Source organism: Spodoptera frugiperda, chromosome 22 (genome assembly GCF_023101765.2).
Source record: "Spodoptera frugiperda isolate SF20-4 chromosome 22, AGI-APGP_CSIRO_Sfru_2.0, whole genome shotgun sequence".
NCBI classification, from domain to species: Eukaryota; Metazoa; Arthropoda; class Insecta; order Lepidoptera; family Noctuidae; genus Spodoptera; species Spodoptera frugiperda.
Genome location: NC_064233.1, coordinates 5,774,140 through 5,838,024, shown reverse-complemented (window position 1 = coordinate 5,838,024; position 63,885 = coordinate 5,774,140). Strand labels below are relative to the sequence as shown.

Genomic DNA, 63,885 nt, shown 5'->3' with positions numbered 1-63,885 from the left:
GCCGGGCAAGGGGTCTCGGGTTCGATTCCCGGGTCGGGCGAAGTATTACTGGGCTTTTTTCGGTTTTTCGAAAATTTCTCAGTGGTAGGACGGAGTCTGGAAATGTGCCCGGTATATGGCAATAGGCTCACCACCTATTACATGGGACTGACAACATAAATTGTGAAAAGTGGGAGTACACAGTGGCATTACGTGCCATAATGTGCACCTCTGCCTACCCCTTCGGGGATTAAAGGCGTGACGATATGAATGAATGAATATAAATAGGATGGTGGAAACTTTAGGTGACCAGGCTGGCTACTACCTTGGTCGAAGGTTAAGCATTGCCATTCAACGGGGCAATGCTGCCAATCTTTGTACACCCCACATCACGACTCTGATAAGGATTATTTGCAAGTTGTAAGTATTTTAGTCAAACTTATTATTATTATTTAGTTTTTTTTTTATGAAACACTACCGGTAAACAAGCAGACGTATCGTAACGTTAGTATAATTAATTTATCTTTATTCTTTTTACATTTGCGCATGTTACTCGTACATAGTTTATCAGTGGAAACGATCATAAGCATAAAAAATGACAATACACTATTACATTTGGTATTCCTATCATGATAGTTGTATTTTGTGGTAATAAATAAATAAATGATAAAAATCTTTTATAGTTTGGCCCTGGTACGAATTTAAAGACTAAAATTAAATTACTTGTTTCTATGCAATATTACTTGGTTATTTATTTTTTTAAATTATATTGTATCTAGTAACGCCCCGAATTAAAGATATAACTCTTACATTTAATTAATTAAGATAAAATAATTCAATAATTATTCACTTTCTGTGTATCTATTTCTTAAACCAGGTCTTAGATTCGGAGGTTCTTTGAAGGTTAATTGATTTCTAAAATGTTTAAATATAGTTGTACTAGGTTCTGCAACCGGTTTCACCCGCGTTCCCGTAAGATAAAAAGCATCCTATCACTCAAGTCAGCTCATACCCTGTCTGTACCTATGCCAAATTTCATCAAAATCCGTTCAGTAGTTTCGTAGGATAAAAACGTGTTATAACAACCCTTAATCGACCAATGGTTTAATTTTTAGGTATATCAAAAAAATGTCTACAATCTACCTTTAGGAAAAAAGGTGATATATTATGCTAAGTTATAATAGGGTAGATGACTAATTTTCATTTTAATGTCCGTCTTGTAGATTGTTTTAAAACATTAGGCACGTATTTTTTATTTTCTTACGAAAACAAATACTTTCGAAGATATATCGATTATCGATTTGAAATATCACGTGACGTCACCTCTAGGTACGTTTTATACGTAGAAATGACGTACTTATATGCTAAACTTTAGTTCGTTTTATCTAAATATCATTATCTTATAAGACAAAATGAAAAAAATAGGTGTCTAATATTTTTTCATTACCTAACTGACGGACTAAATAGATTTTTAATTTTCATACCCCGTCATCATACCTACTTTTTTTTTAAAAACCTAACTAGGTCGGTACCACCGCAATGTTTGAAACACCAACACTAAGAATTCAACCCTCCCTTGTGTATGTGTGTGTGTATGCGTGTGTGTAAAAGTGCGTGACTTCTTGTGTATGTGTGAATGGAGGGGAATGTAGGAGACTCGTTAGAATGCCTAGTTGAAATCGTTTCCATTGTTGAAACACATTCGAGATTGTTTTTTTTAAATTAAAATCTAGCTACTTCCGCGCGGTTTCACCCGCTCTGCTTGGCTCCTATTGGTCATAGCGTGATGTTTTATAGCCTATAGCCTTCCTTGATAAATGTACTATCCAACACAAAAAGAATTATTCAAATCGGACCAGTATGCCCGGAGATTAGCGCGTTCAAACAAACAAACAAACAATCAAACAAACTCTTCAGCTTTATAATATTAGTATTAGTATTAGTATAGATAAGGTTTTGAAAAGGACAGTTCGCTTACCGTTTGTCAGTGGTATCTAATAATCCTAGAAAGGAAAAAGTCATATTGGTGGGTTTTTTTAAAGTCACATTTTTTTTAAAGGGACAAGCCCGTCACAACGTCCCTTACCGCTGCAACTCCTGTAAGCCAGAATCTACACTCCTACAGTAGATACAAACATGAAAACACCGGAACACTGAAGTCCGGCGCGTCACAGGGACATGAATGACTGTCTTGGATCCCGCAACGAAATAAATCAGAAGATGTTATTAGAGGAGAAGAAAAAGTACACACACACTAGATCGCAATTATGAAGTTTACATGCGAATAAACATGGATAGAAAATCTCAACGAACAACAGTTGGGCAGAAAGCCCGCCAGGCACGATCACACAATTGTGTCAGAATGGTCGATCACTGAGCAGTACAAGAGGGACGGAGCTATGAAGGTTGTATAGCTCCATCCCTCTTGCACTGCTCAGTAATCGACCATTCTGACACAATTGTAATAGCAGACTAAGGCCCCTGGTCGGAGGATCCTCCTTTTCTTAGGGAACTTTACGCGCTGTTCTCTAAAAATGGGTCCGTCATTTCAAAAAACAATGGATACACACAGCAGTCTTCAAAAGTGCGTGTTGCAGACGTCTATACTTAGAACCTAGACTCTGTCTATGTACTAAGCGTTATATACCTAGATCTTATGTGATTTAGAAGTCTAGGACATCTGTGTTAAATACTAGTTTTTGAACATGGCGTTGTGTGATAAAAATATCTGCATTTTTCGCTTGTTCTATGAATTTCTAAAAACACTTTTCAAGAATTAACATTTTAATAAGGTTGAGCCTACTATCATACGCTTTTTCCACTGAGCTATAGCTTAGCAGCATAGCATAGCTTCTTATGACTTAATATAAACCACATAGTTGTTATCATCTTGGCTGACAATATACGGAAAATAAGCGAAATAGGCCCAGTAGGTAAGCCAAAAGTGCATTATTCTCTTTTGAGTTAATTTGAACACTCTACAAATACGGCATTATAACAGCCGCGCCATGTCCGTAACATTCCTAGACAACCTACAACATTACAACTCTTCTGGGATAAAGGTATATGGAGCTGTTTACACAGAATATAATAATTGATTAAATTATTTTTGATCTTTGTTAAAAATTTCAATGTTTTAATTTTCCGTTTTCGTTGAAATATTTAGTTGTAGATTAGTAATACTTTACGATTCTAAATGTCACACCTAAGCGTAGGTTTTCGTATTTGAACGATTTCAAAAACAGAGATTGAGTCGTCTTCAAAAAAAGGAGGTTCTCAGTTTGACTTGTATGTATATTTGTGCGCGATATTCTCGCATTTGGCTCAACCGATTTCGAGGCAGTTTTCAGCATAGTATTTTTCAGACTAAGTAGAAGGCTTTAGGTAGGTATATTACCCGACTTGAAAAGTAGAGGTTCACACTTTAACACACGTTTTAAGTCTAAAGTTTTTGAAGTCAGTTTTTTTTTTTACTTTTAGTTAGTTTTCTGTTTAAACCATAGTTTATTGAACATTATTAGTACGTTAATTTTTTTTACCACGTCTTCTAACAATATCTACATTCTACGCGGCCGAAGCCACGGGACACTGTATAGTAGTAACTTACTTTCCTTTCATTACATTTAGTTGGGAAAAATATTCCTAAGCATGTCGCGCAAAGGTTCTGAAATATACATTCATGAAAATATAATATTTTCAGTACTGAAGTGTGAGGCACAATGTAGCTGTTAGAAGATTAGATTTAAGTAAAAACTTTTGTATGTTCAGTTCTATTTATAGTGTATAAATATTAATAATAAGTCCGCAAGGCAGCTGACAGATGGGGCTCAGTAGGGCTGTTGGCTGATCCGGAGCTGCGGACTACCTAGCGGGTTTACCGGGTTTACCGAAAAGCAGGGGAAGAACGGGGTAGTTTTTAGTCAGTAAGTAAGAGTCTAACACGCCCTCTTGCCTCGCCCACTGCGGAAGAAGTCATTGGATGATTTTCCAACCTTAAAAAAAAGGCAGTGAGTGGCGAGTTGTTGGGCAGTGGCGACCTCACGGACCTGACTCCCGGGAAAACCCCTATTCTTCAACTCCGGTTAGTACCTGTGACTAACCGGAGAGGCTTCGCCTGCCTCATTTTTACCTTCGATACCACGGCCTCACAGAAAACCGATATGAAACAACAAAAAGTAACCACATAGGCCCCGGCGAGATTCGAACTCGCGATCTCCTGTTTACTAGACAGGCGCTTTAACCAACTAAGCCACGGCGCCTCTGGTATCAGTTACCAAATTAGTCATATAGTACCAATATTTTACAAATTATTTTTAACTATCTTATACCTGCGTCTACGTCATAAAAAATAAGTATATAAAAATCAAATACTAAGTCTTTCCTTTGAGAAAAGTAAACATCTATAATATAAAAATAAGTCGCGGTTTCCTTCCTGACGCTATAACTCCAGGACGCACGAACCGATTTCCACGGTTTTGCATTCGTTGGAAAGGTCTCGGGCTCCGTGAGGTGTATAGCAAATAAAATTCAGAAAAGAAAAGCAGGAAAACAGGGAAAATCATTGGTGGCGAAACAAAGTTCGATAGGTTTGCTACCTAAAAAAACTCTATGAAATCCAATGTGATATTTTTTTAGTACAATATAGTACAGTTTTATTTGGTACAACTACACTAAAATTAACAAAAAATAATGATGTAGGTACAAGTTACAGATTAAATTATTATGATACTTATCATAATATAATCGTAAAACATACTAAATTAATTATTATGTTATCGGCTCATTCACGTAACTGTTTGATGAGGAACTTGACTAGATTGAAGCAATCGCCGCGTCTTGTGTCGCGGAATGCTACTTATGAATACGAGCCTCTAGCACGGCTTGAAAAAAGTCGAGTTCCTCGTCATACACTTACGTGAGTAAGCCGATAACATAATAGTCCAGTCAATTTAGGAATTCACCTCGGAATTCGAGATACCCAGCTGTAATTTTGTATATACTTGTATATTGACCCCCTAAAACTTGTCTCAAAACCTACATATGATACATTTTTAATAAAAACACACTTAATTTTCCACTTTCTCAATTCTTTTAATCAATTCTTAAAAACTAATTATGATATCTCGATCAAACCAATTTTCATTGAAAGTTTCCATTAAAATCTAGAGCATATATTTTTTTTAGTTTTCTTACTCACTTATTTTAAAAGTTAGAGGGCAGGACACATTCTATAGACCTAATTTTTCCACTTTGGAAGCGTCTATCTTTCAAACGATTGATTTTGACGAAAAATGATTTTAGGAACCATGACGTATTTTTTAATGTCTTATCCATAGACAACCATCACGGATAGGTTAGACGAAAAAAAATTTTTTTGAAGAGATGCAGTGACCGCGCGCTCTCCGCCCTCTATCTCGAAAACGGTTCACCGTATAAAAAAAAAGTTTAGACAAAAGTTGTAGAGAATTTTGTATGCTACAATATTGCTATTGAATACAATTACCAAAAACCCATAGGAAATAAGATATTTCGAAAAAACCGCAAAAAAACGATTTTTGGGCCCTTTGACCCTGAATTTTAAGGGTTGCTTACACCCTACCATATGTAGGTTTTGAGACAAGTTTTAGGGGGTCAATATACAAGTATATACAAAATTACAGCTGGGTATCTCGCATTCCGAGATTCTTCCCTAATTTAACCTTATTTGACTGGACTATAATAATTAAATTAGTATGTCTCACGAAAGTTATAATAAAATTAAAGTCACAGATTTCTACATTCAGTAATTTCAGTAGTCAGTCACTTAATCACCAGTAATAGTAGAATGTATCCTATTAAAAAAAAACCATTAATTATAAAAAAAAAGAAAACTAACATGGTGTCATGTAAATTATTAAAAATCACGAACGTGCGTTCCCGAACGCACACATGCGCACTCTATGTATGTATATAGACACGCACACATGGCCAATCTATAGAGAGGTTCGCGTGAAAATTCACGCCAGCGTGTTACGCGCTTTTTTTTTAATTACAGTCCTACGGAGCTATTGTTGAACAACCCTAGCGAGGGGGAATAGATCTAGGGTTGGCACGTATAGTTTAGGCAAGAATTTTTGTTTTTATTTTCGTCATTTGTAATACTAGTTTCTGTCAACGGCTATTCGCAGATAAAAAGTATCATAATTATTAGAACCTAAAACGGGATTTTTACCATGTTTATTTGTTTTTGCGAGTTTCCGATATTTTGGCAGTGAAAAAAAAAGGAAATCCTATCGCCCAAGTCAGCTCATGCCCAGGGGCCTTAGTCTGCTATTACAATTGTGTCAGAATGGTCCATCACTAAGCAGTGCAAGAGTGACGGAGCTATGTAGGTTGTATAGCTCTGTCCCTCTTGCACTGCTCAGTTATCGACCATTGTGACACAATTGTAATAGCAGACTAAGGCCCCTGTTTGTATACCAAAGGAGCCTGGCAGAATTTGTACAGCGTACTTTTTTTGTTGTTCCCTGGTGCAATTTGTACCACAAGTTTTAACGTGATTGATGGACAAACATCCAAATAAACAATATTTGTCTGATTTTATTTAGTAGTCGGTACCTAATTGTTCTGTAGTCCAAACGACGGCCTTTCAATGAACATTTTGTTAAACATTAAATAGTTAAAAATGATCAAGATCAAGGTTCAAAAATAAAGACGATATCTCATAGAAATACTATTTCTTTCTTTACTAAAAATGTACTGTAATAAATCCGGATCCGGAGCTGCTGACTACCTAGCGGGTTTACCGGGGCTCCGGCTCGAAAAGCAGGAGTAGGAACGTGGTGGTTTTTAGTCAGTAAGTGTCTGACACTCCCTCTCGCCTCACACAAGGCGAAAGAAGTCATTGGATGACTATCCCCCATTAAAAAAAACGATGGCCTTAAAAAAAGTCAGTCAATGAAAATTTTGCTAAATATTCAAGAGACAAAAACGCGAAAAATCAAGATTTACAAATAAAAACGATACAAATGTACTGTACTAAATCAGTATCTGGAGCTGCGGATATCTTAACCGGCTTACCGGGGCTGGATAGTTTTTAGTCAGTAATTTACCCCCTTAAAAAATAAATAAATCAGGGCCCGTCTAATTAACACGCGAGTGACAGCCCTGTGTTACATTTTATCGAACTGTGGGTTCGTCAAAGAGCAAGCTGCTGTACCACGGTAATATAGAAATACACGTAGCACGACGTATTCATAGTCTGGTCGATATATCGGAAGATTTTTCAGTCAAAGTCAAAGTCAAAGCATTTATTTCAATTAATCCTAAATTAGGCACTTTTGAAACGTCAAATTGAATTGTCCGTCAGTCTGTCTGTCAGTGAAGCTAGGTGCTCGTTCCAAAGTGTTGCTTCGAATGGAGAAGAACGAGCAAGAAAGTCCATCGTTACTCTTTTATCGTGTCATGGATGCTCCTATACAAGGATTTTCTCCTGTTTAGTGGAGGTGTTTCTAAAGATAATTTCACATACACCTGACACCCAGACCCATAACTACAATTTGTGGATTACTCAAAGAGTTGCTCCGTTCGTGAATTAATCCTGCTTCTCTTTGCACAGTAGCCGGTTGCCCAACCACCTTGCAGACATTATAATAATATAATTAAAATTATATTGTTGAAAGCTACGCAATGCTTTTACGTAGGAGATTCATGCTTCGGCACGAATGGACCAGAGTGAAATTGCGACCGCACAGATAACCGGCGTGAAACAACGCTTACGTTATGTTTCGCTATGAAAGTGAGTTCCAAACCTCCCCTTCACCGAAATCCTGCAAATCTTAAAAGGCCAACAACGCATTTGAAAATAGCTTACCATCAGCTGATCCACTTGGTTGGCACTAGAAAAAAAAAATTGTCCTTTCAAATTCTGCTGCCTAACTACCACCACTATAGATAAGGCTCGGTACGTCACCCATCCTACACGCACTATATAAGAGTGGTAACAATCACAAGCACTGCCGGCTCATTGCATTAACTACATCATTAGTTTACCATCGCGACTAGTCAACTAACGGGTAGGCAGGATTGTAGGTGTTTGGTATGGAATGTACGGACCAAAGCCCTATATAGAGCCTCAGTGTGGGCGCTAAAGAGGCGGCGATCAGCTATTTTTTGTATGAAACAGACTTATCACCTGATGGTAAGCAATCGCCGCCGCCTATGGACACTTGAAACACCAAAGGCGTTACAAAAGCGTGGCCGGCTTTTTGGGGGTTCGGATTTTAAGGGTTGTTGTTCGGGAATCGGGGATTGGGAAGATTGGGAAGGGGGGAATTCGGCCTCCGGTAACCTCACTCACACAACGAAACACAACGCAAGCGTTGTTTCACGTCGGTTTTCTGTGAGGCCGTGGTGTCACTCCTGGCAAGCCGGCCCATTCGTGGCGAAGCATGGCTCTCACACTTAAAATGATGATTTCCTCTCTCCAAAAAGGGCATCTTAAAGAGGCCTATGCTGATGATAATGGTGATTCAGGTTCCTGAAAAATACTACTTATTAATAGTTCTATTCACATAATGTACTGTAACTACAATTTCTGCTCACCTATACAGAGAATAAGAGCGATGTATTATTAAAATTGTATATTTCTTGTCCTTTTCTATAAGACGATAGATAGAAATAACCTATTTTTCCAAGTAACATTTTATTTACTTACTTAAGTCTGAAGGAAAATGGTTCAGGAAAATAAATGTTTTTGTGGAATGAGGCCTTGCCCTTATTAAGTTAATATTTTATAATAACACAGTGAACAGTGGTGCGAAATCAATTTAAATTGAAGAAAGAGTGGAGATACCTCACCTCCTTGGAGATTGTGTGATATCCACTTATGGCTATGGTACTTTGAGACGCAAGGTGACGTAAGTACCTACCGCGTAAGTGTGGGAGAGCCATGCTTCGGCACGAATGGACCGGACCGGAGTGATACCACGGCCTCACAGAAAACCGACGTAAAACAACGTTTGCGTTGTGTTTTGTTGTGTGAATGAGGTTACCGGAGGCCTAATTACCCTTCCTAAACCCGGTTCCCCAACAACCCTTAAATTCTTAACCCCGAAAAGGAAAGCAATGCACTTGTAACGCCTCTGGTGTTTCAGGTGTCCATAAGCAGCGGCGATTGCTTACCACCAGGTGATCCGGCTGCTCATTTAATAGCTTATAACTTAAAAAAATCAAACGACTTCTCTCGCTATGGGTAAGGCGAGAGGGAGTATCAGACTTACTGACTAAAAACCACCCCGTTCCTACTCCCGCTTCAAGTTGAAACCCTGATAACTCGCAAGGTCGTCGTCAACATGAAAAAAGTCCTTTAACACCATTGAGCTCGATCATCTGAATACATAGTACTTATTCACTATTCCGCTACTTATGTGCCGTTCGCGAATTATTCGACACGTGTACCTAAATAGGTCAAACGAAGAACGTGTGTCGAGGATTCTAGACTAATAAATAAAATTGGGAGTGTCTGTTTGTATTTTGAAATAATTACGTTTTATTACATGCAAATGCATAAATACAATATACATACTTATACCCCAAAACTAAAGTATTGCTGGGTTTCTTTAGGTTTTTCGAAACTTTCTCAGTGGTAGCACGGAGTCTGGAAATGTGCCCGGCATATTCACCACCTATTACATGGGACTTGTAACATAAAATGCGAAATGTGGGTGTACATTGTACAATGGCATTACATGCCATAACGTCTCTGCCTAGCCCTTCGAAAAATATATTTTAGAAAAAAGTTATAACCTCAAATTTCTGTCAAGAAAATCTGAAAGTCATTATTCTATGCAAACGAAGTCACGGGCAACAGCTAGTATGAAATATATGAACCAAATATAAAAAGGCAATGTAGTAAAATACTTCTGTACACCATTTCCACGAATAATAATGTAATATCTTGATTTAAAAGAAAAAAATAAGGACTCTCATTCTAGTTCAATGAACTTCAAGCAAATCACTCAAAAATAGGTTGCCTACCTACCCTGTTTTTCAATAAAACACCCTATTACAAACATATTAAGAGCTATTTTCGCACTCCAGAAGACTCTCGATAATATAAAATAAAAAAAATGTATTTTCGTCGATTTTTTTTTTCGTAATACAAAATGACCAGTCCGTTTTTCGAGTGTGGGTAGCGTGAAGTATTAATTTAACTTGGCAACATTTTTGTAAGTGGGCAACACTTCAGCTGTATTGCCTCATTGAGAGATCCATGATGGCGGACTCTGGGTGACTTTATTTTCGAGGAATATGCAATAATACCTACATTATTTACGGTGCTTCAAAGTTTTCGAGAAACGATGTTTGAAGATAGATTTGTTTGGATGCGGTATTATTTTAGGTTATGCGATATAGTCCTTTTTACAAGTATTATAACTTTCGTGAGACATCACTAAATTAATTATCTGGGGGCACGGTAGTGCCCCCGCCAAGACGAGCCAAGCGAAGCGCAAGCGCAAGGGCACTACCTACCTTTTCTCGAAGCGCTTCGTCGTATTTTTGAACCTTCATAACTTGAGTTTGGGTTATACCAGATAAACAAAATTTTCAGGATATAATGTCAGTGGTAGACTTAATAAACCTCTAAAGTTTCAATTGCATAGCTCTTATACTTTAGATTTTATTGATATCTAAAATACCCCGATTTCGTCACTCACTCACTCACTGATGATCAACAAAATTCTTAAGGTACTTCCTGAAGTCCTAGAAAACTGAAATTTGGTATGTAAGCTAGTATTAGTACCCAAACAACAAAAAAATCCTAAAACTTGGAACTTTTACCCCCAACCCCTTAAACTAGGGGTGAAAGTTTGTTCGAGACTTCCGCAACTTTTGACGCTAGAGGTCTGAATGCGGCCGCGGAGGGTAAAAATCTGAAATAGGGAAACTTAATTCCCTATTTCCTGCTTGAGATCTGAAAATTATACACAAGTACATAGAACACAAACTTTTCATCAAATCAAAACATTATCCTACCCATAAGTACTTAGATATGAATAATATTACTACACTTCACTTCGGTAAGTGTTTATTAATCAACCTATACTTTTGAACATAAGCATCGTAAGTATAGTATGCGCCAACGCCCGCCGCCTGCCCCCTCGTCCCCGCGCAGTAGCTAAAAATAATCGGCCCGTCAGCGAGCGCGGCACCCGAACGCGGGCAGACGCGCGAGGGCAGACGTCGTTGACGGTTGTCTCGTTGAATTAAAAATTTTCGGAATATTTCGGTGATTTAAAAGTTTGCTATCGCGGAGAAAAAAACCATTTGCCTAATATTTAATTGTTAGTAGTTTAGTAGGTAAAGGTTTAGATACTAGTGTTTTAATTTTCATTGATAAAAAGTATTAGGATTACGTTTGCAATTTTCTTATAAATTTAGTAGTTTAGTAGGTGAAGGTTTAGTTAGGTACTAGTGTTTTAATTTTCATTGATAAAAAGTATTAGCATTACGTTTGCAATTTTCTCACAAATTTAATTAAGAAATTCAAAGATTGAATAAGTAGGTATTTGCAATTAAGTAGTATAGGTTAGTAGGTATAATATGTTTATAGTTGTTTATGTAGGTACGACTTAGTGAGAATAATTTGATACGTAGGTCATTGTTTAATTTTCATTGTTAATAGGTTTAACTTAAGTAGTTTAGGATTACGTACGGTTTGAATATTGTATAGTAGGTAGAAAATTACGATATTGATAGTTGTTAATCTAGTGTTAAAAATAATTTTGTGTAGGTATTTTAGAACTAGGTTTAATAGGCTTATCTACAGGTACCTATACCGCTCATTTCATTGACACTTGTCCAGTAGGTAGGTAAACCTACAAAAAGAAATGAAATTCCACAAAAACATTTCATGTTAAATGTTGCCAAGACGAGACCATATAGCTCGCACTGTCAAAAAGTAATCAGATCCCGTGTAGAGTCAAGTTTCTAACCCTACATGCCCAGACCTAAATCGATAAGCCCTAATTTCACACTCAAGTTACGGGGAAATTCTACAGCCATAGCTCGTACTGCGTAGTTCGTAGCGCGTAGCAGAGTTTTTACGCTATAATCTCGTAGGCGTGCAAACCTTGGACGTAACTGGCGAGTTGGCCGCACGGAAAGAGTTTAGAAGATTGAATAGATTTTTAAGCTCAAGCCCATATGACGAATAGCAAAAAGTTCGTGCGGCCGACTCGCCAGTTACGTCCAAGGTTTGCACGCCTACGAGATTATAGCGTAAAAACTCTGCTACGCGCTACGAACTACGCAGTACGAGCTATGGCTGTAGAATTTCCCCGTAACTTGAGTGTGAAATTAGGGCTTATCGATTTAGGTCTGGGCATGTAGGGTTAGAAACTTGACTCTACACGGGATCTGATTACTTTTTGACAGTGCGAGCTATATGGTCTCGTCTTGGCAACATTTAACATGAAATGTTTTTGTGGAATTATGTTGTTGGCTTACTCACGTAAATGTTTGATGAGGAACTCGACTAGTTTCAAGCCATGCTAAATGCTCATTTTCAATCGCCGTGTTAGATAGTTACGTGAGTAAGCCGATAGCGTAATAAGCATTTTTATAGTATGTTTGTTTTGCAAATAAACATGAATTACCGTGGTTGTCTTGTAGAAAAGAGGTTTAGAAGATTTTTTGGGGTAGAGGTGAATTGAGGTGAAATCACCAGGTAATCCTGATGAATCACCTGGTGATAAGTACCTAGTCAATCAGCGCTGCCCATGGATGCCCACAATAGCACCAAAGTTTAAAATATAATGTCGGTTTTGGCAGGTCGGATCTTGGTCCTGCAAGAGTAATTTTATTTTGCGTGGACGAAAAAAAACAAAAATCATCGAATGGCTCTTCCCGCCTTGGGTGAGGCGAAAAGAAGTGTCAGGCTCTTACTGACTAAAAACCATTCCGTTCCTACTCCTGCTTCAAGCCCTATAGAAAACAAAAAATCCTAAAATTACTTCATTTAACGACACTTTCCTATCAAACCCAAGATACGAGAGCCCTAACTAAGCAGTCCACTCAACCAACGAAGTATTCCAACATACCGCATCCAATCCCAAAAATATATTAATTCTACACTCCGATGCAAAAAGGAAAATCTTCAACTTTTTTTCCTTGAGAACTCTTTATATTTTTTTTAATGTCCACGAAGAGACTCATGAAACGCGAAGATAGGATCTTCGCGACGCATTTCGAGGGCATTAGAAAAAAATATCATGTTTAATGAAAACCTCGTTCGGTTTCTCAACGCAATTCGTTCATTTTGACGTTGACGTTAAAAATGGCGGTAAATAAATTTTGACAGTTAGATAATTGAGATTGAGTTTCTTATTAATTATTTTTTTATGTATTTTACAATTGTGATTTTCTTTACTTATTAGGGTTTACGACTGCTGAGCAAGTAGTGTCATGTTCGATTACCATGTCGGACACAAAATTTTTCAGATTTTTCGATATTTCTCAAATGTGTTACGAAGGAACGGTGTGGTTTTTAGTCAGTAAGAGTCTGACATTCCCTCTCGCCTCGCCCAAGGCGGGAGAAGTCACTGAATGATTTACCCCCTTAAAAAAAGCTCTTAAAAGAAAATACAAAGCAAATAACACAAACCCCGCATGATAAAATAATAAGCGTGACATTTACTTAACACGAATTTTTATTAAACACGCCATTTTAAACTAAAACCATAGACTCTATTATACAGCCCCTATTTATAGAGGCGTTGAACCATAGACTAAGTCTATTGTCTATGACGTACTATTAATAACTCCTTTGTCCCGTTTATGATATTGTGAGGCTCGTATAATAGTCTAAAGTTATTCGAAATCAGTCGACTAAATATTCTTTTTTGATGTCGCTGTGTAAAAGGTGTGAATATTATAAACTCAAAACACAATCGAAATTAAAAAAAATCCGATTGTGTTTTAAGTTTAATGTGAAGTCATTATTGTATTGTTTGTAAGTTGTGAAAAAGATGCGTGGTATATGTATATCGATACATCGCATACTCGAGCTACATCTTCCTTGCACAGCTACATAGCTTAATATCAGTGGAAACGTTTACATAGTTTAGCTACTACATTTTTTTTTTTTTTTATTGGGACAAGCCCGCCACAACCTCCCATACCGCTGCAACTCCTGTAAGCCAGGATCTACAGTAGATACAAACATGAAAACACCGGAACACTGAAGTCCGGCGCGTCCCAGGGAAATGAATGACTGTCTTGGATCCCGCAACGAAACAAATCAGAAGATGTTATTAGAGGAGAAGAAAAGAAAATTACATCTGCGTATCATAGCAACATAGCACATCGCTCACTAGGGCTGATGCCTGATCCGGAGCTGCGGACTATCTAGCCGGTTTACCGGGACTCCGGCTCGAAAAGCAGGAGTAAGAACAGGGTGGTTTTTAGTCAGTAAGAGTCTGACACTCCCTCTCGCCTCGCCCAAGGCGCGAGAAGTCATTAGATGATTTTCCCCCCTTAAAAAAAGACCCAAACCAGACAGTCTAAAAAAGGAACCTGTACCTACCTAAAAAGTCCATCGAATAAAACCTCCTTTTTTACCAGATTTAACTCCGAACATTTAATTAATGGAGTTCCATTTTCAAAGTTGGCACTATGCGGTATTTCGTTGCCTCGATGGCATATTGAAAAAAAAAGCGCGAATTTTTTTTACGCGCCATTTAGGTCGACCATATCGACGGTTAATATATCGACACTTAATTCGCGATTTTTGTAAAGTACAAGTTATAGGAGGTAGCGATTTGAAGTATTTTCTTGTGTCCCCGAATAAAATATTGAGCGTTGCACTAAAAACATTTGATGACTGCCTCGTTGGTCGAGTGGTCGCAAGTGCGAGTGCCGGACAAGGTGTTTCGGGTTCCAATTGAGCATTAAAAAAGGTATTGACTCGTTAGTCGAGTGGTCGCAAGTGTGACTACTGGGCCAGGGGTTTTTGGTTAGATTCCCAGGTCGGGCAAATTTCGGTGTTTCGATAATTTCTCAGTAGTATAGGCTCACCCCCTATTACATGGGACTTTGTTATAGGGAAACAGAGACGACAGCCAGTGACAAACTCTTACTGACTAAAAACCACCCTGTTCCTACTCCTGCTTTTCGAGCCGGAGCCCCGGTAAACCAGCTAGGCAGTCTGCAGCTCCCGACCAGGTATCATTCCTACTGGGCCCCATTTGTGGTAGTCTGATGGCGCTTTGAGGCGGTTCGCTTCTCCGGACTACGTCTATGCTTCACGTACTCTATGACTACGATACACAAATCGCTTTCAGCCTATATCTTGGACCAAACTTTTCATCGCTTCCACTTTGGTAGGTTCCCACAAATTAATTACTGCTCTGTACAAGTGACGTTTACAAAATGGCTGACCTCCCCGTGAAAATACATTGTATTACAATTCTATGTTTTACTTTTGAACCTTTAGTCTAGCTACAGGTCTTGTAAGATGTAAGGTTGGTAGGTTTGAAATTAAAATAAACTTTGTTGCTACTTTAAGTCGTGAAAACATTGAAGAAAATGTATATATCGGACCAATTCTACGAAAAAAAACATTTACTGTATGCTATTGACACCGATATTGGACAAATTATTAATCGAATTATACTTTCGTATTTGTGAACAAAAAAAAAATTCAACTTAAATATTATACAAAGGATTGTTTTTTTTTAAGGGGGGAAATCATCCGATGACTTCTCCCGCCTTGGACGAGGTGAGAAGAGGGAGTGTCAGACACTTACTGACTAAAAACCACCCCATTCTCATAGAAAACAGACGTTAAATAAAAAAGCTTGTATTGTGTGTGTTTCATTATGTGAGTGAGGTTACCAGAGGCCCAATTTTCCCAATCCCCGATTCCCCAACAACCCTTAAATTCCTAACCCCCAAAAAGCCGACAACGCACATGTAATACCTCTAGTGTTTCATGTGTTCACGAGCGGCAACGTGCGTGCAACGCCTCTGGTGTTTCAAGTATCCATGGGCGGCGGCGATTGCTTATCATCAGGTGATCCGTCAGGTCGTTTGCCGACTTATACCACAAAAAAAGCTACCAAACATAGGCCAATGACATCCAGATCGGTTGGTTTAACACACTGAACGCCGTGGTGGTCACCGGTGACCGTTAGCGGAGGATTTGCCTTCAACAGTTTTCTATTGCCAGTCAAAGACTTAATAATATTTATTTTACCAAAACCCTTTAAGCACTACGTTTGATGTTAGCAAGAATAGGTGGAGTATGTCCATTGTATTACTTATTTATTAGGTAGCTTATAGGTCCTATACGGGTACTAGCCATAGATTAGAAATCATACTTAGAAAATAATGACCATAGAGTTTAAGAAGCACTTGGTATTCAAAATAGGAAGGGTCATGATAATGTTGCCAGGCTAACGGTCATGGAATTAGTATAATTTTAGTATTTTTTTAAATTCTATGATTTTTAAAATGATTTTTTAATGAAATTGACAAGGGTTGATTGTTTTTTTATACATTTTATTCTTTGAAGGTATACCTAGACTCATACCTTTTAACTTAAAATGTAATCTCTATTTTTACCAATAACTTTATAAATCTCACTTCAAAATAATGTGATCACTAGCTTCTGCCAATAGTTTCGCCTACGTTCCCGTGGGATAAATTCATACCTTGTCAGTATACCAAATTTCATCAAAATCCGTTCAGTAGTTTCAGCGTGATTGAAAGACAAAGATTGAAAAAACAAACTTACACATTTATAATATTAGTGTGATATTATCAGTGAAATTTCTAAAAAAACCGCTAAACGTTTTATACAAAAAAATCATATGTCCCTACAAAAAAACGTACAATTTTTAGTACAATGTACCATTTATTCCTCTATCAACCCTCATATTTCTGACCCCTGGTCTAGCCCCGCAGCTGGACCACTACAGCACACAACCCTCCCTCGGAGGTTCAATTAATAATAAGTCTATATTGCCCGATTGTTTGGAGTCCGGCCTCAAGTGGTAGAGAGTAAAAATGTGTAGATACGACATTGTGGTAGGTATAGTTATCGTGTTCTCGTACTTTTGTGCCTACATTATTGTTAAACACGAGATGGTGGTGTAGATAAAATTTATGTTTTAACGTTCCTTTTTTTATATAGGGCAACCCTGTTCTAAGATTTTCTCCAGTGTCATTGGTGCGTTTACAAATAAACAATTTCAAATCTGTATGTAAAATTGTACATACAGACCCGAGTATGTACACGACTCTGTATGTTCAATAGCAATTTGTGGATCACAAAAAGAGTTGCTCCGTCTGGCAGCCGGTAGCTCATTTTCTCAGCTTGAATTTGTGCCTGACATAATAAAAATTTTCAAGAATTAATGTGTTGCGAAAAATGTATCCCTAATTGTGTACCCTGCGATGTCTTTTTAGTCTTTTATTTATATTCATTATTGTCTTAAAACAAAACAAGGCAATTAAAAAAAAGTTACCGTAAAAATTTCACTTACATTTTTCAGTATCCTTACTACGGACTCAGAGCGCATTCGGCGCTCTGATTGGTTGGCTTTTCGAGCCTGCCAATCAGTGCGCCTAAACGCGCTCTCGTTTTGATTACTTTAAATGTAAATCAAACTCATACTAAGGGTATTGGTCTAATAAAAAAAATAAATGTAAACTACAGAACTTTTAATTCTTAAATTCTCAAAAGCCATAATTATGTTTTGTTTGCTATTAAAATTCAATTCTAATTAAAAATTTTGAAACGAATTTCCTTATTTAGTCTATGCCCTGCTATTAAATGTGACCCAACTAGTGGCCAGTGCGTTCTATAGAAAAAAATAAATTGTCCATTGTCTATGGACTAAAAATTAAATGGGGGTTGTGTTCGGTCGCGTTCAATATAAAAAAAAAAACTATTTTTGCATTTGATGGTGAATTTCAATATTGGATTATGTTTTTTAATGTTATGATATTGTTTGTATTTGTTTTGTTTGAATCTTGACCGATGGAAAGCATTTTTTAACATAGGGGGCTAAATAATACCTAGTTGGCCAATATGGTTTACATAATGACTTCGAAACATAATGACTTTTAAGAGTAATTTTAATGGTTTAGAGCATGATGATTTTCAATCGATTACAGATAAATGTGTGTAAAACGCATGCACGAATTTCACCGGCTCGACCGGAGTATTAACGTCCTCACAGTAAACTAGGGTGAAAAACATAACTTGCCTTCTATCGGGTAAAAAATGCGTGCGTTGTGTGATTGAGGGTATCGAAGACTTAATTTCGTATTCTGTTTGTTATACTCACCTAATGTTTTGGCATTGGAGCCTTTTTCTTCGTTAATAGCCAGTAAACGAGCAGACGGATCACCTGATGGTAAGAAATCGCCGCCGCCTATGGCCACCCGAAACACCAGAAGCGTTTACAAATGCGTTGCCGGCCTTTTGGGGGTTAGGAATTTAAATTAAATATACCAAAAATATCAATTTTTTCAACATAACCCAACTTTCACAAACCAAACGCACGCACGACGCACAACCAACTCACCGCGTAAAAACTCGAAAGAAAAACATACCGTATGTATATCAAAAAAAAAAATGAATGAAAAAAAGTAAATATATTCACACAAAACGCTTGCTTTTACACATTCAACGAGTCTTGTAACGCTTTTACGCAATTCAGTTGCGTATAAGAGCATTTTTTTTTATCTTTAGTTTGCCTTCACTGTCTCTATAAAGGGAGGTCATGTGGTAGCTAAGAGGGAGAGTGGGCTGAGTTTCATAGTTCTGTTTATTTTTCTAAAGGGTTGAGATTCTTGTGGGTCGAACGTCTTGTTAAAATTATGCGATGATTTAAACTAAATTCAGGAAAGGAAGAATAGGTTTAGGTACGCATAGATTATACGTTTAATTTTCATTCTTCATTCAGTAGATAATATTTGTGGCTATTCAGCAAATATGAAACATTCAAGTAAGTGTGGGAGTGTGGTACGAATAGGCCGAAACATGGCTCTTATACCACGGCCTCTCAGAAAACCGTCGTGAAACTACGCTTGAGTTGTGTTTCGTCGTGTGGACCAGAGGTCCAATTACCCCCTTCCCAATCTTCACAATCCCCGATTCCCCAACAACCCTTAAATTCCTAACCCCCAAAAGGCCGGCAACGCACTTGTAACGCCTCTGGTGTTTCAAGTGTCCATGGGCAGCGGCGATTGCTTACCATCATGTGATACGTCTGCTCGTTTACTAGCTTATACCATAAAAAAGTAATTAATACTTCAAAAAGTGTTCAAATTGCACTATAAGCTACAGTGTAACGTCCACAGGTGTACGGGGAACACTACGCTCCTTTCTTCCATATTATTTTTACATGGTTTATGATGAGAGGCTGAACGTAGTTGCCTTTGCCGACCGCACAATAAGAAAATGTTGCAACTTTTTTTTTCTTGTCTATTCCACGTTTGTGTGGAGTAGGCTTTACTTCTTTTTATTTTGTTTTTTTTTTTATAAATAAAACGTTTCCTCATTTTAAAATTTTCTCCTGTGTCGTGGGTGCGTTTACAAACATACAAGTTCACATGCACATGACACTTAGACCCGAAACAACAATTTGTGGATCATACAAAGAGTTGTTTCGTGCGGGAATCGAACCGTTACCGCTACACATTGCACGGCAGCCAGTAGCCCAGCCACCAAGCCAATAGTGCAGTCAGTTTTGAATTTCGATTTATCAATTATTTTAAAAACTTCTATTTTTCAATATTATTTTTGAAAAGATTGATGACTGTTGATGAAGCAAAAGAGGTGTGTAAGATTCGTAGCAAATGGTGTTCCATTGTCTCTGCCTACCCCCATGGGAAACATGCGTGCGGTTATGTATGTATGTATAAGTATTCAGTTTACTCCATGCAAGTATCGAATCCCCACCTAAACACTTGCTTTTCATTAACCAGAACTTGACATAAAAGTTCAACCAAGCGCCTTACCCTAACACACTCTTTATTAAAAAAATAAACTGCCTTACAAACAAGCATTTATTTAACATAATAAAAAAAAAACTATGTTTGTTTATAGAACATAGTATTATAGAGAAAAGGGAAAGAACATTATTTTCTTATTTCAAAATGACACTTAAGAAAAAAAAAGTAAAGTAAAAAAAAAACTTACGCACTTTTTACCCCTTTAAGGTAAGCGTCCACAGGCCCGCATCGTACGCATCGCACGCAACGGATTTTAGTTTGTCTTGTATAGAAACTCGTACAACTGCATCCACTGATCCGCATCGTACGGACCGCATCATCGGCAATGCCTACATGCGATGCGTACTGATGACGTCATACGGAATGCGATGCCAAAAATCCGAGTGAAAGTGGCATCGGCAATCCGAATGCTGCCGATACAGTGGACGCAGTCTGAAAAATTAATCCGTTTGATGCGATCTGTCCGATGCGTGCGATGCGTACGATGCGGGCCTGTGGACGCTTACCTTTATCAAGAAATTGCGTATGCCATTGAGCTACTAATATGATGATGACACGATACAGACAGCAGCACATCTAACTATCCTTAACTGTCAAAAAGATTTTGAACTCTATATAAAAAGATTATGGTTGAAAATCCTGTACAGAGATTCGTTATAAAGATGTAACTTGAAGTGCTGCCTGCTACTCTGCGTTGCGATGAAATTTTACTAAGTGAATTATTATAAATAATATTAAGTTCATTAATTTATTACACATGACCTTTACGGTACTAATAAAAGTATTGCTTTTACATATAATAAAGCATATTTTCAGCCTGAAAGTGTAACCAAATTGTTTCGTTAGTCGAATTGGTTACATGTGCTATTATTATTGACAAAGGTTTTTTTTTAAGGGAGGAAAATCATCGCCTTTGGCGAGGCGAGCGGGAGTGTCAGACTCTTACTGACTAAAAACCACCCCGTTTCTACTCCTGCTTTTCGAGCCAGAGCCCCGGAGTCTCCGGGTTTATTGACAAAGGTTTAAGGTCCTTGGACCTTAAACCTTTTGAAAAATGTATCAAATCCTTGATTGAAAAATCGTTTACCGGCTTATATCATAAAAAAACATTGCTTTCAAGGATAAAAAGACATCATACGATGTCTGACAATGATGACCTCCACCAATTCCATGAATAAACTCAAAGTCAAAGTCAATGTCAAATAATTTAAAAGACAAAATCAAAGGATTAATTAAAAATTCTTAATTAGGCACCTTTAAAACGTCAAATTCAATTTTCCTTAGTCTGTCTTTCAGTGATGCTACTTTTTTTTTTTTTTGAGGGGGGAAAATCATCCAATGACTTCTCCCGCCTTGGGTGAAGGGAGTGTCAGACTCTTACTGACTAAAAACCACCCTGTTCCTTCTCCTGCTTTGAGCCGGAGCCTCGGTAACCTTTTACGTTGTCCGCAGCTCCGGATCGAGCATCAACCCTACTGGGCCCCAACTGTGGTGGTCTGGCTCTTTGAGGCGCGCGCGGAACGCTACGCGCCGTACGCACGGGTTCAGTGATGCTACTTAGGTGCTCATTTCAAGAACAAGCTAGAAACTTCATTCGTTACTCTTTTACAATATGAAGCCTCTTCCTATACCTTCAAAGTCAAAACGGCGCTTGCCACGAACACATAGTAGCGTCTCCAAAAATACCCAACTTCATTCGTGAGACATACTAAATGAATTATTATGTTATCGGCTTACTCACGTAACTGTTTGACGAGGAACTCGACTAGTTTCAAGCCATGCTAGAGGCTTCATGAGCAGCATTCCGCGACAATCGCCGTGTCGTGTGTCGAGTTCCTCCTCAAACAGTTACGTGAGTAAGCCGATAACATAATAATTAATTTAGTATGTCTCACGAAAGTTACAGTAAAATAACCAATTTGATGTAATGCGTTGACAAATAACATAGGAAGGTAAAATCACATTAATGCGCCGCTGTGGTCTAATTCAGCTACATAGTTGCTTGTATATGTGCCAGTGCTACGATCAAAGGGGTGTGTAGATTCAGCAACGGTGTAGACGGAGCATAAAATGGGTGGAAGAAATAGTGTCATAGTTTTCATTAGAACATATATTTTAATGGGTATAGAAATGGGCTCTTATTACATGGGGTTTATAACACAAATGGTGAAAAGTGGGTGTACATTGTATAGCGGCATTACGTGCCGTAATGTGCACCTCTGCCTACCCCTTCAGGGATAAAAGGCGTGACGTTTCGTAGCAATGTGCAGACGGATCATCTGTCCTGATGGTAATCAATAGGGATGATGACGGAGTATGAAAATTAAAAATCTATGTAGTCCCAATGTCACATAAGATAACGATACTTAGATAAAACGAATCAAAGTTTGGGAGTGGGAGAAAGTACGTAATTTCTAAGTATAAAACGTGCCTAGAAGTGACGTCACACGATGACTTGAAGATTATTCAATATACCTTCAAAAGTATTTGTTTCCGTAAAAAATTAAAGTACGTGTCTAATATTTAAAAACGCAAGCGTTGTTTCACGTCCGTTTGCTGTTAGGCCGTGGTATCACTCCTGTAGAGCCGGCCCATTCGTGCCGAAGCATGGCTCTACCACACTTAAAATGAGGACATTCATACCACAGGAGAAAATCTAAGCCTGGGGGCATGTGCGGACGGCAAGCCAGGGTAGCTCGCAGCCCGACCAGAACCAGACCCGTGCGTATGGCGCCTCAAAGAGTCATCAGACCACCACAGATGGAGCCCATTAGGGCTGATGTCTGATCCGGAGCTGCGAACTACCTAGCGGGTTTACCGGGGCTTCGGTTCGAAAAGCAGGAGTAGGAACGGTGTGGTTTTTAGTCAGTAAGAGTCTGTCACTCTCTCTCGTCTCGCCAAGGGAGAAGTCATTGGATGATTTTCCGCATTTAAAAAAAGCCTGGGGCTTTTTTTTTGAGGGGGGAAAATCATCCGATGACTTCTATTGCCTTAGGTGAGACGAGAGGGAGTGTCAGACTCTAACTGACTAAAAACCACTCCTGTTTTTCGAACCGGAGCTCCAGTAAACCCGCTAGGTAGTCCGCAGGGCTATGTTATAAAAAAATCCATGTCTTTGTCTTCTGAAGTCTGCCTGAATGAGGTCTACGTTCGTTGAAGAGGCTGCGTGTGGCAGTAATAGGTGTTTAGCAGTACGCCGGCTCGCATAATGCGGGGAGTGCAGGCCGCTTCCTGATGTCCCAGTTACATTGAGCGGGGAGAAACAGAATTGTGATGATGTTGTGTTAATTTTTTTATAGCGAAATTTTCGCGAAAGCTAGGCAGAAGAAAGGTTTGTTGTGAATGAACTTTTGTTAAATAATTAGTAAAATAAGGAAAATAAGTAAATCTGTACTGCGTCATTGGTCGAGTGGTCGCAGACAAGGGGTGGGTTTGATTCCCGGTCGGGCAAAGTATTACTGGGATTTTTTCAGGTTTTCGAAAAATTTCTCTGCGGTAGCACGGAGTCTGTAATTGTGCCCAGTATAATATGGCAGTTATGGCTCGCATAATGCGGGAGTGCAGGCCGCTTCCTGATGTCCCAGTTACATTGAGCGGGGAGAAGAGAATGGTGATGATGTTGTGTTAATTTTTTTATAGAAGATTTTTTGTGTTTTTTGTTTTTAATTGGGTAGAAGAAAGGGGGTTTGGTGTGAATGTTTTTGTTATTAATTGGTTAAATAATTTGTCTGGACTGCCTCGTTGGTCGAGTGCGACCGCCAAAAAGGGGTCTTGGGTTCGATTCCCAGGTCGTGCTAATTACTAGGCTTTTCTTTTGGTTTTCGAAAAATTTGTCAATGGTAGCATGGAGTCTGGAATTGTCAAGTTTAGGAGTATGGCAAAAACTACACGAGAATTTTATATATTAGATATACAATTAATTCGGAACTTATATTGTAGGAAATTCACTGAAGGTCGCAAGTGCGACCGCCGACAAGGGGTCTTGGGTTCGATTCCCGGTTGAGCAAAGTACTACTGGACTTTTTTCGGGTTATCAAAAAAAATCTCGGTAACTAGTAGCACGGAGTCTGGAATTGTGCCCAGTATTTCGCAATGAGGCGCGGCTCGAGTATGCATCGATAGTAGGGAAGGCATTCAAAGCACACACAGATAGCACGTATCTTTCCTTATAAAAAAAACATAGCTTAACTGAATCCGTTTCCACCAATACCTACAAATAAGCTATGTGTACCAATAAATATGATTGGTGGAAGCCAAACGCATCCACAACAACGTAGCATAGCACATCTCTGGTGGAAAAAGCCCCGTAACTGTACGTTCTATCTACCCCAAAAAAACGTGACGTTTCTTCACAAAAACGCATCATTATATTTTTTCATGAACACAAGTACCTCCTGAAACCAGAATGAATGTATTACAGAAATTCTGAAGCGTTCCGAAGTAGGGTATGAATATTTCATGAAGCTCTGCCTATGCCTTGTCAACAAGTATAGCGGAATGATAATATAATGGACCATATTATCATCACGCTTTTTATTTCTTAGAGGATAAACAGATTATCGCTACATAGTATAAAACAAAGTTGCTTTTTCTGTCCCTATTTCCCTAAGTATGCTTAATTCTTTAAAACTACGCAACGGATTTTGATGTGTTTTTTAATAGATAGAGTGATTTAAGAGGACTGTTTATACATATTATTATGTATAATACATGCATAATATATCACCATTGCACCCATGCGAAGCTGGGGCGGGTCGTTAGTTTTAAATATAACATTCTTTACTACTTATCTTATAATTAGCTTCTGCCAGCGGCTTCGCCTGCATTTCTCTGGAATAAAAAGTAGTCTATGTATTATTCCAGACCATAATCTACTCCTGTTCCAAATTTTATCCTGATCCCTTAAGCCGTTTTGACGTGATTGAGTAACAAACATACACATAAACTTTCGCAGTAAGATTGTTACTACTAGAGTTTTCAGAAAACTGAAAATTTCTTAATACTGTATCGATTTGGGAATCGAACTCAAGACCTCTTGTTCCGCAGCCGCGCGATAAAGAAATATTTTACTACATATTTATTTCGCTTGTTAAAAATTGATGTATAATTTCGGGCAAAAAGTAAGCTAAAATAAGTCGCCCCCGGGTGGGCTCGAACCACCAACCTTTCGGTTAACAGCCGAACGCGCTAGCCATTGCGCCACGGAGGCGGTGAGATTAAACTCTGAAATAATAGACCTAAAGGAATTTCTTTCAGGACTGAATTTGTGTAAAGTTTTGTAATGTCTTCTAGATATTAGCTATTAGCAAAGAATTGAATTAAATTATGTAGTTATCTGTTAGTTACTGAAATATTTTTTTAAGAAACTCTGATATCTCGACATTTTATGAAAGAATTTGAAGTTTCAGGAGTTCTTTTTTTGTCTTAGCTACATTTTCAATAGTATTACTTGTAAAATAAATAAAAATTATATATCCATCTATCTCTCTTTTAATGAAATTAAATTCTGAACAGACCAAAAGCGACACCAGCGCCGCCAATAACGCAACAAATCTACCAAAAACGCGTTTTTCTAAGAAAATATCAGTAAAAAAACTGCTGTTTTCAAACTAAAACAGAGACTTCAGTACCTACGCATGACACTTGACATAATTCTATTCAGTCAGATCAAAGGCACCATAGGGGGACAACCCCTTACAAACACCATGTACCATAGCTAAAAAACCAATATAAAAAGACCCATTACCTACTAACTTGGTCAAACAAGTAGAGGTCGAGTTATACTAGTCGTGTAATGTCCCATAGTAGAAATACAACCAGTATAAAATGACCTACAGTTTAGTGAGTTGTTGGTAGCAAATAGAGGTCAAGTTATATTGGTTGTCTAGTGTATGTATATAAAGGGTCTATATATAGGTCTGAATAAGTTTTTTACCTAGGCTATATGCCTAGATCGTAGGCAAAGGGGTAAACTAGTGGATGGTTTTATAAAAAAAGTAGACTCGTATATAATTATGTGGTGGACGAGGGGGAATTATGAAGGGGACGCTAAAAACGCGACGGTTTTCATGGTGTGGTGGGTAGAAAAAGATATTTTTTAATACTAGGTAGTATTTGGAGCGTGGTTTTGCGTGAAGTTAAAAAGCTGTTAGATATTTTGTTAAACTAGGACTAATGAATAAAATACTATAATATTATGCATAATATTACATATGATACAAAAACACCAAAACCACATTTTGTATAATGTTTATTTTTATATCTGTTTGTTCTGGCTAATCTCTCAAATGGCTGGACCCATTTAACGGATTTTTTATTGGCAGGTAGCTGATGTACTAAGGAGTATCTTTGGCTACTGTTATTTTAGAAAAAGAACCTAATTCTGACAAAAGCCTCTTCTCGCACGCAGAAGGTTTGAGCACGCTTAATGCGAGTTGGCGATTTCAAACTTATAATTAGAAATTATAAGCCCAGGTTTCCTCACGATGTTTTCCTTCACCATTTGTCAGTGGTGTCTAAATAATCTTAGAAAGTACATATAACTCAGAAAAAGTCACATTGGTACTTGCCGTTAGTAGGTTTCGAACCCTCATGCATGAGAAGCGGGTGTCTTAAGCCTCCGAGCAACCACGACCCCGAAAAACAATCTGTATATCAGACAAAAAGTTCCGTGGCGGAATCGAAAAAAAAACTACTGGACAGATTTGGATGAAATTAGTCTAAAAAAACACGAGGTAATTTTTAATCCTGAAAATGTGAGTGAAGTCACTGGTTAGTCATTATCTACCATGAAAAACGTCACAATCGTTCTAGGTGCCTAGTTTTGGAGAGAAAGACTAGGGAGTGGATGGAGAATGGAGTTTCTAGCTCGTTCTTCTCCATAGGAATCTACACTTTGGAACGAGCAAATAGCTTCACTAGAGGACTGACTGACAGACAGACGTTATTAATATTATTATATTTGCCTTGATGTTCAAAAGTGCCTACTTGCTCTATTTGAAATAAATAATTTAGACTTTGACTTTGGAGTGTGGGACTTTTACCTCTCTAAAACCACCCTGGTGGCCAAACACCTAGACTTCAAAAGCCCTTTGAAACGAGTCATATTAGAGTAATTTCTTTACACGAGAAAAGCAAAAAAAAAGCAGAAAAACAAGAATTCATTATCACATTTCTCAACACTTCACTCCCCTATGCATCAGATTCTTTGCTTGACAAAATAATAAAAAATCACTGATATACAAAATACCTTGACCATTTTACTTAGACCTTTCCCCTCCCTTGCCTTTACCACTTTCCGGTTAACGCAGGGGTTTTTAAAGGGAACTGAGGGGTCTTGTTACACTGGTGGGTTTCTGAACGCGTGACATATCTCTACAATGGCTATTATGAGTCGACAAAGAGCTCCGAAGTCCTCTTTCACACCTCTTCCCCTTTTGATTCAGATGTGGTATTTGCGAACGTAGATTTAATAGGTGTTTGCATCGGGAATTTTTTGATGGATGTGGTATAATTATGATGGTATTTTTTTTGTGTAGGAATAATTTGTTTTTTTTTGTGTTATAGGGTTATTTAATTAGTCTACGCGGTGGTAACCGGCTGCCGTGCAACGTGTAGCGGGTTCGATTCCCGCACAGAGCAACTCTTTGTGTGATCCACAAATTGTTGTTTCGAGTCTGGGTGTCATGTGTATGTGAAGTTGTATTAATTTATTAACTTGTATTAATTATTGTTTGTAAACGCACCCACGACACAGGAGAAAATCCTAGTTTGGGGCAACGTTTTTTAAAAAAGTACTTAAGATCCTGACAGCAATGTTTTTTTTTCACTGTGATTTAATATCAGTATATTATATGAAATGACTGTCATCTACCATCCACACTTGAAGTATTTATTACTCTTTAAATACTACTCTCCAAAACTCAGTGATTCATGTATCAGATTTTTTTACTGGAAACAAAATCCTACCCTTTGCTTGGCAGTCGCTTTCGCGATCACTCCACATATTTTTTGAAGCAGTTGCTTGCCTTCATATAAAATACTAGCTACTTGCTCTGCTTGGCTCCTATTGGTACCCGCTCTGCTTGGTTCCTATTGGTCATAGCGTGATGTTTTATAGCCTATAACTTTCCTCGATATATGCACTACTCAACACAAAAAGAATTATTCAAATCGGACCAGTAGTTCCGGAGATTAGCACGTTCAAACAAACTCTTCAGCCTTAAAATATAAGTATAGATACCACATCAATATATTCCCAGCTGCGCGCCAAATCATTCACACCTCTGATAAGTTGGCAGGGGAACCATAGAACTGTGGGACTCCATAATTTGTGTAATGAACATGGATTCGAACCCCACACTCATCACTATTCCTTTACGATAGCACTATACAATACAGAAACCATTTCTATGGTGCCTATGTACTTAGTTCAGTTTGTAGGGTGGATAAAAGAGAAGTTTTAGATAAAATAGAAATATTTTTTAACCGACTTCGAAAAAAAAGGTGGTTTGACTTGCATGTATGTATGTGGGCGATTATCTCGCGTTTGACTGAACCGGTTTTGATGCGGTTTTTAGCATATTTTTTAGACTTAGGACTTTTAAGATTTAGGAATATTATCCGACTTAAAATATGGAGAATTGCACTTTAATACGGTACGTGTTTTACGTATTGACCCTGAATAGAAAGCACATATAACTTGGAAATAAAAAGTCACATCGGTTCTTGCCATTGGTAGCTTTTCGCACCTTCATGTACGAGAAGCGGGCGTCTGAAACTAAGTATAAGTCCCATGTAATAGGGGGTGAGCCTATTGCCATATAATACTGGGCACAATTCCAGACTCCGTGCTACTACTAAGAATTTTTTGAAAAACCGAAAAAAGCCCAGTAATACTTTGCTCGACCCGGGAATTGAACCCGAGACCCCTTGTCCGGACTTGCGACCACTGAACCAACGAGGCAGTCAGTCTCACAATAGTTATTATAAAAAAAAAATGCCGAAAATATTTGACGAAGAACCTCCTATAGTCTACAACGCAGCTCAACCTTAAAAGTTGTCAGAAAATTCATTTATTATTTAGGCAACCTCCGCTAGATGGCGTTAAGGTAAATGTATTAAAAAGCCAATTCCGTGCAATTACTATGGCCGCCGTTGGTAATCCTAGCAGAGTGCGCTAAAGTGTTTAAGGTTTTCGTCACACGGGCATATATTAAGTTGCTTAACATAATATTTATATTGTAAGTTTAGGAAGAGGTTATAGGTATACATATAGGTTAAACATAATATTAATAATAGTTAGGTAATTGCTAGTACCAATGTGATTTTTTCCGCATTAGTTTAGTACTTACTTTCTAAGATTATTTAGACACCACTGACAAACGGTGAAGGAAAACATCGCGAGGAAATTTGGGCTTATATTTTCTAATTATAAGTTTGAAATCGCCAACCCGCATTGAGGAAGCGTGATGATTAATGCTCAAACCTTCTCCGTGTACCTCTATAGTCTCCTTTTTCTAAGTTGGGTATTATCTATAAAACCTTTTTCTAGTTCTGAAAAATACTTTGCTGAAAACTGCATCAAAATCGGTTCACCCAAACGCGCAATAATCGCGCCCAACATGTATACATATAAGCCCAACTGGTCACATCCTTTTTTGAAATCGGTATTAAGACTGTCAACGTCACGCCTTTTATCCCCGAAGGGGTAGTCAGAGGTGCACATTACGGCACGTAATGTCGCTATACAATTTACACCCACTTTTCACTATTTGTGTTATAAGTCCCATGTAATAGGGGGTGAGTGTATTATTTAAGACTAACCAAATAAAACATTATCTGCTACTTAATCCCAATGGATTAAGTAGTTAAAATACATAGTAATATATTGCGGCGCAACTTTCAAGTATCGCAGTTTGGATCAGGCTTTATTTCCCAGGGTCTAAGTGATTAGTAATTTAAGCTAAAATTCAGAGCGTCAAAGGATAGAGATAGCTAGGTGTTAAGTCATCTTAGAAGAGTATAGACTTATAAAAATTTCAGGTCTCTACCGATAGATGGCGTTATTATTATGTTTCATCGTCAACAGCTTGTGACAGTCCACTGCTTTTTTATTTATTTTTTTGAGCAGGGAAAGTCATCCAATGACTTCTCTTACCTTGGGCGAGGCGAGAAGGAGTGTCAAAAACTACCACGTTCCTACTCCTGCTTTTTGAGCCGGAGCCCCGATAAACCCGCTAGGTAGTCTGCAGCTCTGGCTCAGACAATCCACTGCTGGCTTATAAATCTCCTCTACGTAAGATATGTTTGTCGTAATCTCCACACTTGGCATGCCGGTTGGAGATCGTAGTTTAAAAGGTCTGTCATTCAGCGCTGTTTAGGTTAATCGGTCACTGTTAAGCACATTTCTAATAATGTTATATGTCTTTGTTGACAACTTATTGCAGTTGTGCAAATCTCATCATTATCATCATCAACAACAGCCTATAGTTAAGTGCCTGCTACTTATCAAAGGCCTCTTCTCACACGGAGAATGGATGAAAGGAATGATCATTAACCACCACGTTTGTTCAACTAGCAGATCTCATACACGATAATTTTGCTTCATAATCACATCGCCTCCGTGGCGCAATGGCTAGCGCGTTCGGCTGTTAACCGAAAGGTTGGTGGTTCGAGCCCACCCGGGGGCGATTAATTTTACACTAATTCTTATTATTTTATGACAACGTATGGTGTCATTCTTTATCAAGTCTACTACATTATTTTTATAATAACTATCGTGAGACATACTAAATTTATTAAAAATCACGGTTTTCTCATGCCCAAGGCGTGGGAGGCTGTTTCCTCACGCCTTCTGAGGCTGAGGAAACAGCATCAGTAGGTTGTTTCAGGCTGAGGCTGTTTCCTCACGCCTACTGATGCTGTTTCCTGCCGGGCAGCCTCAACCAACTGAGACTGCGTCTGCGACTCTGCGTACGCTGTTTGTGATGAAGAGTCCCCTTTTTTTTAAGGGGAAAATCATCCATTTACTTCTCCCACCTTGGGCGAGGCGAGAGGAAGTGACAGACTCTTACTGACTAAAAACCACCCCGTTCCTTCTCCTGCTTTTCGAGCCGGAGCCCCGGTAAACCCGCTAGGTAGTCCGCAGCTCCGGAGAAGAGTCCCTCTGTGACTCGAAACTAGTAGAGATTTTCTCCATTAATTTACGTGAGTAAACCGTAACTTTTAGTTAATGTAGTAGACATTAACTAAAAGTTAATGTCTACTAACCGTAACTTTTAGTTAATGTCTACTTCCTTTTTTCCAACGTCTTTGGTCTTTGGTCTAAGTAAGTTTAACGTTGTACAAAAGAGTTTAACATAGAAGTAGTAAAAACCAAAAAATTCGATAAAGAAAATAATAACACAATTTTTGACAACTCGATATTCTGTCACTACCAGAAAACCAATGACACCATGATTAAAAATAATTCCGTTAAATAACAAAATAAATAAACATAGATCATAAAGCAACAGTAAGAAAAATGATCAGAAATGAAATAGTAAATCGGAGAACGTTATAAAATCGATACACAGCAGAAACAGAACAAAATTCATGATAACTTAAAAACAGAAGAATTTGATTTTTTCAACAAAACACCAAGATGTTTAACGACGAAGGTAATTTTCTTGTATACATATTTGCGTAAAATCTCACCTTTTAAAAGATAAATCTTATTAGTATTATAAATGTGAAAATTAGGAGTTCGTTTGTACTCTGTACCTATGTTTGTTTCTCGGGGGAATTACACAACTTGATTCCCCCTAGTCCTTTCCATCATCGAACCACAAGAAAATGGGCGCGGCGACACCGTTTCATGGTGGATATCCCACCCGCTTCCTTGTGCGAACCGCTAGAAATTTTCGGAGTCTGAGCTATACAACCTACATAGCTCCGTCCCTCTTGCACTGCTCAGTGATCGACCATTCTGACACAATTGTAATAGCAGACTGAGGCCCAAGATCCTGATAAATCACTGATCTATCATCGAAGATCAGAAAATAGTTCACAATATTTTATTTTTTCTGTACAGATGACGAGGAAGCGACCATGGGTGCCGTCAGGTACCCGGTCATGCCTTCGCTGGTGGCTCTGCAGCAAATGAGAAATAGGCTGCATCTTGCATACCTTGGCAAGAAGCTCATGAAGTGTGTGCCGCTATGGCTACTAGCAAAGAGCTTAGACGAATAGCAATCGAAATTTCTGAGTAAGCTGTACTTTAAATTAGTAATCATATTTCTGTTATTAGTGCCTAAAGACGAAAGTCTTTAACCAGTGCGTCCTACCTGTAATGACATACGGTGCCGAAACGTGGACACTTACGGCTAGACTGGTCCACAAACTCAAAGTCGCTCAGCGGGCTATGGAAAGGGCTATGCTCGGTATTCTCTCCGGATCGCATTCGAAACGAAGTGATTCGGCAGAGAACCAAGGTGATCGACTAGCCCTACCGGATCAGCAAGGCTGAATTTGCAGTGGGCCGGCCATGATTAGCCGCAGAACCCACAACCGTTGGGGTAAGCGAGTCCTGGAGTGGAGACCGCCTTATCGGTAAACGTAGTGGACGCCCCTCACAGGTTGACGATCTGCGCGGGATGTGTGTGGCAGTGCTTGATGCGAGTCGCTAGTGATAGAGCAAAGTGGCGAACAATTGGGGAGGCCTATGTCCAGCAGTGGACTGCTATAGGCTGATGATGATGATGATGATGATCTGTTATGGTATATTTTTTTTTTTATGGAACACGCCGTAAACGAGCATACGTATCACCTGATGGTAAGCAATCGCCGCTGCCCATGGACACTTGAAACACCAGAGGCGTTACAAATACTTTACCGGGCTTTTTGGGGGTTATTATGATATAAGTTGGTAAACGAACTGACAGATCATTTGACAGTGAGCAATTGGAACCTCCCATGTACGGTTGTCCACAGGCAGAGGTGACCAAAGCTCTTGTAACACCAGAGGAGTTACAAGTGCATTGGCAGCCTTTGAGGGGATTAGGGATTTGAGGATTAAGGATTTGAGTATTAGAGAAATGGATGAGAGTAGAATTGGGTCTCTATTAGCTTGATTAGCCTTATTCACAAGATGATAGCATAACGTAAGCGTTGTTTCACGTCGGTTTTCTGCTCGGCCGTGGTATCACTCCGGTTGAGCTGGCCCATTCGTGCGGAAGCTTGGCTCTCCCACACTTACTAACATACTTTACTGTAGACTGCACGGTTGGTGCGGTGGCTGGGAAACTGGCTGCCGCGCACAGCTTCGATTCCCGCACGGAGCAACTCTTTGTGTGATCCACAAATTGTTGTTTCTGACTGTCAGTGGCTGTTGATAATGGTGGTTCTAGAAGGTCCTATGCATCCCTCTAATCGATCTGTTGATTTGAAAGTCATTGGGGGAGGCCTATGTTCAGCAGTAGATGGCTTGTGGCATGATGATGAAGATGAAAGAGGCATATCTTTGTTCGTTTTCCGATTGATGTAGAATCTGATGATGGTGAAGTAATCACACTAATGAAAGTTTGTTTGTTTGGTTGTTTGTCCGTCAATCACGCTGAAACTACTGAACGGATTTTGATTATATTTGGTATACAGACAGGAGTTTTTTTTTTTGAGGGGGCAAAATCATCCAATCCTCTATCCTTGTGTGAAACAAGAGGGAGTGTCAGACTCTTACTGACTAGAAACCACCCCGTTCCTACTTCTGCTTTTCGAGCCGGAGCCCCGGTAACCTTTTAGGCAGTCCGCAGTTCTTATAAAGACATGGTATGAGCTGACTTAGGTGGTAGGATACTTTTTTATCCTACAGGAACGCAGGCAAAGCTGCCGTCAGAAGCTAGTATTATTACATTTGTTTCAGTAACCTTAAAGAATATGGTACGAAGATACAGCTTGGCTTCATTCTCCTGGCTAGAGCAAGATATTTTGTCCCACACATTAACACGACGGTGTTGGAGTGCATACCTAAATGCGTGAGTAGAATATTTACCTATTTATAATTATATGGTACCTAAGTGGTCGAACCACTTAACATACGACAGGATCATTTTTATAATTGCTATTTTTTGTAAAATTCAAACGGTATATTCCGGCGCATCAGAATAACCAAACTCCTTGTGAGACAACCTCTTTTCATATGAGACTTGAGAATATCATCGCAATTCTGTAGGGGATTATGGAATGTATTTATAGTAGGAAGCCATAGAAATTAGCACAATTATAGAACACATGTGATGACGCATGAGGACGAATGTAGTCGCATTAGCTTACTTACAAGTTTTCTGGCATTCAGACGCATGAACCTGTTTCCACGGTAATCTCTATTTTAGGGTGTATACTGTAGATTTAGGGTACAATTAGCAACAAGACAAAAAGAAAACAAAAAAGAGAAGGCAGGTTGACAACATCTTGTTTGTTACCCACTTCTTAAAGTATTTATAACTACTTTACTGAAGTTGGTTTACGGTTGGTGCAAAAGTATTTTATTTCAAACTCAGATACTCAGTATCGCAACTAAAAAGTGTGTAGCGGTTCGATTCTCCACTCAGCAACTACTTTGTTTGTATCCAGTCAAATTAACTTTATTGTGATGTCTATGTGATATGAAGTTCCATGGCCATTTGTAGTCACGACATCAGTTCCACCTAACGTCATCATAGGTTACTTTTTGACTGAAAATGCTTCAATTCTAGATGAATATACCAAAATCACTGTATGGCTCCCTCTATTTGACGAGTTCCCTAGAAGGTCATATGCATCCCATCAATCAGATCCTTTGATGTTGTGTCAATGGGAGACCTCAGAATGTTTAGAACAAAAGACAATTTTGAAAATCCGCATGACGGAGTGATGAACAAACATACAATGAAAAGAACTTAAACCTCCTTTTTTGTGATTCGAGTTGGGCTGATAATCTGATGCAATGAAGAGTATTGAGCACTCAACATTAATTTTCACGCTTGAAAGTCGTTAATAAAAAATAGTAAAAATAACTTCCAATCGCCCCCGGGTGGGCTCGAACCACCAACCTTTCGGTTAACAGCCGAACGCGCTAGCCATTGCGCCACGGAGGCCGATGAATTTTGTTACTAAAATACATATGTACTGTGACATTACAAGTATTGTCTGTTTTGTTTTCTCACACAACAAAACACAAGCGTTGTTTCACGTCCGTTTTATGTGAGGCCGTGGTATCAGCATTTGCTCATTCGTGCCTAAGTATGGCTCTCCTACACTTAAATTCATCCACTAGCCATCGCAATTGTGACCTTAGTAAAATCTAACTTATGTGAAGAACTCTCCGTTTAACAGTACAACTCACACTTGGCCGGTATATTTGATACTTGATATCAACGCCTCCGTGGCGCAATGGCTAGCGCGTTCGGCTATTAACCGAAAGGTTGGTGGTTCGAGCCCACCCGGGGGCGACCTATTTTGGTAAATAAATACAAAGTAGGTTATTTTTTTTATTAACTGACTTAAAGTATTTTTGCAATAACAATAATTGGGTTAGTCGTGGGTTCAATTCTCAAGTCAGACATTATCAGTTCATTGAAATTTCAGAACTGAAAAAAACGGATCACATACGGTACCGTTTCAGGTAAATTCGTGTAAAACTAAATTGCTACCCTTCTCCTACATTGTACTACTTACCTGTGATGCAAATAACATCGGAATTAGTCGAGCTGTTTTCGAGTTTTACGCAACACATATTAGTATATTTTTATTTATACGTCTATACGTATCTAATTACTTATACCTAATTTTATTATTAAATAAATAGATAATTTATCAGAACATTTTCAAGAGATAAAACTGAGTATTAGGTTATCTAAATAGTTTTTAATCGGTTTCTTGTTAATTACTTTTTATCATAAGTAATGTGGGAAACACGTATAGATAGTACATATACATGTACATACATAACACATTGACAACAAATAATCTTCTATAATATAAAAATAAGTCGAGTTTTCCTTCCTGACGCTATAACTCCAGAACGCACGAACCGATTTCCACGGTTTTGCATTCGTTGGAAGGGTCTCGGGCTCCGTGAGGTTTATAGCAAAGAAAATTAAGGAAAAATTCAATAGAAAAGCAGGAAAACAGGGAAAAGTTCGTCGGGTTTGCATCATTATTCTAAGCTCCATGCAAACTTCTCCCACCTTGGGTGAGGCAGTGTCAGACTATTACTGACTAAAAACCACCCTGTTCCTACTCCTGCTTTGTGCCATCAATCAAGCTTTTACGTTTGATATCGATAATTGAATTAGTTGTGGAAAAATACACAATATGTATGGTCATCAAGATTAAAAGTGTGTATCAAATATCAGATAGATCTGTTGTCAGGAAAGGTGTAAAACTCCAATTACTGAAATAACCTAGTAGCACCTAGCTTCACTGACGGACAGACTGACAGACTATTATTTATTTCTTTATTTGTTGACGTTTCTAAAGTACCTAAGTATTTATGGTTTAGTTTGCAATAAATGATTTAACTTTGACTTTGAAAAAAAATCAGTGGTAGATAAAGCGAAAGAGGTACCTACTCTATAATCGTGATATTTGGTGTTATATTGTCTCTGCCTACTCCAATGTGAGATAAGCGTGATAATATGTATGTCATGTTTATGTTTTTAAACAGATTTGAGTCTGAGATTATTATTTTTGGAGTCCCAGTATCGGCCTCCGTGGCGCAATGGCTCTTAAATTCGGCTGTTAACCGAAAGGTTGGTGGTTCGAGCCCACCCGGAGGCGACTTATTTTATTTTTTAACTAGCGACCCGTCCCAGCTTCTCATGGATGCATGGTGCAATATTATACACATAAAACTTCCTCTTGAATCACTGTATCTATGAAAAAAACCTCATCAAAATCCGTTGCGTAGTTTTAAAGATGTAAGCATACAAAGGGACATAGGGACAGAGAAAGCGACTTTGTTTTATACTATGTAGTGATTCATGTTATTGATAGAACTTTGATTTTGATGCGGTTTTATTAATAGATAGATAGATTCAAAAGAAATGTTTACGTGTATATTGTTTGCATAATTTAGTAAAGAAACATTACTTCACACACAATTTGGTAGTTTCCTAGGTCAAAAATAAATTATTTTGACCAAATATGGCTCCGTAAACAATCGTACTTTCATTCATCTTATTGGTCATTTATTTTTTCTAGCTAATTTTAGATAAGTAAGTATGCTATTTGACGCAAAAAATTTGACGTCATAAGTGGCAATCTCCTACAAAATTCATAGAAAAGTAACGTTTTTGACATTTCGATAAAAGTATTGAATTTAACTAGTAGGAAACTATCGTATTTGTACGGTTATGCGAAACCAGGATCGATCATTGGTATTTTTACCCGACTGCGCCAGAAGGAGGGTTATGTTTTTACCCGACTGCGCCAGAAGGAGGGTTATGTTTTTCGAGAGTATGTATGTATGTATGTATGTATGTATGTATGTATGTATGTATAATTGTTTGAACACGTCTCAGCCTCAGTGATGGATTTAAAATTGAAGGTGTCGTTAGATTCGTATTTATTGTGAGAGTGACACTGGATATTGCAAAATAAAAAAGTCAAAATGGCGGATTTAGTGGAGCCAAATTCGAATTTTACTCTCTAGCCTAAACGGCTTGATGGATTTTGACTTGAGACGTATCGTAGATTACGTATTTATTGTAGAGTGATTGGATACAAAAAATAAAAAATCAGAATATTTTTGACAAAAGATCGAATATTTCTCACTCTCTAGCTGAACGACTTAGGATTTCTATAATCGTTTTTATTCGGTATTTTGTTAGATTGACTTTAGATATATCATAAGTAATGTGTAAACACTATTAAATACATATAAAAACATACTTTAATTTATATAACTAAAAAACCCGACTGCCTATAATATTCTATAATATAAAAAAACCCTAAGTCAAGAAAGTCTTCGTTCCAGTCGGGACCGCATAACTCCGAAATGCACGAACCGTATGTGCCCTCACAAAGTTTTATATGCGTTGGAAAAGTCTCAGAAATCCGTGACGCTTATAGCAGGGAAAATTCATTTTAAATTATCAATAGAAAAGCAGGAAAATTTAGGGAAAATCATTCGAGTGTATGAAACGTATGTATGTATGTATGAGTATAATTGTACGCTAGCTGCCTAAACGGCTTGATGGATTTTAACTTGAGAGGTATTTAGATCAGTATTTACTGTGAGAGTGACACTGTTTCATCATTATCAAAAATCCAGCTGGCGGATTTTTGGCGCCAAATTCGATATTTCAATGACTTCTAGCCTAAACGGCTTGGATGAGGACGAGAGGTGTCGTCAGATTCGTACTCACTGTGAGAGTACACCGTTCTATCTCTAGCTAATAAAATTTATCAAGCTGGCGGATTTTTGGCGCGGCAAATTTGAAGTATTTGTGCACTCTCTAGCCAACTATTGTATGTCCGTCGATAAGATTAAGAATGAGATTAAGCGAGAGTGACCCTAGATATATCAGATCTATCTTCAGGAAAGGGGTAAAACCAAAAAAAAATTTAAAAAAAGTAATTTAAAAAACTAAAAAACCCGACTGCGTCTCTTTATATTATTAAAATGAAAAGTTAAAACAAGAAAGTCATCGTAAAATTTAAGCAGTCGGGACTAGTGATGTGCAATGGAAATATTCCCACTACTTTATTTCCAAATTCGGTGGTAAAATACCAATATTCCCGGCAACTATTGGGAATATTCCCAATGTTGGCTTCATATTATACCTACTTATTTATTATGAGTGCAAATCATCAACAATAATCCGTTGCGTATGTTTAAAAGATTTGTGTAAGTACGAGAATACAACGGGACATAGTGCACGGCACGGGGTAGGGACAACAGTATCCAGGCCTCAGGAGAATGCGACTTTGTTTTATGAGACCCGCGGAGCAAGATTATGTCACACTTTATTAATAAAGATGATTCAAGTTATGTATGCATTTAAAAATGAACTTTGATTTTAACAAAGTGAATAAAGCACCGGTCGCGATAAAAAAACAGTTTACAATGTACCTTGTACCTAGGTGCTTCTTCCAGACGAATAGTGACACAATTGCCATCAGTGACTATTACCGGAACATCATTGGATTGAGGTGCATCGTATTTTGTCACGAATTTGTGTAATATAATTACGTGTATATTGTTTGCATAATTTAGTAAAGAAACATTACTTCACACACAATTTGGTAGTTTCCTAGGTCAAAAATAAATTATTTTGACATTTTAATATAATAAAATATCCCAAAATAATCGTACTTTCATTCATTAATTTGACAATATACTTATTTATTGAATTTTTCTAGCTAATTGCACATCAGTAAGTATGCTATTTGACCCAAAAAAATTGACGTCATAAGTGGCAATCTCCTACAAAATTTATAGAAAAGTAACGTTTTTGATATTTCGATAAAAGTATTGAATTTGTCTAGTAGGAAACTATCGTATTTGTACGGTTATGCGAAGCCAGGATCGATCGTTGGTATTGTTATACAATATGATTTAGAGATTGAACTCTTTCCATTTAACTTAAATGATATAATCTTTTCTGATATTTATCATAAAAAACAAATGTATAAAACGTGTATGTATCTGAAAAAAAAAATACTATGTGAAAATTCGGATTGAGACACAGAGGCGCCGTGGCTTAGTTGGTTAAAGCGCCTGTCTAGTAAACAGGAGATCGTGAGTTCGAATCTCGCCGGGGCCTATGTGGTGTATACTTTTTATAGTTGATAAAAATTACATTTCTTACGTTGATGTTATTTTTTGGAAATATTAGTGTGTTTTTTTTTAATTATATTTTAGTCAAATTAGACTACCTCATTTGCAGTTCAAATGTCGAAAGTGTGACTGCCAAACAAAGAGTCTCGGTTTCGATTATCGTATCCAATAACTATAGTAGGTATTTTTTTTAAAAAAAAACGTTGCCCTACAATAGGATTTTCTCCTGTGTAGTGTCGTCGTTGCGGTTACAAACATACAATTTCGCATGCATATGCAACCCAGACCCAAAACAATAATTTGTGGATCACACAAAGAATTGTTTCGTGCGGGAATCGAACCGGCTATACATTGCAGCCGCTTTGGGTGAGGCGAGAGTGACTGTCTCTAACTGACATAAGTTTTTGTCTCTAACTGACTAAAAACCACCCGTTCCTATTTTTGCTTTAAACTGGAGCCCCGGTAAACCCGCTAGGTAGTCTGTAGCTCGGGACTAAAAGTAAAAAAATCCGGTTTTACGGTCTGTTTGTTAACATTTTTTTTCCTTCTCTATTCATTTACAATCAGTTGCCAGACTATGAGCAAATTTGTTGAAAGCCAAATGACGTTTGGAGTGACTACAGTCATTGTTTTACAAATATATCTATAGGCGCCCCTCAGGTAGGAAGCACATCAGTCAAAGTCAAAGCATCTCTTTCAATTAATCCTAAATTAGGCACTTTTGAAACGTCAAATTGAATTGTCCGTCAGTCTATCTGTCAGTGAAGCTAGGCGCTCGTTCCAAAGTGTAGCTTCGAATGGAGAAGAACGAGCAAGAAACTCTATCGTTACTCTTTTTAAAACAGCTCTTTTTTTCAGCTCTTTTCATTCTCTTGGCAATCCCGGCAGATATTAATTGTTTGTTTACATTTAAAGCATTAATTGATAACCGATAAACGAACATTTATTAATTAACTTACAACAAATATTAAGAATTTTATCAATAGGAGTACCTAGAGATAAAATATTTTTGATAAATAATTATTTATCAAAAATTGATATTATGTAGTATGTATGTATGTACTTATCTTATGTTGTGCTTATGTTTACATGTTATTTTAATGTATTTCTTATGTATTGTTATAGTTAAGTAATTTAAATTCATTGTCTCATGTTATCTTTAAGAATCAAACTGTAAATCTAACACCAAAATCTAGGTTAGATTTCGATAGTAATCTACAAGACGAATATTAAAAAAATAGTAAAAATTACTCATCTATCCTATTCAAACCAGCTGTTTCGGAGATGAACGCGTTCAAACTAATTCTTCAGCTTTATAATACATATTATATCTAGTAGTTATACATATGTAATTAAAATAGGGGCATGAATTGAAACTGTTCAAAGATTAAAAAAATACATTAGGTATGATTCTGTTATACATACAAAGTAATGGACTACACACCTTACAAATTTACCTTTTTATGGTACCTATAAGCCGGTAAACGAGTAGACGGATCACTTGATGGTAAGCAATCGGATCCGCCAATGGACACTCGAAACACCAAAGCCGTTACAAGTCCTTTTGACGGTTAGGAATTTAAAATTATCAGAAATTTGGGTAATTAGGCCTAAGGTAACTTCCCTCACACAACGAAACACAACGCAAGCGTTGTTTTGGGCCATTCGTGCCGAAGCATGGCTCTCCCACACTTAAATTTTCACAAAGGAAATAGGATTAGCTTATTACCTGTATGCCCATTTAAGTCGCCCTCTACAGACGGCCCCATTCATATCCACCTTGTATATTTCTTTCGTAAATCTGCTTTTGTCCATCGTTTTTAATAATATATATTAAAGAAGGGCCATGCATGAAAAGACTGATGACTGTTGATGAAGCGAAAGAGGTGTATAAGATTCGTAGCAATTGGCGTTTCATTGTCTCTGCTTACCCCCATGGGAGACAGGCGTGAGGTTATTTATGTATACTTATTATCTATGACGTAAACGCAGGTATAAGATAGTTAAAAATAATTTGTAAAATTGTGTACTATAAGACTATTTTGCAAATTGATACCAGAGGCGCCGTGGCTTAGTTGGTTAAAGCGCCTGTCTAGTAAACAGGAGATCGTGAGTTCGAATCTCGCCGGGGCCTATGTGGTATAAATTATTTTTTTTTTTCTTTTCCTAGGATAACCAATCTATAAAATATTTTAATTGATATTATGTGTTATTAACAATTTTCATTTTATCATAGAGAAAATTATTTTTTATCTGTCTCTAGAGAAAAAAAAATTGAATAGTACTACAAAAAGATTTTCCCGTACCGGGAATCGAACCCGAGCCTCCTGGGTGAAAGCCAGGTATCCTAGCCACTAGACCATACGGGAGATGTTTCACAATGTTAAAATACCTGTATGCTTAAAAAAAAAAATACCTCTATTAAATATTCAAATGAATGAATTTTATAAATAAGACCTGTCTCATTTATATTTAGAATGGTTACAAACACAACAGTAACCGCTGATTTAGTGAATTTTAAAAATCGGTCAATATCGAGTGTCCTTTCTTTCTTTTTTTTCAATTCTATTTATATTAGTGCCGTTGTCATACATTTAACTAATTACTATGTTCTTTAATATATTGTCTTGAAACACATTATCTACAAAAGATATGAGTAATTACTTGTATCTTTTGTAGATTCCTCAGTCAAAAATAAATTATTTCGACTTTTCAATACAATATCTAACATATTCAATAATAACACTTTCATACAACATAGATTTGATGGTCTAGATGCTTAATTTTCGAATTTTCTAGCTGATATTAGCTAGAATTAAATCTGCTATTTGACGTAAAAAATCAGATGACGTCAATGCTTTCTATTTCATTCATACATCTATACTAATATTATAAAGCTGAAGAGTTTGTTTGTTTGTTTGAACGCGCTAATCTCTGGCACTGCTGGTCTGATTTGAATAATTCTTTTTGTGTTGGATAGCGCATTTATCAAGGAAGGTTAAAGGCTATAAATCATCATGCCACAATCAAAAGGAAACGAGCAGTGCGGGTGAAACCGCGCAGAAGTAGCTAGTTATTTGATAATAACACAGATATTTGATGGCCACCATCTCGCCTGATGGTAAGCGATGATGCGGCCTAAAATGGAGCACGTCTGCCCATAAGCAACCTATTCACTCGGGCCTTGAAGACACCCAGGTTATACCCATTAAGAAACAGTGACTCCGGCAAAGAATTCGACTCCCTAGCAGTTCGCACAAGGAAGGATACTTAGATCCGAAGCGACTTTCGGTTTAAAATCCCTTATATACATACGGTCTTGTTTGGTCACGAAGCGCTTTAAAATCTTATGTAATGTTTTTTTTATTTGTTTTAGGCTACAATAACTGTAAAGACTCAACCGAGAAGTGTTTCAGGCGTGAAAGTGAGAAACCTTTATGCTGAAGATGTAAGTTCATATTTTATTTTTTACAATTTATGTTGTATGTGGACCCATTTGTTCTCTAATAACTTTGGTGGTGATGCAGATTGCCATAGGTACCGGGTACAAAATTATCCAGACTTCGTGCTACTACTGAAAATTTTCAAAATCCGACTAAAAAGCCCAGTTCAATACTTTGCCCGGACCCGGTAAACCCGAAGTCGAACCCGGGGTACCCCTTGTAGGTCGGCAGTAGCACTTGTGTGCGACCAAACTCGACCAACGAGATTAAGAAAACTAACTATTCAGTAATGTTTTTTATTTTTAAGCTTCTGTTTGTAGGCTAGATCACATAACTGTAAGGACTATTCATCCGATCTCTTTAAGTTTTCAGGCGTGAAAGTGAGACTAACCTTTATGCTGAGCAGATGTAAGATTTTTATCAAAAGTCGGGTATTGTCTTTTTATAAACATATTTAAAAGTAGTTTTTGTGAGTTTATTATGCACAAAACCAATTTTCTTTATAATTTTTTTGCCCCTAGGTAACCGTATTCTTTCGCAGACGGATCAACATTGATGTTGTATAGCAATAGCCAACCGTCAAAACTGAACATTCAAAACTATATTTTTAAACCGGTGACATTATACTACTACCGTACTGAAAGGCTCAAAATTAATAACCTTGATTTTCAAAATTACTTGTATGGAAATTTCCATCAAAAATTGATCTTAATACACAGATTTGTGTAGCGGATTGACATAAGGTTATTGATCTCGGGTCAATAGTCTTGTGTGTTTGTAGACCAACGACATCTGGGGCGTTTAAGATTAGAGTTATTATAGTAAATATAGGAAATTACGAGCAACATAAAACTATTTAATTATTGTACTTGATTATCTCCTAATTGTTATTTTTTGTTGTTTATGAACAAAAAGACACTTTACTAACTTACTTTTGTATAATTTCTTAAGAAATAGGGTCTTTAATAATAATTCCTGGAGAGTAATGACAAATTTTGGAAGCTTCTTCACTAGCCTCCGTGGCGCAATGGCTAGCGCGTTCGGCTGTTAACCGAAAGGTTGGTGGTTCGAGCCCACCCGGGGGCGATCGTTATTTTTGCTTAATTATTTTTAGATGTTTTTATTTCCTTTATTTAGGAGCACTGGACTATCTAGCGGGTTTACCGGGGCTCCGGCTCGAAAAGCAGGAGTAGGAACGGGGTGGTTTTTAGTTAGTAAGAGTCTGATACTCTCTCTCGCTTAGGACGGGAGAAGTCGATGATCCCCCCCCCCCCCCTCAAAAAAGCTAAATAAAACCGGGACATTTACCATGTTTATTAGTTTTTGTGAGTTTCCGATATTTCGATACTGTTGCAAGCGCCATGATGACAGATGAACAGTGCCGAAATATCGGAAACTCATAGACATAAATAAACATGGTAAATATCCCGTCTTAAGTTCTAATGTTAGTGTTAGTGACCGTGTCAGTTTAAAAACAAATATTATTATTTTTTTCAGTCCGACGTTGATCCCTATCCATACTTGGGGCTGAACAACGGAGGTATGTGCATAGCCAATTGCAAAGATTTATGGGAGGAGTTGGTTAAGCTGATGATACTGATCGTACAATACAAGATTACCTTTGTTCTTATTGAACAAGCTCACAAGGCTGCTAACAAGTAAGCCTTTCTTCTTTAATTTTTAGTGTAGATTGTGCCTTATTGAGGGTTAAAACTATGGATTCAGTACCAAGCATGACTCATGCTTCAGCACGAATGGGCCGGCTTGACCGGATGATTGTTCGGCCTCACCGAAAACCGAGTGAACAACGCTTAGCTGTGTTGTTGTAAACGTGAGGTTACCGGAGGCCTATTTACAGGTCTTCCCAAACTTCCATATTCTTTCTTAACAACCCTACAAATCAATCCTGCAAAAAGCCGGCAATCTTTATTTGTAACGCCTCTGGACTTTCAAAAAGTCCATGGGCGGCGGTGATTTGCTTACCATGGCTGTGTTTCATCAAAAAAGACCATTGAGCGAAGAGTGCGAGTCGCTCATGTACTGTAATTAACATCTTCGTACTACAATAAGCCGGACTAAGCCGGACCTCGTATCAGTCCCCCAGAAAGGCTAGCACAGCTTGTGTTCGTATTACTGTATGTTTTTTTATAGTACTGAATCCATGGTTTTACACGCAGGTAAGTGCTTTATCTTTTGTCGTAATATACTGTTCGTAATATTATATTATTTTTTTGTTTGAGCAAAATAATTGGTATTCGCAATTTAATCTTATATTTCACTAGCTACTTCCGCGCGGTTTCGCTCTGCTCGGGTCCTATTGATTGTGTGATGTTTTATAACCTTCCTCGATAAATGCGCCATCCAACACAAACATAATTATTCAAATCGGACCAGTAATTCCGGAGATTAGCGCGTCCAAACAAACAAACAAACTTTTCAGCTTTATATATTAAAAGTAAAAAAAAAAAATGATTCTTTCTTTTGGTTTCTGATTTTGTTTTATGTGATAAGCCGGTAAACCAGCATCCTGATCACCTGATGGTAAGCAATCGACGCCGCATATCGACACCTGAAACTACCGTCACATGAGCCGTTTTGGTTACAGTTGTTGACCTGAGCCGAACCTTTCTCTCGGAGCAAGGTTAGGAATTAGACATGAGCACCTGTGGTGAAACGGGCCGCTGATGGTCACTTGGGGCCTAGAGCCTTGGAAAGATTAGGAATGGGGGAACCGTAAGGTTACGGCGAAACACAACGCAACTATTGTTTCATGTCGGTTTTTTGTGAGGCCGTGGTATCTCTCCAATCGAGTCCATTTCTTTCAAAGCATGGCTCTTCCACACAAGACGTGAAATGAATCACACTCATAATACATAAGTTGAATAAAACCAGGGACCCTATGATCGGTAGTTCACATTTTAACTACTCGACCAACAAGGCTATATGATTATTTTTAGATTAGTCTTCAAACAACGCAACGTCACGCCTTTTATCCCCGAAGGGGTAGGAAGAGGTGCTCATTACGGCACATAATGCCGCTATACAATGTACACCCTCTTTTCACCATTTGTGATATAAGTCCCATGTAATACGGGGTGAGCCTATTGTCATATACTGGACACAATTCCAGACTCCGTGTACCACTGAGAAATTTTTGAAAAACCGAAACCACCCCAGTAGTTCTTTGCCCGACCCGGGAATCGAATCCGAGACCCCTCGTTCGGCAGTTGCAGTCGCAGTCGCAGTCGCAGTCGCGACCACTCGACCAACGAGGCAGTCATTAAACAAATAATAACGAAATGGTATTTGATTTAATTAAAATGAAACTTGAATATTCAATTATTTTGCTCAAATTAAAAGTAATCTCTGTAGTCTGTGTTGTTTAAAATTAGTTTTATTTTAATTTGAAACCGTAGACGAAGTTTCATTGACATAATAATATACAATATTGCTTTTTTAACTTCTTTTTTTATACAAAGTCAAATATTGCTTAAAACAGACAGACATTTTGATTTCTTTATATTGTAATATTTTCTTTGACGTTCAAAAGTGCCTTTTTTTTTTTTTTTTTTTTTTTGAGGGGGAAAATCATCCAATGACTTTTCTCGCCTTGGGTGAGGCGAGAGGGATTGTCAGACTCTTACTGACTAAAAACCACCCCGTTCCTTCTCCTGCTTTTCGAGCCGGAGCCCCGGTAAACCCGCTAGGTAGTCCGCAGCTCCGGGTCAGGCATCAGCCCTGCTGGGCCCCATCTGTGGTGGTCTGATGGCTCTTTGAGGCGCGCGCGGAACGCGTCGCGCTGCACGCACGGGTCTGGTTCTGTTCGGGCGGTGAGCTACCCTTGCTCGCCGTCCGCAGGCCCGCACTTACGGTGGCCGGAGATCGTCTCGCGATCCCCGACGCCCGGACTGTCTCTCGCGACGGCTAGGGCGTGAGGAGGTTTGTTCTCTCACGCGCCCCGCCTCCTCCTTAGCTAGCATGACTGCTTCGCAGAAGGAGGAGACGGCATCCCAGTCCCTCTCGCTCCGCACCATGGCCTGAACCAGTGCCGGGCGCGAGAGGTCGCCGTCGCCGACCACATCCCTGAGGACTTGGCGGTGCTCAGCCCATGCAGGGCACACCGCCACCGTATGTTCTACCGTGTCCTCCGGGCGGTCCTCACAGTGATGACACCCGGGCGTTTCCTCCCGCCCAATAAGGAACAGGAACCTACCGAAACTCCCATGTCCGGTAAGCACCTGCGTCAGGCGGTAGGTGAGGACGCCGTGGCGCCTCTCTAGCCACTCCTCAAAGAGGGGACTTACCGCTGCGATGACAGCGAGCCCAGCCTTCGGTTGCGACAGTCGTTGCTGCCATTCCGCCATGAGATCGCGCCGGAGCTCGTCCCGCCACGCACTGATCTGGCGCGGCAGTGGAGTTTCGCCCCGGCGACACGCGTCGGCGCGCAAACTGAACACGCGCGCGAGCACCTTCGCCTCCAAATCCCACGGCGTTCAAAAGTGCCTACCCGGTCTATTTGAAATAAATGATTCTGATTTTGACTTTGAAAAAGTAAAAAAATATTTATTTCAAATAGAATAGGAAGGCACTTTTGAACGTCAAAGCAAATATAATAACATTAACAACGTCTGTCTGTCTGTCGGTCAGTCCTCTAGTGAAGCTATTTTCTCGTTCCAAAGTGTAGTTTCCTATGGAGAAGAACGAGCTAGAAACTCCATAGGTTACTTACGCCTACGCCTACGGTTTCAATTTAGACAGTAGTGTTGTAGTTATGTTTATTTTTTCTTTTAATTTAAGGTAAATTGTTCACAATGCGTCATTTGACGATAGCTTGCATCCATCACAAACAATAGGTGGCCTATGAGTGACAAATGCTTGCTTCTTACTTAGCAACAATGTAAACTAACTAAAAATCACAGTTTACTTACAGACTGCACGGTTGGCGCGGTGGCTGGACAACTGGCTGCCGTGCAACGTGTCGCGGGTTCGATTCCCGCACGGAACAACTCTTTGTGTGATCCACAGATTGTTGTTCCGGGTCTGGGCGTGATGTGTATGTGAACTTGTATGTTTGTAAACGCACCCACGACACAGGAGAAAATCCAAGTGTGGGGCAACGTTTAAAAAAAAAAAAAACTTGCGTGAATTAATGGAGAATATCCTCTACTAGTTTCGAGTTAAAGCATACAGACGTCAGTAGGCTGCGTGACGTCGCCGCATTTGCGCACGCTGCTCATGATGAAGACTCCTTTTGTGACTCGAAACTAGTAGAGCTTTTCTCAATTATTTTACGTGAGTAAACCGTGATTTTTAATTAATTTAGCATGTCTCACGATAGTTTATTACAGCAATGAAACCTGTCTATTAAGTGGCAATGTTCGATCCGCCTATTGTTTTGGGCGAATGCCTTTATTCGTCGAATGACGCAACGTAGACAGTAAGTAGATCTCACTGCCACACTCAGAGTCATTTAATGGTTACTTAACCCAGTCCTTAGCAATTGTTTTCGATACAAAATCGTCACTAAGGAATATTTTAAGTATTCATTAAAAGTCTCTAAGTGCGGCAGTTAGGGTCGGTTCATATTTGACGGAACATGCGTCGCGTATCATCGGTCGCGTAACGCCAGAACAGACAAATGTATACAATGTGATAGGGGTGAGACTTCTAACCCGTTAAGGCTGAGTACTACATCTAATTTTATCGACAAAAGTCGGGGGTCGAAGGGGTCGAATCCCCTCCCCCTAAAAATTATGACTATTTTAATAATTTTTTTTTCTTTTTTTTGATATCAAAGGTTGTAGGTGTCGTAGATTGGCTAACTAATTCATTACTCTTTTCATATGTTTGATAATGTTTTGGTGAGAAAAAAAAAAACATTTCTGAATTATTTTTACCGAAAAAAGCGCTATTTTTCAATATTTTCAATTAGGGGATCAACCCTCCATATTATTTTTTCTAGTACTCAGCCTTAACGGGTTAGAAGTCCCACCCCTATCACATTGTAGAAAAACAATTGACCGTTCACACTCAACCGATGATACGTCAGTACGACCGATGATACGCTCGACGTATTTTACACCAGATATGAACTGACTCCCAGTATTAGTGTAGTGTGTATATCAAGCCCTTTTGGCCCTTCTTTGGGCCTTCTTGTCCAAGCTGCCGATGAACTCACCCTTCTTTTCTATCTAAGGACTGGACGGCACCGTATTAACATTTTTTTTTAAATATAATAATTATATGAATAACCAAAAACTAATCTACATTACAGCGACTTAAAGTGTATTTTGGCTTGTAGACTTGGTAAGGGATTACGCCTTCTGTCGCGGTTCTTGCCAATCACGTGGGTATTTTATACTATGTTATGATGATGACGTATTAAATACTAGCTTCCGCCCGCGACTCCGTCCGCGCGGATGTCGGTCTCGCGTGGAAGTTTTATTTCTCCATTTTTAATAACTCTGACAATGACATCTTATAAATATCTATTGGACCCAAATACGGCGAGGCCCATAATAATTAAGGAGATCCCTCTATTGAGCTACTGCTGTTGAGCTCGCGTTCTGTAGAATAAAACTGAAAAATAAAGTTTTTTCTACGTATTTTTTCAGGATAAAAAGTATCCTATTTTATGCCCAGGATAGTAAGGTATAATTATACCAAGTTTCATCGAAATCGAACCGTTAGTTTTGACGTGATGCCTGAACATACAGACAGACAGACAAAAAAAATTAATCACATATTTGGGTTTGCTATCGATCCAGTAACACCGCCTGCTGTTTATTCTTTAAATATTTTCAACGTACAGAATTGACCCTTCTACAGATTTATTATAATATGAATAAATGAATGTATTAATAAATAAATAAATGAATGAATGTGTTATAAACTTAAGTGTAGACAAATATAATCAGAAAGCTCTGAACTGCTAAGCTATCGGGAGTTATACGTGTTATTGTGAGTCAACCATAAGAGATAGACATTTGCTATGTAGAATATTTTAAGCTCATTAATAAATTCAAGTAGTACATTGAATTGGTAGCAATTAAAGGTAGCATTTAGGCTGCACACGCGACGGAAGCTTAAAAAATGGAGTAAGTTCTCCTGTTTTCCCAACAATTCCCTTCACTGCTCTGCTCCTTTTAATCGTAGCGTGATGAAAAGTATATTATAACCTGCCCAGGAGTATGAAGAACAATTGTACCAAGTTTCATTGAAATCTGTCGAGTGGTTTTTGTTTCTATAAAATACATACAGACAGACAGATAAAAAAAAAACTGATTGCATTTTTGGCGTCAGTGTCGATCACTAATCACCCGCTGATAGTTATTTTGGAAATATATTTCATGTACAGAATTGACCTCTCTACAGCTTTATTATAAGTATAGATAGAAGAAGAAGATTGGAATAAGAATGTTAATTTGCGGGAAATATTGTTAATGAAAGGTGACAATTTAAAAACCTAGTATCTCATACATCACCTACTATTTTTGGCATGCAATAGGTAAGGATGGTGACGGGGTATGAAAATTAGAAATCTATTTAGTCTGTCAGTTAGGTAATGAAAAAATATTAGACACATATTTTTTGTTTTGTCATATAAATATAAAACCACCCCATTTCTACTCTACGAGCCGCAGCAGGTAAACCCGCTTTTTTTTTTTTGAGGGGGAAAATCATCCAATGACTTTTCTCGCCTTGGGCGAGGCGAGAGGGAGTGTCAGACTCTTACTGACTAAAAACCACCCCGTTCCTACTCCTGCTTTTCGAACCGGAGCCCCGGTAAACCCGCTAGGTAGTCCGCAGCTCCGGATCAGGCATCAGCCCTACTGGGCCCCATCTGTGGTGGTCTGATGGCTCTTTGAGGCGCGCGCGGAACGCGACGCGCCGCACACACGGGTCTGGTTCTGTTCGGGCGGTGAGCTACCCTTGCTCGCCCCTTTTAAGGGAGTAGGTGTCAATTTTAGTGAATATTGCTACCTTACCTTCGTACAGACGATCAGCATTTTAGAATATGCTTTTATACAGTAGGGTGCATGCTACGCCATGTGGGTGACTCATGCTTCGGCCGGCGTTACGCATGCTACGCTATGTCTATGCGGAAGAGCCATGCTTCGGCACGAATAGACTGGCCCAATCGGAGTGATACCACGGCTTCATAGAAAACGGACGTGAAACAACGCTTGCGTTGTATGAATGAGGTTACCGGAGGCCCAATTACCCCTCCCTAATCTTCCCAATCCACGATTTCTTAGCAATCCTTAAATTCCTAACCCCCAAAAGGGAGAGCCGGCCTTCAGCCGCCTCTGATGTGTCGGGTGTTCATGGGCGGTGGAGATTGCTTACCATCAGGTGATCCGTCTGCTCGTTTACCGGCTTATACGAAGAAAAAAGCGTGAATATCCCCAGTTGTATTGCACAGTTTCTATTCTAATTCTACTCATCGTTACTACATAATTATTATGCATGCAAAATCTAATTCTTAACGATGCGTCACAATGGAATTATTTTATGGTATGATTTTTAACCGACTTCAAAAAATATAAGGTTCTTAGTTTTACTTGTATGAATGTATGTTTGTACGAGATTATCCCGCGTTTAGCTGAAGCCATTTAGATGCTATTTTCAGCATAGTATATTTCAGACTAAGGTAAAGGTTTCAGGAATATAACCTGACTTAAAAAATGGAGGCAGTACAGAAATTTAAGGCCGTTCGTTTTTTTATGTTTTATTTATTTTTGCATTGAGATAGTTAGGAGGCTGGGAAGTAACAGAGGCTATAATTATGTTAATATTATTTATGTTTATATCAATCTTTGAAAAATCTACGCATTACTCCATCTAACCACTTTACTTATAATAAAAAACACATGGTAATAAACTAAAATTAGTTATTCCAATTCTCACTTCTTCATAAATAGATTAGTTTGAAAGTATACAACTAAAAACTTAATGTTGATGATTGAATAACAAACAAAAAACGCAAATTTTCATAAATATGAAACTAAAAGTAAAAATAGAGACTTAAAATTCACGAACACAGATTAATTAGAGTTCATCGTCAGTGTGGCTTTACAGTACAATTGTGAAAACAAATCTGAAGATTTTAGACCAAGGTAATCTGCAACCCAAGGGGATAATACAATAAATAAGCCTAAAGAAGTTACCTAATATACCAACGGCGCTACGTGCAGTCCTTACATAGAAAAATTAGAAGAAACGCAGCTGTATTAAGACACGGTATTCTATATAAACCAAAAATTTCAACAGGGATCAGCAACCGTCGAAAAAGTTGCGAAAATCGACGAATTTTTCAAAATATGAAGTCTCATATACGAAGTATGATAAAAGTTACTCAACGAAAAATATTTTAAAAGACAATCGTATTGGAAGTTTTGAAATAACAGTTTTATAATTTTGTCTAACAATATGGATTCAGTTTCATACCCGAAACGACCAAATATGGTTGGTTATGACAGATGTGTCATTTGCCACGCTGAATTGAACTTAGCTGGCACATCAACAGTCAGTATGGATGATAAATATAAACTCGATGGACTCAAAGTCAAGATAAATGATATAATAAATAAAGCTAAAATATACGAAGATAATGGTATTGAAGAAGCGAATGTGAAACAATTATTAAATATTGCTGATAGGTTGAAGGGAAGATATAAAGAGCTCACCCATAAGCTTGGGCAGCCGATATGTGATTACTGCAAATACAAATTTCATATGATTGGTCCTAATCCTGTAAAACCAGTAGAATTTTCTGAAGAATCGCTATTGACGGAGCCGTTTACAAGCGGATTATATGAAAATATAAACGAATCACTGATACCTCTAATGACAAATAATACGTCCGTGCTTAATCCATCAATTGATTCTGTGCAACCTTATTCTGATGATGGTGATGAGTTTTTAAAAAATACTAATATTGATACTGAAGTACCGATCACTTCTAGAGCTCCAAGCATCACGAAAGCACTAGAGCCGTTTTCTTCAAGCACGCATCATAGAAAAGTCTGGAACATTTATGAACCTAACGCCAGTACAACGACTTTAACTCCTCACAGTACGAGAAATAACATTTTCAGAAATGATGATTCTATAGATGACTCTGATGATGATGAACAGAGTATCTATAAAACAACTTCGGAAATCAAAATTCGGTCGCCAGCTATGATAGGTCCGACAGCACAGTCTTACATGTCGCTGTCCAGTGAAGTCACAGTTGATGCTAACTTTGGAGATTGTTACCTACATTACATTAATAATGATAGTGAAGTTAAATCTACAGCGACGACAGAAGAATTTGTTGATACTGATAATAGTGATGGAGCTTCTCACGAACCTAAGGCTGTTTGTAAGGTTAAAGAATGCCATCAAGGTTGTGAAACAAATAATGATGATGCTATTGTAAAATCTGGTAGTCAGCTACAAATTAATGCAAACATGCATTCTAAAAGGTGCTTAACATATAATCCTGAACTGAAAGATAGAAGTAATACAGAAGTTGATGAAGTATTGGATCAAAGTACGTCTTAATTTGTTCTGAAATCAAGATTTCAGCTTATTTACAAAACATCATTTTAAAAATTACCAATTAACAAAATGGCTCTGTAATGACCAATAACATGTTTAGAAGTTATTCCTATATGTTTTAACGATTCATAGTTTTAAACACCGAATAGTCCTTAGAAGATAGGGTGGTTTACGGCAGCTGTAAAATAAAAAATAAATAAATAAAAAAATCTTGTTTACACAGACGAGAACAAGTATTCAAAAAAATAGTCATACCAAGAGTCAAGGTGACCATTGGGTTCATTCAGTTTGAACTAGACGAGTTGGCAAGAGAGGAATTGTATAGAATTAAAAAGGTAAAGAAGATAAAAGCTACACTAACAGGAAAAGCGATGGTTAAGAAAAAGCCGTCTCCTATTGATTTGGAACCACAAAAGTCTGTGAGTCAACCCAAGCCGTGTCCATCTACACCTGCCGAAACGCCTAAATATCAAACCGTTCGTGGAATAACTTGTGTTGTCTGCGGCAGTGGCATGGTTTCAGGAGAAAAAGTTTTCGATAGAGGTACAGAGGAAAAACTGAAATTATTAAGGAATTTACTCCAAGATATTATGAACATAAGCAAGTTTGTTGAAGATTTTCGTTCCACTGGGCTCAATATCGTCGAGTTTTTGAAAACATCTGAAGATGTTAAAACGAAAATTGATCAGTATTTCAATAAAGGAGACGTGACTGTGGATGATCTAAAATCTAATATGGCTAAGTTAAAGGGTCTATTGGACGAAGTAAAGAAAACAGTTCATATAACAGACAAAAGTCCAAATCTAGGCAGACTCTGTCTAAAATGTGCAGAATTTGAACAAATCTTAAACCAATGTTGTTGTTTTAAAGGCTCTGAAACAAAAGTCACTAAACCGATCGAATCTGCGTCCCATGAGTTCACAAAACCCCACAGTTTCCTGTGCAGCGAATATTTTAAACCTAAAACTATAGAAGTGCCTAAAATGCGCATACCAGATTACATGATCAAGACCCAGCCTAGCGTTTTACCTTGTCAAGAATGTCACACAACTCATACAAGCGAGAAAGAGAGGGTCTCCACAGGTACCCGTCTAACTGAGTTTGAGAAACACGTCGATGACGTCATTGCAATGACGAACTCATACAAAGAACAAGGGTTATTGACTCCAAGTGTGACGGAGTTCGTCGAGTCATGCAAGTCTGTAAAGGTTAAAATTGCAAATCATAAAATACAACAAGAAAATAAAATAAAATTGAAACAGTTGAAAGAGAATGTGGCAAGACTGGAAGCGATCACCTGTCTAGTACAGACAGAAGAATTAGATGACACCAATATAATGAGTTTTATGGTACGCTGTAGACAATTCAAAGAAAAATTGGAAGAGCGTAGACCGTATCGTGGTTTCAGTCTAGATAAACTTGTCAATGACATTAATAATAGCATAATGCTGACGAATGAAGTTAAAAATGAAGGTCTGGTTAGTGGATATGTCGATGAGTATATCAAAAGTTGTCAAGCTGTAACAGCAAAACTTACTTCTCCGTCAGAAACCCTTACAGACAAAACTAAAGGGCGCAGTAAGTTAGACAATTTAATACTCCAGATATCGAATATTTTATCTGCTATAAAAACGTATAAAGAGGAAGGAATGTTAAGTAAGAGCGTGGAAGAGTTTTACAGAACTTGTTTAGCTACAAAGGCTATATTAGAACAAAGTAAGCGACAGAAAACAATGTGCAAGTGTGCTCAAAACGAGGCATTAAATGTTACATGTGCCTGTTCTAGACAGTTTGTTGCAAAGAAACCATGTTCCGTACAATCTACATCACCCTCTGTACAAGCCACACGATGCTGCTCTGAAGGATCAGTGGCAATCTGTCATTCAAATACAGTCGGAGCAGCATCTTGTCCTAAACCTAAAACAGAACCTTGCCATTCCATGTCCACTGTCAAATGTCTAACTTGTAAAACTAGCTCTCCAAAAATCCCAGTAAATACAACTCCAGAAACACCTGGATGTTTGAAATTTTCCGTCACTGAGCAAGTACGGCAAAAAGATATTACGAAACCTATAAAACCTACTAGCAAAATATCTTCGATACCTACTACGCCTGGCAAGAGCGAACAGGCATCAAAAGCATCAAAAACATCAAGTGGATGTAGTTTCCTAACCAAAACAAATTCTGGGAAATCCCTAACAAATGTATGCGAATCATGCTTTAAAGCAATGAAAAAGTCATCACCATCGTCAGTAGCAAAAACATATTCGAATCATGGCGTTGATGCGCGTGGTTATTATGAAAAACAGACCAGTAAAACTAAAACGACAAGGAGATTTAGAGAAAAGGATGGCACTATAAAGAAAAGTTGTGAGACTGTCATTACTACGAGAAAGAAGTATGACCCGCGACGCACACCGACTTCTTCAGACGTGTTTGAGTACGAACCTTCTTACGAATCAGTTAAGAGTACCAAGCAAGTTCATTTATGTGAGATACCGCAAACAAAAGGGTTTATACAAACTGTGAGGCCTGTTAGGTCTGAGATCGTTATTAGAACTCTTGATTTAACTTCTGATAACGCCATAGTCTGGTCTAGTGTTTCAGAAGACAGTGTCGTGTTTAGAAGGAAGAATGAAGAAGAATTCTTTGGTTTCTGTGATCCCTATTTCTGTACCACCACTCCTAATAGTATTGATTCTCGAGTCATTTTTCCAATTTAACTGATGATTGCTAATGAAATACTTACTTCTAACTTATTGGAAGAATTTTAATGGATGTTAAATTTTAATAAATTATTTGCTCCGTATGTTTTTGGTTTGTATTCAATTTCTATGTTTAGTTGTGTGTTGTAGAGTTTTCTTTAACACTGTGATAAAAATAATAGTAAAGTAGGCGGCAAAATTTCCCTTATATCAGATTGCCTGTTGTAGGAACACCCTGTTTTCTCTTGCTTTTTATGTGCTATTTCCTACAGCTTTTTCTGGTTCATAAAAATCTATCTATCTATCTTTATAAATTATTACACTCCTGTCTATCCCCATATCCTTCCACTGTATTGAAGTGGCAGTTGTCATTAAAGATAAACCAAAAAAATATATTCAAGATTTTACAAATTTTAAGTACTCTTTTGAGGGGAAAATCATCCAATGACTTTATCCGCCTTGGGCGAGGCGAGAGGGTGTGTCAGACTCATACTGACTACAAACCACCCCGTTTCTATATCTGCTTTTCGAGCCGGAGCTCCGCTAGGTAGTCCGCTAGGTAGTATAAATAATTAAATAAATCAAGTACTAAGTTCTGTGTGAACAGCTCAATGATCCTTACCCATAGAAGAGCTATAATGTTGTAGGTTGTCAGTAATGCACTTTTTGGCTTAACTACTGAGCTACTACTACTATTTCGCTCATTTTTGTATATCATCCAAAATGATAACAAATTATATGGTTGAAATTAAATCTTAAGAGGTTTCTCCATCGGTATAAGAGAAGAGCAGAGTGTAGCCTTCTATTACTCAGACTCCAATTACATGCTTTAACCGTCCCCATAGTCGATTAAAACTCGTTACATTGATAATGATAATAATAAGATATTTCATACATTCTATATTCAGTCAATTTAGCAAAGTTCAATTAAATTAAAATAAATAGACAAAAGGGTGAGTTCAGCGGATTAACAAAATAAAATAGAATATCAACGAAAGATTATTTAAATTCACAGGAAACAAAACGTACTATCAAGATGTATTATACCAAGGATCCTTATAACAATGCATTACATTCTATCGGAACTGGACGAGAGGGAACGAGAGGAAACATTCAGACTGAAACGATTCAAACAGCTTAAATACAAAGGCAAGAAGGCTGACCCAAAGGAACCTTTAGAACGGGAGGCTGACGTCCCTGCTCCTAAGAAACCAGGGCCAGAGCCATGCCCAGTCTGCGCTGCAGAGGAACCACCACCTAAGGAACCAGGGCCAGAGCCATGCCCGGTCTGCGCTGTAGAGGAACCACCACCTAAACCTGCATATGTCCCACCAAAAGCCGAACCTAAAAAAGAAATTGTTAGTGCCCCTCAAGTTGAAACATTTACTTGTCCCCTGTGCCAAATGGAAGAAGCTGAAGATTCCACACTGCGTATCGGGGTCTGCGAACAAGGTCCTCCCAGAACCGCACCTCCTAAAGATCGCTTGGAACATCTCCTGGTGCACATTAACCAATTAATACAATTAGTGGAACAATTAACAGCTGAACAACAATTACCGTGTGGAAAGAAACATTACATTATGAAATGCTGTGAAGGAATGAAGTTTAAAATTGAAGAATTGTCGTCTCCACCACCTCCGTGTGAAGTTTGTATGAGTGCTAAACAGTCAGTAGCAGCATCGGTACCACCTACACCACGCCCATGTGAAGTTTGTACCACTGCTCCACTACCACCAGTACCACAACCACTACCAAAATCGGTACCATCTAGTCCACCTCCATGTGAAGTTTGTATGAGTGCTAAACAGTCAGTAGCAGCATCGGTACCACCTACACCACGCCCATGTGGCGTTTGTACCACTGCTCCACTGCCACCAGTACCACAACCACTACCAAAATCGGTACCATCTAGTCCACCTCCATGTGAAGTTTGTATGAGTGCTAAACAGTCAGTAGCAGCATCGGTACCACCTACACCACGCCCATGTGACGTTTGTACCACTGCTCCACTGCCACCAGTACCACAACCACTACCAAAATCGGTACCATCTAGTCCACCTCCATGTGAAGTTTGTATGAGTGCTAAACAGTCAGTAGTAGCATCGGTACCACCTACACCACGCCCATGTGACGTTTGTATGAGTGCTAAACAGTCAGTAGCAGCATCGGTACCACCTACACCACGCCCATGTGACGTTTGTACCACTGCTCCACTGCCACCAGTACCACAACCACTACCAAAATCGGTACCATCTAGTCCACCTCCATGTGAAGTTTGTATGAGTGCTAAACAGTCAGTAGCAGCATCGGTACCACCTACACCACGCCCATGTGACGTTTGTACCACTGCTCCACTGCCACCAGTACCAAAACCACTACCAAAATCGGTACCATCTAGTCCACCTCCATGTGAAGTTTGTATGAGTGCTAAACAGTCAGTAGTAGCATCGGTACCACCTACACCACGCCCATGTGAAGTTTGTATGAGTGCTAAACAGTCAGTAGCAGCATCGGTACCACCTACACCACGCCCATGTGGCGTTTGTACCACTGCTCCACTGCCACCAGTACCAAAACCACTACCAAAATCGGTACCATCTAGTCCACCTCCATGTGAAGTTTGTATGAGTGCTAAACAGTCAGTAGCAGCATCGGTACCACCTACACCACGCCCATGTGACGTTTGTACCACTGCTCCACTGCCACCAGTACCACAACCACTACCAAAATCGGTACCACCTACACCACCTCCATGTGAAGTTTGTATGAGTGCTAAACAGTCAGTAGCAGCATCGGTACCACCTACACCACGCCCATGTGGCGTTTGTACCACTGCTCCACTGCCACCAGTACCACAACCACTACCAAAATCGGTACCATCTAGTCCACTTCCATGTGAAGTTTGTATGAGTGCTGCACAGCAATTTGAGCAACCAGTACCAGAACCACGACCACTACCAATATCGCCTTGCGCCACCTTGCCAGCGAGCGTCACATCCTCTTGTATACCTTCCATATGTGGTAGGCTAGTACCATCAGAAAAGGTATCAAAAACCGCACCACCATGCCACGTACCACCAGATGCATCATCCCAACGATCAGTATTGCCCAAAGGTTCAACAATTTCAAAACAGAAACACAAATTAGGTTACTTCGAAACAGAATACAAGGAAATTGTTAGAGTGACGAGGTCTTTGAATCCAGATGGAACTTTAAGCGAGGAGAAACAAATTATAACAGTGAAAACTGAACGAACGAATCCTCGGCGTAAGGGGAAAAAGGGTAGCGATGAGGGTTACGCTACCCCTTGTCGGAGAAGTGACAGTGACTACGGCGGTGGGGGTGGAACAACTACTACTGATAACAACAGATCTGATAAGGATGGTGGTGTTAAGTCTAAAGCGTCTGAACGCCAAGGACGTGACTGTACCGGTGGTTCTCATAGAGGCACTGGTGGCGATGGTATGGGTGGCGGAGGCGGTCGCGAAATGAACAAGCCCTGTTCAGAGGGAGGGGTGTGTCGAAGCGAAAGTATACATGTTGCTGCAATTGACTACACTGGATCCTGTGGTGGTGTTGGTAAAGGTCCCCATGCAGGAGCGCCCAAAACTCCTTCAGTATCTAGTTGCTGCCGTAGTCCTGCTACTGTTATATCAGCTCCCAGCCCTCCTCCTCCGACTGCACCATCTCCATGTGCCTTCTGTGGTCGTCCCCCAACTGCACCTCGTACCCTTCCATCGACTGTTCCTGCCCCAACTCCCATAAAAACCATCGGTCTACCACCTCCTAAACCTTGCTTTGATGGCGGGATCTGTAAGAATGAGCCACCACCCGCTGATACAAAGATCCCTAGCTGTCAAAACAGTGGGAATAGTATTAAAAGTGGTAAGCCAAAAACAGATGGTGGGGCTCGCAAACCCGGTACAAATGAAACTGCCTCAAAAGCATCAAGATCCAGTATTGTGATTAGAACCTGCAAAGACTGTGGCGTCTGTACCATCAGAGAGAGTACAAACGATAGTGGTTATTCCACCGGTACCAGCTTCGCTAGCGGATCCCAAAGTACTTATGACGATAATTGTAGATGCGATGCAGTCTGTGGCTCCCGTACCGTTGTAACCGAGTACGTAACGAGCATTTGCCAGAGTGGTGAAGACGATTTAGACGGTCTAAGAAAAGACTGTCGCACTATTGGATGTGGCAGCTCCTTGTATCACACTTCGACCTTCCTTTCTGGTTTCAACCCCCACCCACCAGGTTTCTCCTACCCACCACGTGGGCCTCCAGTTACTAAAAGCACATCCACGACCCTAACATTTAACAAATATAAATCAACTAATGGGTGCGCATGTAAGGCGCGTACTGGAACAGACAAAAATTGTAAGATGACTTCTACGTCCGCGAGTGAAACTTCTTCAGTTCAGTCCAGATTTCTAAGTCCGGTTGCAAAATTGAAGGATTTCTACTGTGGAACTGATGTGTCAATGAGCATGAAGTGTGTATCAGCAGCTACATCTGCACAGTCCTGCTGGCAGCCTGAGACCAAGAAGATGAGTGATAAAAGAACTTTTTGCATCCCTGATTGCAGCACCAAGGGTGGTGTTAGTAGTGTAAACGAATCTCTAGTCGTCACAACTCTTAAAAGGGGCGGAGAGTTCTCATTGCCTACCCTGTGCTCTAGTGATGCTAGCAAAAGCATTAAAGCTAGGTCTTTAACTAACACCAGCTTTTCCATCGAGATTGCTTCGAAATCACCAACATCATGTACTGATTTGAATAAGGATAGTAATATTCAGTATGTTATCAAAGGATACCCGCTGAACGCACTCAGAAAAATGCTCATGCCGAGAAGTATTTCCACACAATGTAGCGAAGTGACTCTAGTATCCGTAGTGGACTCAAGTTGTTTATGCTATCACGCTAAATCAGCCACATCATGCCCAAAATGCTCAATCAGATTGCAGAACAATCCAGCGTGTTACACGTATGTGGAGTTACGAGATTTTAATTTAGAAAACGAAACGTGCGTCTCTTGTGGTACCCTTGGACAATTGTCCACTCCTTCTGCAACTACATTGACAGAGAGCACTGCCATCCCATGCAGTCCATCGCCGAAGACGAGTCGGCAGTCCAGAAGTAACAGTTCTGGCAACAGCCTATTTTCTGGATGCAAGTCAATATGTGCGGCTATTGCTAAGCAAATTGCTAAGTGCACTTCACCCTTGCCACAAGAGATTTGCTGCCCAAAACCAGGAGTTATAAAAACCCTGAAAGTTATACCAAAACAGATTCCTATACCGATGCTAGACGCAATGACTTCAACAAAGCGTTGTGATAGATTTGATTGCAGACCCCTGCTGGCTTTCAATAATAATCACACGTGCGCGAAAATTCGCAAGGAGGTCTGTGCCTGCCATTCTGATTCTCACGTCTGTAAAAAAATTGACAAGTGCTCCATGTTGCAACAGAGTAAGTCTTACTCTTCCGATCTATACTCTCGTTATTGAGATGAACTAAAATATTACATACTACATACAAGTTGTGCAATAACTTTAAGTTAGTGACATTGTTCTCCATTTATGACATTTCAATTACAATATTCTAAACGAAAAGTTGATTTTATTACTAGCGACCCGCTCCAGCTTTGCATGGGTGCAATATTATGCAATTATAATACATATAAACCTTCCCCTTGAATCGCTCTGTCTATTAAAAAAAACGCATCAAAATCCGTTGCGTAGTTTTAAAGATTTAAGCATACAAAAGGACATAGGGACAGAGAAAGCGACTTTGTTTTATACTATGTAGTGATCTAGCATTTTTTCACAGTAACTAGGTACTTATTTAAGAATGTACTTAGACTTCTTACTGCTAGTAAAATCATTTTATCACTTTTATAGGATTAAAACAACAGTTATGACTGTCATGTGAATTTAAAGTAATTGAAGCATGTTACATGAAAAAAATATGCCGATAAACATTTGAAAACACAACTTTTAATGGGATAGGCCGGCAATTAACAAGCAATCGCATCACCTGATGGTAAGCAATCAGCGCCGTCAATGGACACCCGAAACATTAGAGGCGTTATAACTGCGTTGCTGGCCTCAAGGATTGGAGGTTTGTGGGAGTGGTGAGATATGAGAAACAGGTAACCTCACTCACATGACGAAACACAACGCAAGCGATATTTCACGTCGGTATTCTGTATGAAGCAAGTACAGAAAGAAAATGCCATAGTGTGGTTGTGCACTGTGACACAACAAATCGGATCCGGCAAATCGGCTCTCCGAGAGATGGCAGGGTTATTTATTACTTTCATTTATATACAATAACACTAGCTTCTGCCAGCGGTTTCGCTCGGTTCTGTGGGATAAAAAGTATCCCATGTAAAAGTATTCCCGGAGCCGCGGACTACCTAGCGGGTTTACCGGGGCTCCGGCTCGAAAAGCAGGAGTAGCAACGGGGTGGGTTTTAATCAGTAAGAGTCTGACACTCCCTCTCACCTCGCCCAAGGCGGGAGAAGTAATTGGATGATTTTCCCCCTGAAAAAAAAGACTATAATCTATCCTTGTTCCAAATTTCATCCCGATCTCTTCACCCGTCTTGTTGCGATTGATTAACAAACATACATACAAACTTACAAACATTCACAATTATAGTATAAGTAACATCTCTCGTGTTTTATTTTACAAAATTAAACCCGAAATCCAATAAAAGTGTGTCTCTAAAGACTTTCAAATGACATTCTGTAGTACAATACTAAGCTACAGATCAAGCAAAACAGAACCAGTTTATAATGACCTCGCCTTGCATAATCTTTCCGCACTGACCACGGTCAGGTTATACTGGATATTCTGGATATCTTGATATGCAACGGTGTTTGAACAACGCAAAGTAACAACTATTTTCAATAATGTGTTTCTAAACTTAGTTTGAAGGAATGCGTACACACGACTGCCTAAATATAGCCAAAGAGACCGTCTAGACATTATGTAAAACTAAATAGTCTAAATACGACTAAATAAAACTAAATAGCGCACATTGTCTTAGTGTTTGGCATTGGGATCGGATAATTAGTTGTTTGTAAAACAACTAAAGATTGCGCGTTTTGTTTCACGTCTGGTGCGTCGGCGCAGCTTGCTTTGTAGCGTAGGGCTGGGAGGAATTAGTCAAAGTCAAAGCGTTTATCGCAATTAAGTGCACAGATGATTACCTATATTTTAATTTTTTTCTGGTATAAGCCGGTAAATGACCAAACGGATCATCTGGTGGTAAGCAATCGCCGTCGTCTATGGAAACCCGAAACACCAGAGGCGTTATGATATTGTATATTGCAAGTGCGTTGTCGGCGATTTGTGGGTTAGGAATTTAAGGGTTGTTTGGGGAATCGAGGACGAAA

General features: G+C 38.8%; 9 non-coding genes across 9 annotated transcripts; 5 read left to right on the top strand and 4 right to left on the bottom strand.

The window, feature by feature from the left end:
- Positions 1 to 4,164: 4,164 nt before the first annotated feature.
- Positions 4,165 to 4,238, bottom strand: Trnat-agu (transfer RNA threonine (anticodon AGU)). The gene has a single exon. It is a non-coding gene; the product is annotated as a tRNA-Thr (tRNA).
- Positions 4,239 to 25,122: 20,884 nt separating this feature from the next.
- On the bottom strand, positions 25,123 to 25,195 carry Trnan-guu (transfer RNA asparagine (anticodon GUU)). The gene has a single exon. It is a non-coding gene; the product is annotated as a tRNA-Asn (tRNA).
- Positions 25,196 to 30,604: 5,409 nt separating this feature from the next.
- On the top strand, positions 30,605 to 30,677 carry Trnan-guu (transfer RNA asparagine (anticodon GUU)). Its single transcript has one exon. It is a non-coding gene; the product is annotated as a tRNA-Asn (tRNA).
- Positions 30,678 to 35,026: 4,349 nt separating this feature from the next.
- Trnan-guu (transfer RNA asparagine (anticodon GUU)) lies at positions 35,027 to 35,099 on the bottom strand. Its single transcript has one exon. It is a non-coding gene; the product is annotated as a tRNA-Asn (tRNA).
- A 281-nt stretch (positions 35,100 to 35,380) lies between these two features.
- On the top strand, positions 35,381 to 35,453 carry Trnan-auu (transfer RNA asparagine (anticodon AUU)). The gene has a single exon. It is a non-coding gene; the product is annotated as a tRNA-Asn (tRNA).
- Positions 35,454 to 39,699: 4,246 nt separating this feature from the next.
- On the top strand, positions 39,700 to 39,773 carry Trnat-agu (transfer RNA threonine (anticodon AGU)). The gene has a single exon. It is a non-coding gene; the product is annotated as a tRNA-Thr (tRNA).
- Positions 39,774 to 41,847: 2,074 nt separating this feature from the next.
- On the top strand, positions 41,848 to 41,921 carry Trnat-agu (transfer RNA threonine (anticodon AGU)). The gene has a single exon. It is a non-coding gene; the product is annotated as a tRNA-Thr (tRNA).
- Positions 41,922 to 42,084: 163 nt separating this feature from the next.
- On the bottom strand, positions 42,085 to 42,156 carry Trnae-uuc (transfer RNA glutamic acid (anticodon UUC)). Its single transcript has one exon. It is a non-coding gene; the product is annotated as a tRNA-Glu (tRNA).
- Positions 42,157 to 44,243: 2,087 nt separating this feature from the next.
- Positions 44,244 to 44,316, top strand: Trnan-guu (transfer RNA asparagine (anticodon GUU)). The gene has a single exon. It is a non-coding gene; the product is annotated as a tRNA-Asn (tRNA).
- Positions 44,317 to 63,885: the final 19,569 nt, after the last annotated feature.